Raw genomic sequence first — 72,089 nt, forward strand, 5'->3', positions numbered from 1 at the left:
ATAACTTCGACAAATGATGTTCAAATTTCGTCAGCAATGGCTCAAATGAATAAGCTCGACTTGCTGTTTAATATCACTTACACAGTTTAGTGGCATGTTGTTGCGTTTTCGAGATAAACAGTAATTTCTTTGCTCAAACTCACATATTTTGTGACTTTTCAAACTTTGAAAATTCATAACTTCGACAAATGATGTTCCAATTTCGTCAGCAATGGCTCAAATGAATAAGCTCGACTTGCACTTTAATATCACTTACACAGCTTAGTGGCATGTTGTTGCGTTTTCGAGATAAACAGTAATTTCTTTGCTCAAACTCACATATTTTGTGACTTTTCAAACTTTGAAAATTCATAACTTCGACAAATGATGTTCCAATTTCGTCAGCAATGGCTCAAATGAATAAGCTCGACTTGCACTTTAATATCACTTACACAGCTTAGTGGCATGTTGTTGCGTTTTCGAGATAAACAGTAATTTCTTTGCTCAAACTCACATATTTTGTGACTTTTCAAACTTTGAAAATTCATAACTTCGACAAATGATGTTCCAATTTCGTCAGCAATGGCTCAAATGAATAAGCTCGACTTGCTGTTTAATATAACTTACACAGTTTAGTGGCATGTTGTTGCGTTTTCGAGATAAACAGTAATTTCTTTGCTCAAACTCACATATTTTGTGACTTTTCAAACTTTGAAAATTCATAACTTGGACAAATGATGTTCAAATTTCGTCAGCAATGGCTCAAATGAATAAGCTCGACTTGCTCTTTAGTATCACTTACACATTTAGTGGGATATTGTTGCGTTTTCGAGACAAAGAGTAATTTCTTTGCTCAAACTCACATATTTTGTGACATTTGAAACTTTGAAAATTCATAACTTCGACAAATGATGTTCAAATTTCGTCAGCAATGGCTCAAATGAATAAGCTCGACTTGCTGTTTAATATAACTTACACAGTTTAGTGGCATGTTGTTGCGGTTTCGAGACAATGAGTAATTTCTTTGCTCAAACTCACATATTTTGTGACTTTCCAAACTTTGAAAATTCATAACTTCGACAAATGATGTTCAAATTTCGTCAGCAATGGCTCAAATGAATAAGCTCGACTTGCTGTTTAATATAACTTACACAGTTTAGTGGCATGTTGTTGCGGTTTCGAGACAAAGAGTAATTTCTTTGCTCAAACTCACATATTTTGTGACTTTTCAAACTTTGAAAATTAATAACTTCGACAAATGATGTTCTAATTTCGTCAGCAATGGCTCAAATGAATAAGCTCGACTTGCTGTTTAATATAACTTACACAGTTTAGTGGCATGTTGTTGCGGTTTCGAGACAAAGAGTAATCTCTTTGCTCAAACTCACATATTTTGTGACTTTTCAAACTTTGAAAATTCATAACTTCGACAAATGATGTTCAAATTTCGTCAGCAATGGCTCAAATGAATAAGCTCGACTTGTTGTTTAATATAACTTACACAGTTTAGTGGCATGTTGTTGCGTTTTCGAGATAAACAGTAATTTCTTTGCTCAAACTCACATATTTTGTGACTTTTCAAACTTTGAAAATTAATAACTTCGACAAATGATGTTCAAATGTCGTCAGCAATGGCTCAAATGAATAAGCTCGACTTGCTCTTTAATATCACTTACACATTTAGTGGGATATTGTTGCGTTTTCGAGACAAAGAGTAATTTCTTTGCTCAAACTCACATATTTTGTGACATTTCAAACTTTGAAAATTCATAACTTCGACAAATGATGTTCAAATTTCGTCAGCAATGGCTCAAATGAATAAGCTCGACTTGCTCTTTAGTATCACTTACACATTTAGTGGGATATTGTTGCGTTTTCGAGACAAAGAGTAATTTCTTTGCTCAAACTCACATATTTTGTGACATTTGAAACTTTGAAAATTCATAACTTCGACAAATGATGTTCAAATTTCGTCAGCAATGGCTCAAATGAATAAGCTCGACTTGCTCTTTAATATCACTTACACATTTAGTGGGATATTGTTGCGTTTTCGAGACAAAGAGTAATTTCTTTGCTCAAACTCACATATTTTGTGACATTTCAAACTTTGAAAATTCATGACTTCGACAAATGATGTTTCAATTTCGTCAGCAATGGCTCAAATGAATAAGCTCGACTTGCTCTTTAATATCACTTACACAGCTTAGTGGCATGTTGTTGCGTTTTCGAGATAAACAGTAATTTCTTTGCTCAAACTCACATATTTTGTGACTTTTCAAACTTTGAAAATTCATAACTTCGACAAATGATGTTTCAATTTCGTCAGCAATGGCTCAAATGAATAAGCTCGACTTGCTCTTTAATATCACTTACACAGTTTAGTGGCATGTTGTTGCGTTTTCGAGATAAACAGTAATTTCTTTGCTCAAACTTACATATTTTGTGACTTTTCAAACTTTGAAAATTCATAACTTCGACAAATGATGTTCAAATTTCGTCAGCTATGGCTCAAATGAATAAGCTCGACTTGCTCTTTAATATCACTTACACATTTAGTGGGATATTGTTGCGTTTTCGAGACAAAGAGTAATTTCTTTGCTCAAACTCACATATTTTGTGACATTTCAAACTTTGAAAATTCATAACTTCGACAAATGATGTTCAAATTTCGTCAGCAATGGCTCAAATGAATAAGCTCGACTTGCTCTTTAATATCACTTACACAGTTTAGTGGCATGATGTTGCGTTTTCGAGATAAAGAGTAATTTCTTTGCTCAAACTCACATATTTTGTGACATTTCAAACTTTGAAAATTCATAACTTCGACAAATGATGTTCAAATTTCGTCAGCAATGGCTCAAATGAATAAGCTCGACTTGCTCTTTAATATCACTTACACAGTTTAGTGGCATGATGTTGCGTTTTCGAGATAAAGAGTAATTTCTTTGCTCAAACTCACATATTTTGTGACATTTCAAACTTTGAAAATTCATAACTTCGACAAATGATGTTCAAATTTCGTCAGCAATGGCTCAAATGAATAAGCTCGACTTGCTGTTTAATATCACTTACACAGTTTAGTGGCATGTTGTTGCGTTTTCGAGATAAACAGTAATTTCTTTGCTCAAACTCACATATTTTGTGACTTTTCAAACTTTGAAAATTCATAACTTGGACAAATGATGTTCAAATTTCGTCAGCAATGGCTCAAATGAATAAGCTCGACTTGCTCTTTAGTATCACTTACACATTTAGTGGGATATTGTTGCGTTTTCGAGATAAACAGTAATTTCTTTGCTCAAACTCACATATTTTGTGACTTTTCAAACTTTGAAAATTCATAACTTCGACAAATGATGTTCAAATTTCGTCAGCAATGGCTCAAATGAATAAGCTCGTCTTGCTCTTTAGTATCACTTACACATTTAGTGGGATATTGTTGCGTTTTCGAGACAAAGAGTAATTTCTTTGCTCAAACTCACATATTTTGTGACTTTTCAAACTTTGAAAATTCATAACTTGGACAAATGATGTTCAAATTTCGTCAGCAATGGCTCAAATGAATAAGCTCGTCTTGCTCTTTAGTATCACTTACACATTTAGTGGGATATTGTTGCGTTTTCGAGACAAAGAGTAATTTCTTTGCTCAAACTCACATATTTTGTGACTTTTCAAACTTTGAAAATTCATGACTTCGACAAATGATGTTTCAATTTCGTCAGCAATGGCTCAAATGAATAATCTCGACTTGCTCTTTAATATCACTTACACAGCTTAGTGGCATGTTGTTGCGTTTTCGAGATAAACAGTAATTTCTTTGCTCAAACTCACATATTTTGTGACATTTCAAACTTTGAAAATTCATAACTTCGACAAATGATGTTCAAATTTCGTCAGCAATGGCTCAAATGAATAAGCTCGACTTGCTGTTTAATATAACTTACACAGTTTAGTGGCATGTTGTTGCGTTTTCGAGATAAACAGTAATTTCTTTGCTCAAACTCACATATTTTGTGACTTTTCAAACTTTGAAAATTCATAACTTGGACAAATGATGTTCAAATTTCGTCAGCAATGGCTCAAATGAATAAGCTCGACTTGCTCTTTAGTATCACTTACACATTTAGTGGGATATTGTTGCGTTTTCGAGACAAAGAGTAATTTCTTTGCTCAAACTCACATATTTTGTGACATTTGAAACTTTGAAAATTCATAACTTCGACAAATGATGTTCAAATTTCGTCAGCAATGGCTCAAATGAATAAGCTCGACTTGCTCTTTAATATCACTTACACAGTTTAGTGGCATGTTGTTGCGTTTTCGAGATAAACAGTAATTTCTTTGCTCAAACTCACATATTTTGTGACTTTTCAAACTTTGAAAATTCATAACTTCGACAAATGATGTTCAAATTTCGTCAGCAATGGCTCAAATGAATAAGCTCGACTTGCTGTTTAATATCACTTACACAGTTTAGTGGCATGTTGTTGCGTTTTCGAGATAAACAGTAATTTCTTTGCTCAAACTCACATATTTTGTGACTTTTCAAACTTTGAAAATTCATAACTTGGACAAATGATGTTCAAATTTCGTCAGCAATGGCTCAAATGAATAAGCTCGTCTTGCTCTTTAGTATCACTTACACATTTAGAGGGATATTGTTGCGTTTTCGAGACAAAGAGTAATTTCTTTGCTCAAACTCACATATTTTGTGACTTTTCAAACTTTGAAAATTCATGACTTCGACAAATGATGTTTCAATTTCGTCAGCAATGGCTCAAATGAATAAGCTCGACTTGCTCTTTAATATCACTTACACAGCTTAGTGGCATGTTGTTGCGTTTTCGAGATAAACAGTAATTTCTTTGCTCAAACTTACATATTTTGTGACTTTTCAAACTTTGAAAATTCATAACTTCGACAAATGATGTTCAAATTTCGTCAGCTATGGCTCAAATGAATAAGCTCGACTTGCTCTTTAATATCACTTACACATTTAGTGGGATATTGTTGCGTTTTCGAGACAAAGAGTAATTTCTTTGCTCAAACTCACATATTTTGTGACATTTCAAACTTTGAAAATTCATAACTTCGACAAATGATGTTCAAATTTCGTCAGCAATGGCTCAAATGAATAAGCTCGACTTGCTCTTTAATATCACTTACACAGTTTAGTGGCATGATGTTGCGTTTTCGAGATAAAGAGTAATTTCTTTGCTCAAACTCACATATTTTGTGACATTTCAAACTTTGAAAATTCATAACTTCGACAAATGATGTTCAAATTTCGTCAGCAATGGCTCAAATGAATAAGCTCGACTTGCTCTTTAATATCACTTACACAGTTTAGTGGCATGATGTTGCGTTTTCGAGATAAAGAGTAATTTCTTTGCTCAAACTCACATATTTTGTGACATTTCAAACTTTGAAAATTCATAACTTCGACAAATGATGTTCAAATTTCGTCAGCAATGGCTCAAATGAATAAGCTCGACTTGCTGTTTAATATCACTTACACAGTTTAGTGGCATGTTGTTGCGTTTTCGAGATAAACAGTAATTTCTTTGCTCAAACTCACATATTTTGTGACTTTTCAAACTTTGAAAATTCATAACTTGGACAAATGATGTTCAAATTTCGTCAGCAATGGCTCAAATGAATAAGCTCGACTTGCTCTTTAGTATCACTTACACATTTAGTGGGATATTGTTGCGTTTTCGAGATAAACAGTAATTTCTTTGCTCAAACTCACATATTTTGTGACTTTTCAAACTTTGAAAATTCATAACTTCGACAAATGATGTTCAAATTTCGTCAGCAATGGCTCAAATGAATAAGCTCGTCTTGCTCTTTAGTATCACTTACACATTTAGTGGGATATTGTTGCGTTTTCGAGACAAAGAGTAATTTCTTTGCTCAAACTCACATATTTTGTGACTTTTCAAACTTTGAAAATTCATAACTTGGACAAATGATGTTCAAATTTCGTCAGCAATGGCTCAAATGAATAAGCTCGTCTTGCTCTTTAGTATCACTTACACATTTAGTGGGATATTGTTGCGTTTTCGAGACAAAGAGTAATTTCTTTGCTCAAACTCACATATTTTGTGACTTTTCAAACTTTGAAAATTCATGACTTCGACAAATGATGTTTCAATTTCGTCAGCAATGGCTCAAATGAATAATCTCGACTTGCTCTTTAATATCACTTACACAGCTTAGTGGCATGTTGTTGCGTTTTCGAGATAAACAGTAATTTCTTTGCTCAAACTCACATATTTTGTGACATTTCAAACTTTGAAAATTCATAACTTCGACAAATGATGTTCAAATTTCGTCAGCAATGGCTCAAATGAATAAGCTCGACTTGCTGTTTAATATAACTTACACAGTTTAGTGGCATGTTGTTGCGTTTTCGAGATAAACAGTAATTTCTTTGCTCAAACTCACATATTTTGTGACTTTTCAAACTTTGAAAATTCATAACTTGGACAAATGATGTTCAAATTTCGTCAGCAATGGCTCAAATGAATAAGCTCGACTTGCTCTTTAGTATCACTTACACATTTAGTGGGATATTGTTGCGTTTTCGAGACAAAGAGTAATTTCTTTGCTCAAACTCACATATTTTGTGACATTTGAAACTTTGAAAATTCATAACTTCGACAAATGATGTTCAAATTTCGTCAGCAATGGCTCAAATGAATAAGCTCGACTTGCTCTTTAATATCACTTACACAGTTTAGTGGCATGTTGTTGCGTTTTCGAGATAAACAGTAATTTCTTTGCTCAAACTCACATATTTTGTGACTTTTCAAACTTTGAAAATTCATAACTTCGACAAATGATGTTCAAATTTCGTCAGCAATGGCTCAAATGAATAAGCTCGACTTGCTGTTTAATATCACTTACACAGTTTAGTGGCATGTTGTTGCGTTTTCGAGATAAACAGTAATTTCTTTGCTCAAACTCACATATTTTGTGACTTTTCAAACTTTGAAAATTCATAACTTGGACAAATGATGTTCAAATTTCGTCAGCAATGGCTCAAATGAATAAGCTCGTCTTGCTCTTTAGTATCACTTACACATTTAGAGGGATATTGTTGCGTTTTCGAGACAAAGAGTAATTTCTTTGCTCAAACTCACATATTTTGTGACTTTTCAAACTTTGAAAATTCATGACTTCGACAAATGATGTTTCAATTTCGTCAGCAATGGCTCAAATGAATAAGCTCGACTTGCTCTTTAATATCACTTACACAGCTTAGTGGCATGTTGTTGCGTTTTCGAGATAAACAGTAATTTCTTTGCTCAAACTCACATATTTTGTGACTTTTCAAACTTTGAAAATTCATAACTTCGACAAATGATGTTCCAATTTCGTCAGCAATGGCTCAAATGAATAAGCTCGACTTGCACTTTAATATCACTTACACAGTTTAGTGGCATGTTGTTGCGTTTTCGAGATAAACAGTAATTTCTTTGCTCAAACTCACATATTTTGTGACTTTTCAAACTTTGAAAATTCATGACTTCGACAAATGATGTTTCAATTTCGTCAGCAATGGCTCAAAGGAATAAGCTCGACTTGCTCTTTAGTATCACTTACACATTTAGTGGGATATTGTTGCGTTTTCGAGATAAACAGTAATTTCTTTGCTCAAACTCACATATTTTGTGACTTTTCAAACTTTGAAAATTCATAACTTCGACAAATGATGTTCAAATTTCGTCAGCAATGGCTCAAATGAATAAGCTCGTCTTGCTCTTTAGTATCACTTACACATTTAGTGGGATATTGTTGCGTTTTCGAGACAAAGAGTAATTTCTTTGCTCAAACTCACATATTTTGTGACTTTTCAAACTTTGAAAATTCATAACTTGGACAAATGATGTTCAAATTTCGTCAGCAATGGCTCAAATGAATAAGCTCGTCTTGCTCTTTAGTATCACTTACACATTTAGTGGGATATTGTTGCGTTTTCGAGACAAAGAGTAATTTCTTTGCTCAAACTCACATATTTTGTGACTTTTCAAACTTTGAAAATTCATGACTTCGACAAATGATGTTTCAATTTCGTCAGCAATGGCTCAAATGAATAATCTCGACTTGCTCTTTAATATCACTTACACAGCTTAGTGGCATGTTGTTGCGTTTTCGAGATAAACAGTAATTTCTTTGCTCAAACTCACATATTTTGTGACTTTTCAAACTTTGAAAATTCATAACTTCGACAAATGATGTTCCAATTTCGTCAGCAATGGCTCAAATGAATAAGCTCGACTTGCACTTTAATATCACTTACACAGCTTAGTGGCATGTTGTTGCGTTTTCGAGATAAACAGTAATTTCTTTGCTCAAACTCACATATTTTGTGACATTTCAAACTTTGAAAATTCATAACTTCGACAAATGATGTTCAAATTTCGTCAGCAATGGCTCAAATGAATAAGCTCGACTTGCTGTTTAATATAACTTACACAGTTTAGTGGCATGTTGTTGCGTTTTCGAGATAAACAGTAATTTCTTTGCTCAAACTCACATATTTTGTGACTTTTCAAACTTTGAAAATTCATAACTTGGACAAATGATGTTCAAATTTCGTCAGCAATGGCTCAAATGAATAAGCTCGACTTGCTCTTTAGTATCACTTACACAGTTTAGTGGCATGTTGTTGCGTTTTCGAGATAAACAGTAATTTCTTTGCTCAAACTCACATATTTTGTGACATTTGAAACTTTGAAAATTCATAACTTCGACAAATGATGTTCAAATTTCGTCAGCAATGGCTCAAATGAATAAGCTCGACTTGCTCTTTAATATCACTTACACAGTTTAGTGGCATGTTGTTGCGTTTTCGAGATAAACAGTAATTTCTTTGCTCAAACTCACATATTTTGTGACTTTTCAAACTTTGAAAATTCATGACTTCGACAAATGATGTTTCAATTTCGTCAGCAATGGCTCAAATGAATAAGCTCGACTTGCTCTTTAATATCACTTACACAGCTTAGTGGCATGTTGTTGCGTTTTCGAGATAAACAGTAATTTCTTTGCTCAAACTCACATATTTTGTGACTTTTCAAACTTTGAAAATTCATAACTTCGACAAATGATGTTCAAATTTCGTCAGCAATGGCTCAAATGAATAAGCTCGTCTTGCTCTTTAGTATCACTTACACATTTAGTGGGATATTGTTGCGTTTTCGAGACAAAGAGTAATTTCTTTGCTCAAACTCACATATTTTGTGACTTTTCAAACTTTGAAAATTCATAACTTGGACAAATGATGTTCAAATTTCGTCAGCAATGGCTCAAATGAATAAGCTCGTCTTGCTCTTTAGTATCACTTACACATTTAGTGGGATATTGTTGCGTTTTCGAGACAAAGAGTAATTTCTTTGCTCAAACTCACATATTTTGTGACTTTTCAAACTTTGAAAATTCATAACTTCGACAAATGATGTTCAAATTTCGTCAGCAATGGCTCAAATGAATAAGCTCGTCTTGCTCTTTAGTATCACTTACACATTTAGTGGGATATTGTTGCGTTTTCGAGACAAAGAGTAATTTCTTTGCTCAAACTCACATATTTTGTGACTTTTCAAACTTTGAAAATTCATAACTTGGACAAATGATGTTCAAATTTCGTCAGCAATGGCTCAAATGAATAAGCTCGTCTTGCTCTTTAGTATCACTTACACATTTAGTGGGATATTGTTGCGTTTTCGAGACAAAGAGTAATTTCTTTGCTCAAACTCACATATTTTGTGACTTTTCAAACTTTGAAAATTCATAACTTCGACAAATGATGTTCAAATTTCGTCAGCAATGGCTCAAATGAATAAGCTCGTCTTGCTCTTTAGTATCACTTACACATTTAGTGGGATATTGTTGCGTTTTCGAGATAAACAGTAATTTCTTTGCTCAAACTCACATATTTTGTGACTTTTCAAACTTTGAAAATTCATAACTTCGACAAATGATGTTCAAATTTCGTCAGCAATGGCTCAAATGAATAAGCTCGTCTTGCTCTTTAGTATCACTTACACATTTAGTGGGATATTGTTGCGTTTTCGAGACAAAGAGTAATTTCTTTGCTCAAACTCACATATTTTGTGACTTTTCAAACTTTGAAAATTCATAACTTGGACAAATGATGTTCAAATTTCGTCAGCAATGGCTCAAATGAATAAGCTCGTCTTGCTCTTTAGTATCACTTACACATTTAGTGGGATATTGTTGCGTTTTCGAGACAAAGAGTAATTTCTTTGCTCAAACTCACATATTTTGTGACTTTTCAAACTTTGAAAATTCATAACTTCGACAAATGATGTTCCAATTTCGTCAGCAATGGCTCAAATGAATAAGCTCGACTTGCACTTTAATATCACTTACACAGCTTAGTGGCATGTTGTTGCGTTTTCGAGATAAACAGTAATTTCTTTGCTCAAACTCACATATTTTGTGACATTTCAAACTTTGAAAATTCATAACTTCGACAAATGATGTTCAAATTTCGTCAGCAATGGCTCAAATGAATAAGCTCGACTTGCTGTTTAATATAACTTACACAGTTTAGTGGCATGTTGTTGCGTTTTCGAGATAAACAGTAATTTCTTTGCTCAAACTCACATATTTTGTGACTTTTCAAACTTTGAAAATTCATAACTTGGACAAATGATGTTCAAATTTCGTCAGCAATGGCTCAAATGAATAAGCTCGACTTGCTCTTTAGTATCACTTACACATTTAGTGGGATATTGTTGCGTTTTCGAGACAAAGAGTAATTTCTTTGCTCAAACTCACATATTTTGTGACATTTGAAACTTTGAAAATTCATAACTTCGACAAATGATGTTCAAATTTCGTCAGCAATGGCTCAAATGAATAAGCTCGACTTGCTCTTTAATATCACTTACACAGTTTAGTGGCATGTTGTTGCGTTTTCGAGATAAACAGTAATTTCTTTGCTCAAACTCACATATTTTGTGACTTTTCAAACTTTGAAAATTCATGACTTCGACAAATGATGTTTCAATTTCGTCAGCAATGGCTCAAATGAATAAGCTCGACTTGCTCTTTAATATCACTTACACAGCTTAGTGGCATGTTGTTGCGTTTTCGAGATAAACAGTAATTTCTTTGCTCAAACTCACATATTTTGTGACTTTTCAAACTTTGAAAATTCATAACTTCGACAAATGATGTTTCAATTTCGTCAGCAATGGCTCAAATGAATAAGCTCGACTTGCTCTTTAATATCACTTACACAGTTTAGTGGCATGTTGTTGCGTTTTCGAGATAAACAGTAATTTCTTTGCTCAAACTCACATATTTTGTGACTTTTCAAACTTTGAAAATTCATAACTTCGACAAATGATGTTCAAATTTCGTCAGCTATGGCTCAAATGAATAAGCTCGACTTGCTCTTTAATATCACTTACACATTTAGTGGGATATTGTTGCGTTTTCGAGACAAAGAGTAATTTCTTTGCTCAAACTCACATATTTTGTGACATTTCAAACTTTGAAAATTCATAACTTCGACAAATGATGTTCAAATTTCGTCAGCAATGGCTCAAATGAATAAGCTCGACTTGCTCTTTAATATCACTTACACAGTTTAGTGGCATGATGTTGCGTTTTCGAGATAAAGAGTAATTTCTTTGCTCAAACTCACATATTTTGTGACTTTTCAAACTTTGAAAATTAATAACTTCGACAAATGATGTTCAAATTTCGTCAGCAATGGCTCAAATGAATAAGCTCGACTTGCTCTTTAATATCACTTACACAGTTTAGTGGCATGATGTTGCGTTTTCGAGATAAAGAGTAATTTCTTTGCTCAAACTCACATATTTTGTGACTTTTCAAACTTTGAAAATTCATAACTTCGACAAATGATGTTCAAATTTCGTCAGCAATGGCTCAAATGAATAAGCTCGTCTTGCTCTTTAGTATCACTTACACATTTAGTGGGATATTGTTGCGTTTTCGAGACAAAGAGTAATTTCTTTGCTCAAACTCACATATTTTGTGACATTTCAAACTTTGAAAATTCATAACTTCGACAAATGATGTTCAAATTTCGTCAGCAATGGCTCAAATGAATAAGCTCGACTTGCTGTTTAATATCACTTACACAGTTTAGTGGCATGTTGTTGCGTTTTCGAGATAAACAGTAATTTCTTTGCTCAAACTCACATATTTTGTGACTTTTCAAACTTTGAAAATTCATAACTTGGACAAATGATGTTCAAATTTCGTCAGCAATGGCTCAAATGAATAAGCTCGACTTGCTCTTTAGTATCACTTACACATTTAGTGGGATATTGTTGCGTTTTCGAGATAAACAGTAATTTCTTTGCTCAAACTCACATATTTTGTGACTTTTCAAACTTTGAAAATTCATAACTTCGACAAATGATGTTCAAATTTCGTCAGCAATGGCTCAAATGAATAAGCTCGTCTTGCTCTTTAGTATCACTTACACATTTAGTGGGATATTGTTGCGTTTTCGAGACAAAGAGTAATTTCTTTGCTCAAACTCACATATTTTGTGACTTTTCAAACTTTGAAAATTCATAACTTGGACAAATGATGTTCAAATTTCGTCAGCAATGGCTCAAATGAATAAGCTCGTCTTGCTCTTTAGTATCACTTACACATTTAGTGGGATATTGTTGCGTTTTCGAGACAAAGAGTAATTTCTTTGCTCAAACTCACATATTTTGTGACTTTTCAAACTTTGAAAATTCATGACTTCGACAAATGATGTTTCAATTTCGTCAGCAATGGCTCAAATGAATAAGCTCGACTTGCTCTTTAATATCACTTACACAGCTTAGTGGCATGTTGTTGCGTTTTCGAGATAAACAGTAATTTCTTTGCTCAAACTCACATATTTTGTGACTTTTCAAACTTTGAAAATTCATAACTTCGACAAATGATGTTCCAATTTCGTCAGCAATGGCTCAAATGAATAAGCTCGACTTGCACTTTAAAATCACTTACACAGCTTAGTGGCATGTTGTTGCGTTTTCGAGATAAACAGTAATTTCTTTGCTCAAACTCACATATTTTGTGACTTTTCAAACTTTGAAAATTCATAACTTCGACAAATGATGTTCCAATTTCGTCAGCAATGGCTCAAATGAATAAGCTCGTCTTGCTCTTTAGTATCACTTACACATTTAGTGGGATATTGTTGCGTTTTCGAGACAAAGAGTAATTTCTTTGCTCAAACTCACATATTTTGTGACTTTTCAAACTTTGAAAATTCATGACTTCGACAAATGATGTTTCAATTTCGTCAGCAATGGCTCAAATGAATAAGCTCGACTTGCTCTTTAATATCACTTACACAGCTTAGTGGCATGTTGTTGCGTTTTCGAGATAAACAGTAATTTCTTTGCTCAAACTCACATATTTTGTGACTTTTCAAACTTTGAAAATTCATAACTTCGACAAATGATGTTCCAATTTCGTCAGCAATAGCTCAAATGAATAAGCTCGACTTGCACTTTAAAATCACTTACACAGCTTAGTGGCATGTTGTTGCGTTTTCGAGATAAACAGTAATTTCTTTGCTCAAACTCACATATTTTGTGACTTTTCAAACTTTGAAAATTCATAACTTCGACAAATGATGTTCCAATTTCGTCAGCAATGGCTCAAATGAATAAGCTCGTCTTGCTCTTTAGTATCACTTACACATTTAGTGGGATATTGTTGCGTTTTCGAGACAAAGAGTAATTTCTTTGCTCAAACTCACATATTTTGTGACTTTTCAAACTTTGAAAATTCATAACTTGGACAAATGATGTTCAAATTTCGTCAGCAATGGCTCAAATGAATAAGCTCGTCTTGCTCTTTAGTATCACTTACACATTTAGTGGGATATTGTTGCGTTTTCGAGACAAAGAGTAATTTCTTTGCTCAAACTCACATATTTTGTGACTTTTCAAACTTTGAAAATTCATAACTTCGACAAATGATGTTCCAATTTCGTCAGCAATGGCTCAAATGAATAAGCTCGACTTGCACTTTAATATCACTTACACAGCTTAGTGGCATGTTGTTGCGTTTTCGAGATAAACAGTAATTTCTTTGCTCAAACTCACATATTTTGTGACATTTCAAACTTTGAAAATTCATAACTTCGACAAATGATGTTCAAATTTCGTCAGCAATGGCTCAAATGAATAAGCTCGACTTGCTGTTTAATATAACTTACACAGTTTAGTGGCATGTTGTTGCGTTTTCGAGATAAACAGTAATTTCTTTGCTCAAACTCACATATTTTGTGACTTTTCAAACTTTGAAAATTCATAACTTGGACAAATGATGTTCAAATTTCGTCAGCAATGGCTCAAATGAATAAGCTCGACTTGCTCTTTAGTATCACTTACACATTTAGTGGGATATTGTTGCGTTTTCGAGACAAAGAGTAATTTCTTTGCTCAAACTCACATATTTTGTGACATTTGAAACTTTGAAAATTCATAACTTCGACAAATGATGTTCAAATTTCGTCAGCAATGGCTCAAATGAATAAGCTCGACTTGCTCTTTAATATCACTTACACAGTTTAGTGGCATGTTGTTGCGTTTTCGAGATAAACAGTAATTTCTTTGCTCAAACTCACATATTTTGTGACTTTTCAAACTTTGAAAATTCATGACTTCGACAAATGATGTTTCAATTTCGTCAGCAATGGCTCAAATGAATAAGCTCGACTTGCTCTTTAATATCACTTACACAGCTTAGTGGCATGTTGTTGCGTTTTCGAGATAAACAGTAATTTCTTTGCTCAAACTCACATATTTTGTGACTTTTCAAACTTTGAAAATTCATAACTTCGACAAATGATGTTTCAATTTCGTCAGCAATGGCTCAAATGAATAAGCTCGACTTGCTCTTTAATATCACTTACACAGTTTAGTGGCATGTTGTTGCGTTTTCGAGATAAACAGTAATTTCTTTGCTCAAACTCACATATTTTGTGACTTTTCAAACTTTGAAAATTCATAACTTCGACAAATGATGTTCAAATTTCGTCAGCTATGGCTCAAATGAATAAGCTCGACTTGCTCTTTAATATCACTTACACATTTAGTGGGATATTGTTGCGTTTTCGAGACAAAGAGTAATTTCTTTGCTCAAACTCACATATTTTGTGACATTTCAAACTTTGAAAATTCATAACTTCGACAAATGATGTTCAAATTTCGTCAGCAATGGCTCAAATGAATAAGCTCGACTTGCTCTTTAATATCACTTACACAGTTTAGTGGCATGATGTTGCGTTTTCGAGATAAAGAGTAATTTCTTTGCTCAAACTCACATATTTTGTGACTTTTCAAACTTTGAAAATTAATAACTTCGACAAATGATGTTCAAATTTCGTCAGCAATGGCTCAAATGAATAAGCTCGACTTGCTCTTTAATATCACTTACACAGTTTAGTGGCATGATGTTGCGTTTTCGAGATAAAGAGTAATTTCTTTGCTCAAACTCACATATTTTGTGACTTTTCAAACTTTGAAAATTCATAACTTCGACAAATGATGTTCAAATTTCGTCAGCAATGGCTCAAATGAATAAGCTCGTCTTGCTCTTTAGTATCACTTACACATTTAGTGGGATATTGTTGCGTTTTCGAGACAAAGAGTAATTTCTTTGCTCAAACTCACATATTTTGTGACATTTCAAACTTTGAAAATTCATAACTTCGACAAATGATGTTCAAATTTCGTCAGCAATGGCTCAAATGAATAAGCTCGACTTGCTGTTTAATATCACTTACACAGTTTAGTGGCATGTTGTTGCGTTTTCGAGATAAACAGTAATTTCTTTGCTCAAACTCACATATTTTGTGACTTTTCAAACTTTGAAAATTCATAACTTGGACAAATGATGTTCAAATTTCGTCAGCAATGGCTCAAATGAATAAGCTCGACTTGCTCTTTAGTATCACTTACACATTTAGTGGGATATTGTTGCGTTTTCGAGATAAACAGTAATTTCTTTGCTCAAACTCACATATTTTGTGACTTTTCAAACTTTGAAAATTCATAACTTCGACAAATGATGTTCAAATTTCGTCAGCAATGGCTCAAATGAATAAGCTCGTCTTGCTCTTTAGTATCACTTACACATTTAGTGGGATATTGTTGCGTTTTCGAGACAAAGAGTAATTTCTTTGCTCAAACTCACATATTTTGTGACTTTTCAAACTTTGAAAATTCATAACTTGGACAAATGATGTTCAAATTTCGTCAGCAATGGCTCAAATGAATAAGCTCGTCTTGCTCTTTAGTATCACTTACACATTTAGTGGGATATTGTTGCGTTTTCGAGACAAAGAGTAATTTCTTTGCTCAAACTCACATATTTTGTGACTTTTCAAACTTTGAAAATTCATGACTTCGACAAATGATGTTTCAATTTCGTCAGCAATGGCTCAAATGAATAAGCTCGACTTGCTCTTTAATATCACTTACACAGCTTAGTGGCATGTTGTTGCGTTTTCGAGATAAACAGTAATTTCTTTGCTCAAACTCACATATTTTGTGACTTTTCAAACTTTGAAAATTCATAACTTCGACAAATGATGTTCCAATTTCGTCAGCAATGGCTCAAATGAATAAGCTCGACTTGCACTTTAAAATCACTTACACAGCTTAGTGGCATGTTGTTGCGTTTTCGAGATAAACAGTAATTTCTTTGCTCAAACTCACATATTTTGTGACTTTTCAAACTTTGAAAATTCATAACTTCGACAAATGATGTTCCAATTTCGTCAGCAATGGCTCAAATGAATAAGCTCGACTTGCTCTTTAATATCACTTACACAGCTTAGTGGCATGTTGTTGCGTTTTCGAGATAAACAGTAATTTCTTTGCTCAAACTCACATATTTTGTGACTTTTCAAACTTTGAAAATTCATAACTTCGACAAATGATGTTCCAATTTCGTCAGCAATGGCTCAAATGAATAAGCTCGAATTGCTCTTTAATATCACTTACACAGTTTAGTGGCATATTGTTGCGTTTTCGAGATAAAGAGTAATTTCTTTGCTCAAACTCACATATTTTGTGACTTTTCAAACTTTGAAAATTAATAACTTCGACAAATGATGTTCAAATTTCGTCAGCAATGGCTCAAATGAATAAGCTCGACTTGCTCTTTAATATCACTTACACAGTTTAGTGGCATGATGTTGCGTTTTCGAGATAAAGAGTAATTTCTTTGCTCAAACTCACATATTTTGTGACTTTTCAAACTTTGAAAATTCATAACTTCGACAAATGATGTTCAAATTTCGTCAGCAATGGCTCAAATGAATAAGCTCGTCTTGCTCTTTAGTATCACTTACACATTTAGTGGGATATTGTTGCGTTTTCGAGACAAAGAGTAATTTCTTTGCTCAAACTCACATATTTTGTGACATTTCAAACTTTGAAAATTCATAACTTCGACAAATGATGTTCAAATTTCGTCAGCAATGGCTCAAATGAATAAGCTCGACTTGCTGTTTAATATCACTTACACAGTTTAGTGGCATGTTGTTGCGTTTTCGAGATAAACAGTAATTTCTTTGCTCAAACTCACATATTTTGTGACTTTTCAAACTTTGAAAATTCATAACTTGGACAAATGATGTTCAAATTTCGTCAGCAATGGCTCAAATGAATAAGCTCGTCTTGCTCTTTAGTATCACTTACACATTTAGAGGGATATTGTTGCGTTTTCGAGACAAAGAGTAATTTCTTTGCTCAAACTCACATATTTTGTGACTTTTCAAACTTTGAAAATTCATGACTTCGACAAATGATGTTTCAATTTCGTCAGCAATGGCTCAAATGAATAAGCTCGACTTGCTCTTTAATATCACTTACACAGCTTAGTGGCATGTTGTTGCGTTTTCGAGATAAACAGTAATTTCTTTGCTCAAACTCACATATTTTGTGACTTTTCAAACTTTGAAAATTCATGACTTCGACAAATGATGTTTCAATTTCGTCAGCAATGGCTCAAATGAATAAGCTCGACTTGCTCTTTAGTATCACTTACACATTTAGTGGGATATTGTTGCGTTTTCGAGATAAACAGTAATTTCTTTGCTCAAACTCACATATTTTGTGACTTTTCAAACTTTGAAAATTCATAACTTCGACAAATGATGTTCAAATTTCGTCAGCAATGGCTCAAATGAATAAGCTCGTCTTGCTCTTTAGTATCACTTACACATTTAGTGGGATATTGTTGCGTTTTCGAGACAAAGAGTAATTTCTTTGCTCAAACTCACATATTTTGTGACTTTTCAAACTTTGAAAATTCATAACTTGGACAAATGATGTTCAAATTTCGTCAGCAATGGCTCAAATGAATAAGCTCGTCTTGCTCTTTAGTATCACTTACACATTTAGTGGGATATTGTTGCGTTTTCGAGACAAAGAGTAATTTCTTTGCTCAAACTCACATATTTTGTGACTTTTCAAACTTTGAAAATTCATGACTTCGACAAATGATGTTTCAATTTCGTCAGCAATGGCTCAAATGAATAAGCTCGACTTGCTCTTTAATATCACTTACACAGCTTAGTGGCATGTTGTTGCGTTTTCGAGATAAACAGTAATTTCTTTGCTCAAACTCACATATTTTGTGACTTTTCAAACTTTGAAAATTCATAACTTCGACAAATGATGTTCCAATTTCGTCAGCAATGGCTCAAATGAATAAGCTCGACTTGCACTTTAATATCACTTACACAGCTTAGTGGCATGTTGTTGCGTTTTCGAGATAAACAGTAATTTCTTTGCTCAAACTCACATATTTTGTGACTTTTCAAACTTTGAAAATTCATAACTTCGACAAATGATGTTCCAATTTCGTCAGCAATGGCTCAAATGAATAAGCTCGACTTGCTCTTTAATATCACTTACACAGCTTAGTGGCATGTTGTTGCGTTTTCGAGATAAACAGTAATTTCTTTGCTCAAACTCACATATTTTGTGACTTTTCAAACTTTGAAAATTCATAACTTCGACAAATGATGTTCCAATTTCGTCAGCAATGGCTCAAATGAATAAGCTCGACTTGCTCTTTAATATCACTTACACAGTTTAGTGGCATATTGTTGCGTTTTCGAGATAAACAGTAATTTCTTTGCTCAAACTCACATATTTTGTGACTTTTCAAACTTTGAAAATTCATGACTTCGACAAATGATGTTTCAATTTCGTCAGCAATGGCTCAAATGAATAAGCTCGACTTGCTCTTTAATATCACTTACACAGCTTAGTGGCATGTTGTTGCGTTTTCGAGATAAACAGTAATTTCTTTGCTCAAACTCACATATTTTGTGACTTTTCAAACTTTGAAAATTCATAACTTCGACAAATGATGTTTCAATTTCGTCAGCAATGGCTCAAATGAATAAGCTCGACTTGCTCTTTAATATCACTTACACAGTTTAGTGGCATGTTGTTGCGTTTTCGAGATAAACAGTAATTTCTTTGTTCAAACTCACATATTTTGTGACTTTTCAAACTTTGAAAATTCATAACTTCGACAAATGATGTTCAAATTTCGTCAGCAATGGCTCAAATGAATAAGCTCGACTTGCTGTTTAATATAACTTACACAGTTTAGTGGCATGTTGTTGCGGTTTCGAGACAAAGAGTAATCTCTTTGCTCAAACTCACATATTTTGTGACTTTTCAAACTTTGAAAATTCATAACTTCGACAAATGATGTTCAAATTTCGTCAGCAATGGCTCAAATGAATAAGCTCGACTTGCTCTTTAATATCCCTTACACATTTAGTGGGATATTGTTGCGTTTTCGAGACAAAGAGTAATTTCTTTGCTCAAACTCACATATTTTGTGACATTTCAAACTTTGAAAATTCATAACTTCGACAAATGATGTTCCAATTTCGTCAGCAATGGCTCAAATGAATAAGCTCGACTTGCTCTTTAATATCACTTACACATTTAGTGGGATATTGTTGCGTTTTCGAGACAAAGAGTAATTTCTTTGCTCAAACTCACATATTTTGTGACATTTCAAACTTTGAAAATTCATAACTTCGACAAATGATGTTCCAATTTCGTCAGCAATGGCTCAAATGAATAAGCTCGACTTGCTCTTTAATATCACTTACACAGTTTAGTGGCATGTTGTTGCGTTTTCGAGATAAACAGTAATTTCTTTGCTCAAACTCACATATTTTGTGACTTTTCAAACTTTGAAAATTAATAACTTCGACAAATGATGTTCAAATGTCGTCAGCAATGGCTCAAATGAATAAGCTCGACTTGCTGTTTAATATAACTTACACAGTTTAGTGGCATGTTGTTGCGGTTTCGAGACAAAGAGTAATTTCTTTGCTCAAACTCACATATTTTGTGACTTTTCAAACTTTGAAAATTCATAACTTCGACAAATGATGTTCAAATTTCGTCAGCAATGGCTCAAATGAATAAGCTCGACTTGCTCTTTAATATCACTTACACATTTAGTGGGATATTGTTGCGTTTTCGAGACAAAGAGTAATTTCTTTGCTCAAACTCACATATTTTGTGACATTTCAAACTTTGAAAATTCATAACTTCGACAAATGATGTTCAAATTTCGTCAGCAATGGCTCAAATGAATAAGCTCGTCTTGCTGTTTAATATAACTTACACATTTAGTGGGATATTGTTGCGTTTTCGAGACAAAGAGTAATTTCTTTGCTCAAACTCACATATTTTGTGACATTTCAAACTTTGAAAATTCATAACTTCGACAAATGATGTTCAAATTTCGTCAGCAATGGCTCAAATGAATAAGCTCGACTTGCTGTTTAATATAACTTACACAGTCTAGTGGCATGTTGTTGCGTTTTCGAGATAAACAGTAATTTCTTTGCTCAAACTCACATATTTTGTGACTTTTCAAACTTTGAAAATTCATAACTTCGACAAATGATGTTCAAATTTCGTCAGCAATGGCTCAAATGAATAAGCTAGACTTGCTGTTTAATATAACTTACACAGTTTAGTGGCATGTTGTTGCGTTTTCGAGATAAACAGTAATTTCTTTGCTCAAACTCACATATTTTGTGACCTTTCAAACTTTGAAAATTAATAACTTCGACAAATGATGTTCAAATTTCGTCAGCAATGGCTCAAATGAATAAGCTCGACTTGCTCTTTAATATCACTTACACATTTAGTGGGATATTGTTGCGTTTTCGAGATAAAGAGTAATTTCTTTGCTCAAACTCACATATTTTGTGACATTTCAAACTTTGAAAATTCATAACTTCGACAAATGATGTTCAAATTTCGTCAGCAATGGCTCAAATGAATAAGCTCGTCTTGCTGTTTAATATAACTTACACATTTAGTGGGATATTGTTGCGTTTTCGAGACAAAGAGTAATTTCTTTGCTCAAACTCACATATTTTGTGACATTTCAAACTTTGAAAATTCATAACTTCGACAAATGATGTTCAAATTTCGTCAGCAATGGCTCAAATGAATAAGCTCGACTTGCTGTTTAATATAACTTACACAGTTTAGTGGCATGTTGTTGCGGTTTCGAGACAAAGAGTAATTTCTTTGCTCAAACTCACATATTTTGTGACTTTCCAAACTTTGAAAATTCATAACTTCGACAAATGATGTTCAAATTTCGTCAGCAATGGCTCAAATGAATAAGCTCGACTTGCTGTTTAATATAACTTACACAGTTTAGTGGCATGTTGTTGCGGTTTCGAGACAAAGAGTAATTTCTTTGCTCAAACTCACATATTTTGTGACTTTTCAAACTTTGAAAATTAATAACTTCGACAAATGATGTTCAAATTTCGTCAGCAATGGCTCAAATGAATAAGCTCGACTTGCTGTTTAATATAACTTACACAGTTTAGTGGCATGTTGTTGCGGTTTCGAGACAAAGAGTAATCTCTTTGCTCAAACTCACATATTTTGTGACTTTTCAAACTTTGAAAATTCATAACTTCGACAAATGATGTTCAAATTTCGTCAGCAATGGCTCAAATGAATAAGCTCGACTTGTTGTTTAATATAACTTACACAGTTTAGTGGCATGTTGTTGCGTTTTCGAGATAAACAGTAATTTCTTTGCTCAAACTCACATATTTTGTGACTTTTCAAACTTTGAAAATTAATAACTTCGACAAATGATGTTCAAATGTCGTCAGCAATGGCTCAAATGAATAAGCTCGACTTGCTCTTTAATATCACTTACACATTTAGTGGGATATTGTTGCGTTTTCGAGACAAAGAGTAATTTCTTTGCTCAAACTCACATATTTTGTGACATTTCAAACTTTGAAAATTCATAACTTCGACAAATGATGTTCAAATTTCGTCAGCAATGGCTCAAATGAATAAGCTCGACTTGCTGTTTAATATAACTTACACAGTTTAGTGGCATGTTGTTGCGGTTTCGAGACAAAGAGTAATTTCTTTGCTCAAACTCACATATTTTGTGACTTTTCAAACTTTGAAAATTCATAACTTCGACAAATGATGTTCAAATTTCGTCAGCAATGGCTCAAATGAATAAGCTCGACTTGCTCCTTAATATTACTTACACGGTTTAGTTGCATATTGTTGCGTTTTCGAGATAAACAGTAATATCTTTGCTCAAACTCACATATTTTGTGACCTTTCAAACTTTGAAAATTAATAACTTCGACAAATGATGTTCAAATTTCGTCAGCAATGGCTCAAATGAATAAGCTCGACTTGCTGTTTAATATAACTTACACAGTTTAGTGGCATGTTGTTGCGTTTTCGAGATAAACAGTAATTTCTTTGCTCAAACTCACATATTTTGTGACTTTTCAAACTTTGAAAATTAATAACTTCGACAAATGATGTTCAAGTTTCGTCAGCAATGGCTCAAATGAATAAGCTCGACTTGCTCTTTAATATCACTTACACATTTAGTGGGATATTGTTGCGTTTTCGAGATAAACAGTAATTTCTTTGCTCAAACTCACATATTTTGTGACTTTTCAAACTTTGAAAATTCATAACTTCGACAAATGATGTTCAAATTTCGTCAGCAATGGCTCAAATGAATAAGTTTGACTTGCTCTTTAATATCACTTACACATTTAGTGGGATATTGTTGCGTTTTCGAGACAAAGAGTAATTTCTTTGCTCAAACTCACATATTTTGAGACCTTTCAAACTTTGAAAATTCATAACTTCGCCAAATGATGTTCAAATTTCGTCAGCAATGGCTCAAATGAATAAGCTCGACTTGCTGTTTAATATAACTTACACAGTTTAGTGGCATGTTGTTGCGGTTTCGAGACAAAGAGTAATTTCTTTGCTCAAACTCACATATTTTGTGACTTTTCAAACTTTGAAAATTCATAACTTCGACAAATGATGTTCAAATTTCGTCAGCAATGGCTCAAATGAATAAGCTCGACTTGCTGTTTAATATAACTTACACAGTTTAGTGGCATGTTGTTGCGTTTTCGAGATAAACAGTAATTTCTTTGCTCAAACTCACATATTTTGTGACTTTTCAAACTTTGAAAATTAATAACTTCGACAAATGATGTTCAAATTTCGTCAGCAATGGCTCAAATGAATAAGCTCGACTTGCTCTTTAATATCACTTACACATTTAGTGGGATATTGTTGCGTTTTCGAGACAAAGAGTAATTTCGTTGCTCAAACTCACATATTTTGTGACATTTCAAAGTTTGAAAATTCATAACTTCGACAAATGATGTTCAAATTTCGTCAGCAATGGCTCAAATGAATAAGCTCGACTTGCTCTTTAATATCACTTACACATTTAGTGGGATATTGTTGCGTTTTCGAGACAAAGAGTAATTTCTTTGCTCAAACTCACATATTTTGTGACTTTTCAAACTTTGAAAATTCATAACTTCGACAAATGATGTTCAAATTTCGTCAGCAATGGCTCATATGAATAAGCTCGACTTGCTGTTTAATATAACTTACACAGTTTAGTGGCATGTTGTTGCGTTTTCGAGATAAACAGTAATTTCTTTGCTCACACTCACATATTTTGTGACTTTTCAAACTTTTAAAATTCATAACTTCGACAAATGATGTTCAAATTTCGTCAGCAATGGCTCAAATGAATAAGCTCGACTTGCTCTTTAATATCACTTACACATTTAGTGGGATATTGTTGCGTTTTCGAGACAAAGAGTAATTTCTTTGCTCAAACTCACATATTTTGTGACTTTTCAAACTTTGAAAATTCATAACTTCGACAAATGATGTTCAAATTTCGTCAGCAATGGCTCATATGAATAAGCTCGACTTGCTGTTTAATATAACTTACACAGTTTAGTGGCATGTTGTTGCGTTTTCGAGATAAACAGTAATTTCTTTGCTCAAACTCACATATTTTGTGACTTTTCAAATTTTGAAAATTCATAACTTCGACAAATGATGTTCAAATTTCGTCAGCAATGGCTCAAATGAATAAGCTCGACTTGCTCTTTAATATCACTTACACATTTAGTGGGATATTGTTGCGTTTTCGACACAAAGAGTAATTTCTTTGCTCAAACTCACATATTTTGTGACATTTCAAACTTTGAAAATTCATAACTTCGACAAATGATGTTCAAATTTCGTCAGCAATGGCTCAAATGAATAAGCTCGACTTGCTCTTTAATATCACTTACACATTTAGTGGGATATTGTTGCGTTTTCGAGACAAAGAGTAATTTCTTTGCTCAAACTCACATATTTTGTGACATTTCAAACTTTGAAAATTCATAACTTCGACAAATGATGTTCAAATTTCGTCAGCAATGGCTCAAATGAATAAGCTCGACTTGCTCTTTAATATCACTTACACATTTAGTGGGATATTGTTGCGTTTTCGACACAAAGAGTAATTTCTTTGCTCAAACTCACATATTTTGTGACATTTCAAAGTTTGAAAATTCATAACTTCGACAAATGATGTTCAAATTTCGTCAGCAATGGCTCAAATGAATAAGCTCGACTTGCTCTTTAATATCACTTACACATTTAGTGGGATATTGTTGCGTTTTCGAGACAAAGAGTAATTTCTTTGCTCAAACTCACATATTTTGTGACATTTCAAACTTTGAAAATTCATAACTTCGACAAATGATGTTCAAATTTCGTCAGCAATGGCTCAAATGAATAAGCTCGACTTGCTCTTTAATATCACTTACACATTTAGTGGGATATTGTTGCGTTTTCGACACAAAGAGTAATTTCTTTGCTCAAACTCACATATTTTGTGACATTTCAAAGTTTGAAAATTCATAACTTCGACAAATGATGTTCAAATTTCGTCAGCAATGGCTCAAATGAATAAGCTCGACTTGCTCTTTAATATCACTTACACATTTAGTGGGATATTGTTGCGTTTTCGAGACAAAGAGTAATTTCTTTGCTCAAACTCACATATTTTGTGACTTTTCAAACTTTGAAAATTCATAACTTCGACAAATGATGTTCAAATTTCGTCAGCAATGGCTCAAATGAATAAGCTCGACTTGCTCTTTAATATCACTTACACAGTTTAGTGGCATGATGTTGCGTTTTCGAGATAAAGAGTAATTTCTTTGCTCAAACTCACATATTTTGTGACTTTTCAAACTTTGAAAATTAATAACTTCGACAAATGATGTTCAAATTTCGTCAGCAATGGCTCAAATGAATAAGCTCGACTTGCTCCTTAATATTACTTACACGGTTTAGTTGCATATTGTTGCGTTTTCGAGATAACCAGTAATTTCTTTGCTCAAACTCACATATTTTGTGACCTTTCAAACTTTGAAAATTAATAACTTCGACAAATGATGTTTAAATTTCGTCAGCAATGGCTCAAATGAATAAGCTCGACTTGCTGTTTAATATCACTTACACATTTAGTGGGATATTGTTGCGTTTTCGAGACAAAGAGTAATTTCTTTGCTCAAACTCACATATTTTGTGACATTTCAAACTTTGAAAATTCATAACTTCGACAAATGATGTTCAAATTTCGTCAGCAATGGCTCAAATGAATAAGCTCGACTTGCTCTTTAATATCACTTACACATTTAGTGGGATATTGTTGCGTTTTCGAGACAAAGAGTAATTTATTTGCTCAAACTCACATATTTTGTGACCTTTCAAACTTTGAAAATTCATAACTTCGACAAATGATGTTCAAATTTCGTCAGCAATGGCTCAAATGAATAAGCTCGACTTGCTGTTTAATATAACTTACACAGTTTAGTGGCATGTTGTTGCGTTTTCGAGATAAACAGTAATTTCTTTGCTCACACTCACATATTTTGTGACTTTTCAAACTTTGAAAATTCATAACTTCGACAAATGATGTTCAAATTTCGTCAGCAATGGCTCATATGAATAAGCTCGACTTGCTGTTTAATATAACTTACACAGTTTAGTGGCATGTTGTTGCGTTTTCGAGATAAACAGTAATTTCTTTGCTCAAACTCACATATTTTGTGACTTTTCAAACTTTGAAAATTCATAACTTCGACAAATGATGTTCAAATTTCGTCAGCAATGGCTCAAATGAATAAGCTCGACTTGCTGTTTAATATAACTTACACAGTTTAGTGGCATGAATGTTGCGTTTTCGAGATAAACAGTAATTTCTTTGCTCAAACTCACATATTTTGTGACTTTTCAAACTTTGAAAATTCATAACTTCGACAAATGATGTTCAAATTTCGTCAGCAATGGCTCAAATGAATAAGCTCGACTTGCTCTTTAATATCACTTACACATTTAGTGGGATATTGTTGCGTTTTCGACACAAAGAGTAATTTCTTTGCTCAAACTCACATATTTTGTGACATTTCAAACTTTGAAAATTCATAACTTCGACAAATGATGTTCAAATTTCGTCAGCAATGGCTCAAATGAATAAGCTCGACTTGCTCTTTAATATCACTTACACATTTAGTGGGATATTGTTGCGTTTTCGAGACAAAGAGTAATTTCTTTGCTCAAACTCACATATTTTGTGACATTTCAAACTTTGAAAATTCATAACTTCGACAAATGATGTTCAAATTTCGTCAGCAATGGCTCAAATGAATAAGCTCGACTTGCTCTTTAATATCACTTACACATTTAGTGGGATATTGTTGCGTTTTCGACACAAAGAGTAATTTCTTTGCTCAAACTCACATATTTTGTGACTTTTCAAACTTTAAAAATTAATAACTTCGACAAATGATGTTCAAATTTCGTCAGCAATGGCTCAAATGAATAAGCTCGACTTGCTCTTTAATATCACTTACACGGTTTAGTTGCATATTGTTGCGTTTTCGAGATAAACAGTAATTTCTTTGCTCAAACTCACATATTTTGTGACTTTTCAAACTTTGAAAATTCATAACTTCGACAAATGATGTTCAAATTTCGTCAGCAATGGCTCAAATGAATAAGTTTGACTTGCTCTTTAATATCACTTACACATTTAGTGGGATATTGTTGCGTTTTCGAGACAAAGAGTAATTTCTTTGCTCAAACTCACATATTTTGAGACCTTTCAAACTTTGAAAATTCATAACTTCGCCAAATGATGTTCAAATTTCGTCAGCAATGGCTCAAATGAATAAGCTCGACTTGCTGTTTAATATAACTTACACAGTTTAGTGGCATGTTGTTGCAGTTTCGAGACAAAGAGTAATTTCTTTGCTCAAACTCACATATTTTGTGACTTTTCAAACTTTGAAAATTCATAACTTCGACAAATGATGTTCAAATTTCGTCAGCAATGGCTCAAATGAATAAGCTCGACTTGCTGTTTAATATAACTTACACAGTTTAGTGGCATGTTGTTGCGTTTTCGAGATAAACAGTAATTTCTTTGCTCAAACTCACATATTTTGTGACTTTTCAAACTTTGAAAATTAATAACTTCGACAAATGATGTTCAAATTTCGTCAGCAATGGCTCAAATGAATAAGCTCGACTTGCTCTTTAATATCACTTACACATTTAGTGGGATATTGTTGCGTTTTCGAGACAAAGAGTAATTTCGTTGCTCAAACTCACATATTTTGTGACATTTCAAAGTTTGAAAATTCATAACTTCGACAAATGATGTTCAAATTTCGTCAGCAATGGCTCAAATGAATAAGCTCGACTTGCTCTTTAATATCACTTACACATTTAGTGGGATATTGTTGCGTTTTCGAGACAAAGAGTAATTTCTTTGCTCAAACTCACATATTTTGTGACTTTTCAAACTTTGAAAATTCATAACTTCGACAAATGATGTTCAAATTTCGTCAGCAATGGCTCAAATGAATAAGCTCGACTTGCTCTTTAATATCACTTACACAGTTTAGTGGCATGATGTTGCGTTTTCGAGATAAAGAGTAATTTCTTTGCTCAAACTCACATATTTTGTGACTTTTCAAACTTTGAAAATTAATAACTTCGACAAATGATGTTCAAATTTCGTCAGCAATGGCTCAAATGAATAAGCTCGACTTGCTCCTTAATATTACTTACACGGTTTAGTTGCATATTGTTGCGTTTTCGAGATAACCAGTAATTTCTTTGCTCAAACTCACATATTTTGTGACCTTTCAAACTTTGAAAATTAATAACTTCGACAAATGATGTTTAAATTTCGTCAGCAATGGCTCAAATGAATAAGCTCGACTTGCTGTTTAATATCACTTACACATTTAGTGGGATATTGTTGCGTTTTCGAGACAAAGAGTAATTTCTTTGCTCAAACTCACATATTTTGTGACATTTCAAACTTTGAAAATTCATAACTTCGACAAATGATGTTCAAATTTCGTCAGCAATGGCTCAAATGAATAAGCTCGACTTGCTCTTTAATATCACTTACACATTTAGTGGGATATTGTTGCGTTTTCGAGACAAAGAGTAATTTATTTGCTCAAACTCACATATTTTGTGACCTTTCAAACTTTGAAAATTCATAACTTCGACAAATGATGTTCAAATTTCGTCAGCAATGGCTCAAATGAATAAGCTCGACTTGCTGTTTAATATAACTTACACAGTTTAGTGGCATGTTGTTGCGTTTTCGAGATAAACAGTAATTTCTTTGCTCACACTCACATATTTTGTGACTTTTCAAACTTTGAAAATTCATAACTTCGACAAATGATGTTCAAATTTCGTCAGCAATGGCTCATATGAATAAGCTCGACTTGCTGTTTAATATAACTTACACAGTTTAGTGGCATGTTGTTGCGTTTTCGAGATAAACAGTAATTTCTTTGCTCAAACTCACATATTTTGTGACTTTTCAAACTTTGAAAATTCATAACTTCGACAAATGATGTTCAAATTTCGTCAGCAATGGCTCAAATGAATAAGCTCGACTTGCTGTTTAATATAACTTACACAGTTTAGTGGCATGAATGTTGCGTTTTCGAGATAAACAGTAATTTCTTTGCTCAAACTCACATATTTTGTGACTTTTCAAACTTTGAAAATTCATAACTTCGACAAATGATGTTCAAATTTCGTCAGCAATGGCTCAAATGAATAAGCTCGACTTGCTCTTTAATATCACTTACACATTTAGTGGGATATTGTTGCGTTTTCGACACAAAGAGTAATTTCTTTGCTCAAACTCACATATTTTGTGACATTTCAAACTTTGAAAATTCATAACTTCGACAAATGATGTTCAAATTTCGTCAGCAATGGCTCAAATGAATAAGCTCGACTTGCTCTTTAATATCACTTACACATTTAGTGGGATATTGTTGCGTTTTCGAGACAAAGAGTAATTTCTTTGCTCAAACTCACATATTTTGTGACATTTCAAACTTTGAAAATTCATAACTTCGACAAATGATGTTCAAATTTCGTCAGCAATGGCTCAAATGAATAAGCTCGACTTGCTCTTTAATATCACTTACACATTTAGTGGGATATTGTTGCGTTTTCGACACAAAGAGTAATTTCTTTGCTCAAACTCACATATTTTGTGACTTTTCAAACTTTAAAAATTAATAACTTCGACAAATGATGTTCAAATTTCGTCAGCAATGGCTCAAATGAATAAGCTCGACTTGCTCTTTAATATCACTTACACGGTTTAGTTGCATATTGTTGCGTTTTCGAGATAAACAGTAATTTCTTTGCTCAAACTCACATATTTTGTGACTTTTCAAACTTTGAAAATTCATAACTTCGACAAATGATGTTCAAATTTCGTCAGCAATGGCTCAAATGAATAAGTTTGACTTGCTCTTTAATATCACTTACACATTTAGTGGGATATTGTTGCGTTTTCGAGACAAAGAGTAATTTCTTTGCTCAAACTCACATATTTTGAGACCTTTCAAACTTTGAAAATTCATAACTTCGCCAAATGATGTTCAAATTTCGTCAGCAATGGCTCAAATGAATAAGCTCGACTTGCTGTTTAATATAACTTACACAGTTTAGTGGCATGTTGTTGCAGTTTCGAGACAAAGAGTAATTTCTTTGCTCAAACTCACATATTTTGTGACTTTTCAAACTTTGAAAATTCATAACTTCGACAAATGATGTTCAAATTTCGTCAGCAATGGCTCAAATGAATAAGCTCGACTTGCTGTTTAATATAACTTACACAGTTTAGTGGCATGTTGTTGCGTTTTCGAGATAAACAGTAATTTCTTTGCTCAAACTCACATATTTTGTGACTTTTCAAACTTTGAAAATTAATAACTTCGACAAATGATGTTCAAATTTCGTCAGCAATGGCTCAAATGAATAAGCTCGACTTGCTCTTTAATATCACTTACACATTTAGTGGGATATTGTTGCGTTTTCGAGACAAAGAGTAATTTCGTTGCTCAAACTCACATATTTTGTGACATTTCAAAGTTTGAAAATTCATAACTTCGACAAATGATGTTCAAATTTCGTCAGCAATGGCTCAAATGAATAAGCTCGACTTGCTCTTTAATATCACTTACACATTTAGTGGGATATTGTTGCGTTTTCGAGACAAAGAGTAATTTCTTTGCTCAAACTCACATATTTTGTGACTTTTCAAACTTTGAAAATTCATAACTTCGACAAATGATGTTCAAATTTCGTCAGCAATGGCTCATATGAATAAGCTCGACTTGCTGTTTAATATAACTTACACAGTTTAGTGGCATGTTGTTGCGTTTTCGAGATAAACAGTAATTTCTTTGCTCACACTCACATATTTTGTGACTTTTCAAACTTTGAAAATTCATAACTTCGACAAATGATGTTCAAATTTCGTCAGCAATGGCTCAAATGAATAAGCTCGACTTGCTCTTTAATATCACTTACACATTTAGTGGGATATTGTTGCGTTTTCGAGACAAAGAGTAATTTCTTTGCTCAAACTCACATATTTTGTGACTTTTCAAACTTTGAAAATTCATAACTTCGACAAATGATGTTCAAATTTCGTCAGCAATGGCTCATATGAATAAGCTCGACTTGCTGTTTAATATAACTTACACAGTTTAGTGGCATGTTGTTGCGTTTTCGAGATAAACAGTAATTTCTTTGCTCAAACTCACATATTTTGTGACTTTTCAAACTTTGAAAATTCATAACTTCGACAAATGATGTTCAAATTTCGTCAGCAATGGCTCAAATGAATAAGCTCGACTTGCTCTTTAATATCACTTACACATTTAGTGGGATATTGTTGCGTTTTCGACACAAAGAGTAATTTCTTTGCTCAAACTCACATATTTTGTGACATTTCAAACTTTGAAAATTCATAACTTCGACAAATGATGTTCAAATTTCGTCAGCAATGGCTCAAATGAATAAGCTCGACTTGCTCTTTAATATCACTTACACATTTAGTGGGATATTGTTGCGTTTTCGAGACAAAGAGTAATTTCTTTGCTCAAACTCACATATTTTGTGACATTTCAAACTTTGAAAATTCATAACTTCGACAAATGATGTTCAAATTTCGTCAGCAATGGCTCAAATGAATAAGCTCGACTTGCTCTTTAATATCACTTACACATTTAGTGGGATATTGTTGCGTTTTCGACACAAAGAGTAATTTCTTTGCTCAAACTCACATATTTTGTGACATTTCAAAGTTTGAAAATTCATAACTTCGACAAATGATGTTCAAATTTCGTCAGCAATGGCTCAAATGAATAAGCTCGACTTGCTCTTTAATATCACTTACACATTTAGTGGGATATTGTTGCGTTTTCGAGACAAAGAGTAATTTCTTTGCTCAAACTCACATATTTTGTGACATTTCAAACTTTGAAAATTCATAACTTCGACAAATGATGTTCAAATTTCGTCAGCAATGGCTCAAATGAATAAGCTCGACTTGCTCTTTAATATCACTTACACATTTAGTGGGATATTGTTGCGTTTTCGACACAAAGAGTAATTTCTTTGCTCAAACTCACATATTTTGTGACATTTCAAAGTTTGAAAATTCATAACTTCGACAAATGATGTTCAAATTTCGTCAGCAATGGCTCAAATGAATAAGCTCGACTTGCTCTTTAATATCACTTACACATTTAGTGGGATATTGTTGCGTTTTCGAGACAAAGAGTAATTTCTTTGCTCAAACTCACATATTTTGTGACTTTTCAAACTTTGAAAATTCATAACTTCGACAAATGATGTTCAAATTTCGTCAGCAATGGCTCAAATGAATAAGCTCGACTTGCTCTTTAATATCACTTACACAGTTTAGTGGCATGATGTTGCGTTTTCGAGATAAAGAGTAATTTCTTTGCTCAAACTCACATATTTTGTGACTTTTCAAACTTTGAAAATTAATAACTTCGACAAATGATGTTCAAATTTCGTCAGCAATGGCTCAAATGAATAAGCTCGACTTGCTCCTTAATATTACTTACACGGTTTAGTTGCATATTGTTGCGTTTTCGAGATAACCAGTAATTTCTTTGCTCAAACTCACATATTTTGTGACCTTTCAAACTTTGAAAATTAATAACTTCGACAAATGATGTTTAAATTTCGTCAGCAATGGCTCAAATGAATAAGCTCGACTTGCTGTTTAATATCACTTACACATTTAGTGGGATATTGTTGCGTTTTCGAGACAAAGAGTAATTTCTTTGCTCAAACTCACATATTTTGTGACATTTCAAACTTTGAAAATTCATAACTTCGACAAATGATGTTCAAATTTCGTCAGCAATGGCTCAAATGAATAAGCTCGACTTGCTCTTTAATATCACTTACACATTTAGTGGGATATTGTTGCGTTTTCGAGACAAAGAGTAATTTATTTGCTCAAACTCACATATTTTGTGACCTTTCAAACTTTGAAAATTCATAACTTCGACAAATGATGTTCAAATTTCGTCAGCAATGGCTCAAATGAATAAGCTCGACTTGCTGTTTAATATAACTTACACAGTTTAGTGGCATGTTGTTGCGTTTTCGAGATAAACAGTAATTTCTTTGCTCAAACTCACATATTTTGTGACTTTTCAAACTTTGAAAATTCATAACTTCGACAAATGATGTTCAAATTTCGTCAGCAATGGCTCATATGAATAAGCTCGACTTGCTGTTTAATATAACTTACACAGTTTAGTGGCATGTTGTTGCGTTTTCGAGATAAACAGTAATTTCTTTGCTCAAACTCACATATTTTGTGACTTTTCAAACTTTGAAAATTCATAACTTCGACAAATGATGTTCAAATTTCGTCAGCAATGGCTCAAATGAATAAGCTCGACTTGCTGTTTAATATAACTTACACAGTTTAGTGGCATGAATGTTGCGTTTTCGAGATAAACAGTAATTTCTTTGCTCAAACTCACATATTTTGTGACTTTTCAAACTTTGAAAATTCATAACTTCGACAAATGATGTTCAAATTTCGTCAGCAATGGCTCAAATGAATAAGCTCGACTTGCTCTTTAATATCACTTACACATTTAGTGGGATATTGTTGCGTTTTCGACACAAAGAGTAATTTCTTTGCTCAAACTCACATATTTTGTGACATTTCAAACTTTGAAAATTCATAACTTCGACAAATGATGTTCAAATTTCGTCAGCAATGGCTCAAATGAATAAGCTCGACTTGCTCTTTAATATCACTTACACATTTAGTGGGATATTGTTGCGTTTTCGAGACAAAGAGTAATTTCTTTGCTCAAACTCACATATTTTGTGACATTTCAAACTTTGAAAATTCATAACTTCGACAAATGATGTTCAAATTTCGTCAGCAATGGCTCAAATGAATAAGCTCGACTTGCTCTTTAATATCACTTACACATTTAGTGGGATATTGTTGCGTTTTCGACACAAAGAGTAATTTCTTTGCTCAAACTCACATATTTTGTGACTTTTCAAACTTTAAAAATTAATAACTTCGACAAATGATGTTCAAATTTCGTCAGCAATGGCTCAAATGAATAAGCTCGACTTGCTCTTTAATATCACTTACACAGTTTAGTGGCATGATGTTGCGTTTTCGAGATAAAGAGTAATTTCTTTGCTCAAACTCACATATTTTGTGACTTTTCAAACTTTGAAAATTAATAACTTCGACAAATGATGTTCAAATTTCGTCAGCAATGGCTCAAATGAATAAGCTCGACTTGCTCCTTAATATTACTTACACGGTTTAGTTGCATATTGTTGCGTTTTCGAGATAAACAGTAATTTCTTTGCTCAAACTCACATATTTTGTGACTTTTCAAACTTTGAAAATTCATAACTTCGACAAATGATGTTCAAATTTCGTCAGCAATGGCTCAAATGAATAAGCTCGACTTGCTGTTTAATATAACTTACACAGTTTAGTGGCATGTTGTTGCGTTTTCGAGACAAACAGTAATTTCATTGCTCAAACTCACATATTTTGTGACTTTTCAAACTTTGAAAATTAATAACTTCGACAAATGATGTTCAAATTTCGTCAGCAATGGCTCAAATGAATAAGCTCGACTTGCTGTTTAATATAACTTACACAGTTTAGTGGCATGTTGTTGCGTTTTCGAGATAAACAGTAATTTCTTTGCTCAAACTCACATATTTTGTGACTTTTCAAACTTTGAAAATTCATAACTTCGACAAATGATGTTCAAATTTCGTCAGCAATGGCTCAAATGAATAAGCTCGACTTGCTCTTTAATATCACTTACACATTTAGTGGGATATTGTTGCGTTTTCGAGACAAAGAGTAATTTCTTAGCTCAAACTCACATATTTTGTGACTTTTCAAACTTTGAAAATTCATAACTTCGACAAATGATGTTCAAATTTCGTCAGCAATGGCTCAAATGAATTAGCTCGACTTGCTGTTTAATATCACTTATACATTTAGTGGGATATTGTTGCGTTTTCGAGACAAAGAGTAATTTCTTTGCTCAAACTCACATATTTTGTGACATTTCAAACTTTGAAAATTCATAACTTCGACAAATGATGTTCAAATTTCGTCAGCAATGGCTCAAATGAATAAGCTCGACTTGCTCTTTAATATCACTTACACAGTTTAGTGGCATGTTGTTGCGTTTTCGAGACAAAGAGTAATTTCTTTGCTCAAACTCACATATTTTGTGACATTTCAAACTTTGAAAATTCATAACTTCGACAAATGATGTTCAAATTTCGTCAGCAATGGCTCAAATGAATAAGCTCGACTTGCTCTTTAATATCACTTACACAGTTTAGTGGCATGATGTTGCGTTTTCGAGATAAAGAGTAATATCTTTGCTCAAACTCACATATTTTGTGACTTTTCAAACTTTGAAAATTCATAACTTCGACAAATGATGTTCAAATTTCGTCAGCAATGGCTCAAATGAATAAGCTCGACTTGCTGTTTAATATAACTTACACAGTTTAGTGGCATGTTGTTGCGTTTTCGAGATAAACAGTAATTTCTTTGCTCAAACTCACATATTTTGTGACTTTTCAAACTTTGAAAATTCATAACTTCGACAAATGATGTTCAAATTTCGTCAGCAATGGCTCAAATGAATAAGCTCGACTTGCTGTTTAATATAACTTACACAGTTTAGTGGCATGTTGTTGCGTTTTCGAGATAAACAGTAATTTCTTTGCTCAAACTCACATATTTTGTGACTTTTCAAACTTTGAAAATTCATAACTTCGACAAATGATGTTCAAATTTCGTCAGCAATGGCTCAAATGAATAAGCTCGACTTGCTGTTTAATATAACTTACACAGTTTAGTGGCATGTTGTTGCGTTTTCGAGATAAACAGTAATTTCTTTGCTCAAACTCACATATTTTGTGACTTTTCAAACTTTGAAAATTCATAACTTCGACAAATGATGTTTCAATTTCGTCAGCAATGTCTCAAATGAATAAGCTCGACTTGCTCTTTAATATAACTTACACAGTTTAGTGGCATGTTGTTGCGTTTTCGAGATAAACAGTAATTTCTTTGCTCAAACTCACATATTTTGTGACTTTTCAAACTTTGAAAATTCATAACTTCGACAAATGATGTTCAAATTTCGTCAGCAATGGCTCAAATGAATAAGCTCGACTTGCTGTTTAATATAACTTACACAGTTTAGTGGCATGAATGTTGCGTTTTCGAGATAAACAGTAATTTCTTTGCTCAAACTCACATATTTTGTGACTTTTCAAACTTTGAAAATTCATAACTTCGACAAATGATGTTCAAATTTCGTCAGCAATGGCTCAAATGAATAAGCTCGACTTGCTCTTTAATATCACTTACACATTTAGTGGGATATTGTTGCGTTTTCGACACAAAGAGTAATTTCTTTGCTCAAACTCACATATTTTGTGACTTTTCAAACTTTAAAAATTAATAACTTCGACAAATGATGTTCAAATTTCGTCAGCAATGGCTCAAATGAATAAGCTCGACTTGCTCTTTAATATCACTTACACAGTTTAGTGGCATGATGTTGCGTTTTCGAGATAAAGAGTAATTTCTTTGCTCAAACTCACATATTTTGTGACTTTTCAAACTTTGAAAATTAATAACTTCGACAAATGATGTTCAAATTTCGTCAGCAATGGCTCAAATGAATAAGCTCGACTTGCTCCTTAATATTACTTACACGGTTTAGTTGCATATTGTTGCGTTTTCGAGATAAACAGTAATTTCTTTGCTCAAACTCACATATTTTGTGACCTTTCAAACTTTGAAAATTAATAACTTCGACAAATGATGTTCGAATTTCGTCAGCAATGGCTCAAATGAATAAGCTCGACTTGCTGTTTAATATCACTTACACATTTAGTGGGATATTGTTGCGTTTTCGAGACAAAGAGTAATTTCTTTGCTCAAACTCACATATTTTGTGACATTTCAAACTTTGAAAATTCATAACTTCGACAAATGATATTCAAATTTCGTCAGCAATGGCTCAAATGAATAAGCTCGACTTGCTCTTTAATATCACTTACACATTTAGTGGGATATTGTTGCGTTTTCGAGACAAAGAGTAATTTCTTTGCTCAAACTCACATATTTTGTGACCTTTCAAACTTTGAAAATACATAACTTCGACAAATGATGTTCAAATTTCGTCAGCAATGGCTCAAATGAATAAGCTCGACTTGCTGTTTAATATAACTTACACAGTTTAGTGGCATGTTGTTGCGTTTTCGAGATAAACAGTAATTTCTTTGCTCAAACTCACATATTTTGTGACTTTTCAAACTTTGAAAATTCATAACTTCGACAAATGATGTTTCAATTTCGTCAGCAATGGCTCAAATGAATAAGCTCGACTTGCTCTTTAATATCACTTACACAGTTTAGTGGCATGTTGTTGCGTTTTCGAGACAAAGAGTAATTTCTTTGCTCAAACTCACATATTTTGTGACATTTCAAACTTTGAAAATTCATAACTTCGACAAATGATGTTCCAATTTCGTCAGCAATGGCTCAAATGAATAAGCTCGACTTGCTCTTTAATATCACTTACACATTTAGTGGGATATTGTTGCGTTTTCGAGACAAAGAGTAATTTCTTTGCTCAAACTCACATATTTTGTGACTTTTCAAACTTTGAAAATTCATAACTTCGACAAATGATGTTCAAATTTCGTCAGCAATGGCTCAAATGAATAAGCTCGACTTGCTGTTTAATATAACTTACACAGTTTAGTGGCATGTTGTTGCGTTTTCGAGACAAACAGTAATTTCATTGCTCAAACTCACATATTTTGTGACTTTTCAAACTTTGAAAATTAATAACTTCGACAAATGATGTTCAAATTTCGTCAGCAATGGCTCAAATGAATAAGCTCGACTTGCTGTTTAATATAACTTACACAGTTTAGTGGCATGTTGTTGCGTTTTCGAGATAAACAGTAATTTCTTTGCTCAAACTCACATATTTTGTGACTTTTCAAACTTTGAAAATTCATAACTTCGACAAATGATGTTCAAATTTCGTCAGCAATGGCTCAAATGAATAAGCTCGACTTGCTCTTTAATATCACTTACACATTTAGTGGGATATTGTTGCGTTTTCGAGACAAAGAGTAATTTCTTAGCTCAAACTCACATATTTTGTGACTTTTCAAACTTTGAAAATTCATAACTTCGACAAATGATGTTCAAATTTCGTCAGCAATGGCTCAAATGAATTAGCTCGACTTGCTGTTTAATATCACTTATACATTTAGTGGGATATTGTTGCGTTTTCGAGACAAAGAGTAATTTCTTTGCTCAAACTCACATATTTTGTGACATTTCAAACTTTGAAAATTCATAACTTCGACAAATGATGTTCAAATTTCGTCAGCAATGGCTCAAATGAATTAGCTCGACTTGCTGTTTAATATCACTTACACATTTAGTGGGATATTGTTGCGTTTTCGAGATAAAGAGTAATTTCTTTGCTCAAACTCACATATTTTGTGACATTTCAAACTTTGAAAATTCATAACTTCGACAAATGATGTTTCAATTTCGTCAGCAATGGCTCAAATGAATAAGCTCGACTTGCTGTTTAATATAACTTACACAGTTTAGTGGCATGTTGTTGCGTTTTCGAGATAAAGAGTAATTTCTTTGCTCAAACTCACATATTTTGTGACTTTTCAAACTTTGAAAATTCATAACTTCGACAAATGATGTTCAAATTTCGTCAGCAATGGCTCAAATGAATAAGCTCGACTTGCTGTTTAATATAACTTACACAGTTTAGTGGCATGTTGTTGCGTTTTCGAGACAAACAGTAATTTCATTGCTCAAACTCACATATTTTGTGACTTTTCAAACTTTGAAAATTAATAACTTCGACAAATGATGTTCAAATTTCGTCAGCAATGGCTCAAATGAATAAGCTCGACTTGCTGTTTAATATAACTTACACAGTTTAGTGGCATGTTGTTGCGTTTTCGAGATAAACAGTAATTTCTTTGCTCAAACTCACATATTTTGTGACTTTTCAAACTTTGAAAATTCATAACTTCGACAAATGATGTTCAAATTTCGTCAGCAATGGCTCAAATGAATAAGCTCGACTTGCTCTTTAATATCACTTACACATTTAGTGGGATATTGTTGCGTTTTCGAGACAAAGAGTAATTTCTTAGCTCAAACTCACATATTTTGTGACTTTTCAAACTTTGAAAATTCATAACTTCGACAAATGATGTTCAAATTTCGTCAGCAATGGCTCAAATGAATTAGCTCGACTTGCTGTTTAATATCACTTATACATTTAGTGGGATATTGTTGCGTTTTCGAGACAAAGAGTAATTTCTTTGCTCAAACTCACATATTTTGTGACATTTCAAACTTTGAAAATTCATAACTTCGACAAATGATGTTCAAATTTCGTCAGCAATGGCTCAAATGAATAAGCTCGACTTGCTCTTTAATATCACTTACACAGTTTAGTGGCATGTTGTTGCGTTTTCGAGACAAAGAGTAATTTCTTTGCTCAAACTCACATATTTTGTGACATTTCAAACTTTGAAAATTCATAACTTCGACAAATGATGTTCAAATTTCGTCAGCAATGGCTCAAATGAATAAGCTCGACTTGCTCTTTAATATCACTTACACAGTTTAGTGGCATGATGTTGCGTTTTCGAGATAAAGAGTAATATCTTTGCTCAAACTCACATATTTTGTGACTTTTCAAACTTTGAAAATTCATAACTTCGACAAATGATGTTCAAATTTCGTCAGCAATGGCTCAAATGAATAAGCTCGACTTGCTGTTTAATATAACTTACACAGTTTAGTGGCATGTTGTTGCGTTTTCGAGATAAACAGTAATTTCTTTGCTCAAACTCACATATTTTGTGACTTTTCAAACTTTGAAAATTCATAACTTCGACAAATGATGTTCAAATTTCGTCAGCAATGGCTCAAATGAATAAGCTCGACTTGCTGTTTAATATAACTTACACAGTTTAGTGGCATGTTGTTGCGTTTTCGAGATAAACAGTAATTTCTTTGCTCAAACTCACATATTTTGTGACTTTTCAAACTTTGAAAATTCATAACTTCGACAAATGATGTTCAAATTTCGTCAGCAATGGCTCAAATGAATAAGCTCGACTTGCTGTTTAATATAACTTACACAGTTTAGTGGCATGTTGTTGCGTTTTCGAGATAAACAGTAATTTCTTTGCTCAAACTCACATATTTTGTGACTTTTCAAACTTTGAAAATTCATAACTTCGACAAATGATGTTTCAATTTCGTCAGCAATGTCTCAAATGAATAAGCTCGACTTGCTCTTTAATATAACTTACACAGTTTAGTGGCATGTTGTTGCGTTTTCGAGATAAACAGTAATTTCTTTGCTCAAACTCACATATTTTGTGACTTTTCAAACTTTGAAAATTCATAACTTCGACAAATGATGTTCAAATTTCGTCAGCAATGGCTCAAATGAATAAGCTCGACTTGCTGTTTAATATAACTTACACAGTTTAGTGGCATGAATGTTGCGTTTTCGAGATAAACAGTAATTTCTTTGCTCAAACTCACATATTTTGTGACTTTTCAAACTTTGAAAATTCATAACTTCGACAAATGATGTTCAAATTTCGTCAGCAATGGCTCAAATGAATAAGCTCGACTTGCTCTTTAATATCACTTACACATTTAGTGGGATATTGTTGCGTTTTCGACACAAAGAGTAATTTCTTTGCTCAAACTCACATATTTTGTGACTTTTCAAACTTTGAAAATTCATAACTTCGACAAATGATGTTCAAATTTCGTCAGCAATGGCTCAAATGAATAAGCTCGACTTGCTCTTTAATATCACTTACACATTTAGTGGGATATTGTTGCGTTTTCGACACAAAGAGTAATTTCTTTGCTCAAACTCACATATTTTGTGACTTTTCAAACTTTAAAAATTAATAACTTCGACAAATGATGTTCAAATTTCGTCAGCAATGGCTCAAATGAATAAGCTCGACTTGCTCTTTAATATCACTTACACAGTTTAGTGGCATGATGTTGCGTTTTCGAGATAAAGAGTAATTTCTTTGCTCAAACTCACATATTTTGTGACTTTTCAAACTTTGAAAATTAATAACTTCGACAAATGATGTTCAAATTTCGTCAGCAATGGCTCAAATGAATAAGCTCGACTTGCTCCTTAATATTACTTACACGGTTTAGTTGCATATTGTTGCGTTTTCGAGATAAACAGTAATTTCTTTGCTCAAACTCACATATTTTGTGACCTTTCAAACTTTGAAAATTAATAACTTCGACAAATGATGTTCGAATTTCGTCAGCAATGGCTCAAATGAATAAGCTCGACTTGCTGTTTAATATAACTTACACAGTTTAGTGGCATGAATGTTGCGTTTTCGAGATAAACAGTAATTTCTTTGCTCAAACTCACATATTTTGTGACTTTTCAAACTTTGAAAATTCATAACTTCGACAAATGATATTCAAATTTCGTCAGCAATGGCTCAAATGAATAAGCTCGACTTGCTCTTTAATATCACTTACACATTTAGTGGGATATTGTTGCGTTTTCGAGACAAAGAGTAATTTCTTTGCTCAAACTCACATATTTTGTGACCTTTCAAACTTTGAAAATACATAACTTCGACAAATGATGTTCAAATTTCGTCAGCAATGGCTCAAATGAATAAGCTCGACTTGCTGTTTAATATAACTTACACAGTTTAGTGGCATGTTGTTGCGTTTTCGAGATAAACAGTAATTTCTTTGCTCAAACTCACATATTTTGTGACTTTTCAAACTTTGAAAATTCATAACTTCGACAAATGATGTTTCAATTTCGTCAGCAATGGCTCAAATGAATAAGCTCGACTTGCTCTTTAATATCACTTACACAGTTTAGTGGCATGTTGTTGCGTTTTCGAGACAAAGAGTAATTTCTTTGCTCAAACTCACATATTTTGTGACATTTCAAACTTTGAAAATTCATAACTTCGACAAATGATGTTCCAATTTCGTCAGCAATGGCTCAAATGAATAAGCTCGACTTGCTCTTTAATATCACTTACACATTTAGTGGGATATTGTTGCGTTTTCGAGACAAAGAGTAATTTCTTTGCTCAAACTCACATATTTTGTGACTTTTCAAACTTTGAAAATTCACAACTTCGACAAATGATGTTCAAATTTCGTCAGCAATGGCTCAAATGAATAAGCTCGACTTGCTGTTTAATATAACTTACACAGTTTAGTGGCATGTTGTTGCGTTTTCGAGACAAACAGTAATTTCATTGCTCAAACTCACATATTTTGTGACTTTTCAAACTTTGAAAATTAATAACTTCGACAAATGATGTTCAAATTTCGTCAGCAATGGCTCAAATGAATAAGCTCGACTTGCTGTTTAATATAACTTACACAGTTTAGTGGCATGTTGTTGCGTTTTCGAGATAAACAGTAATTTCTTTGCTCAAACTCACATATTTTGTGACTTTTCAAACTTTGAAAATTCATAACTTCGACAAATGATGTTCAAATTTCGTCAGCAATGGCTCAAATGAATAAGCTCGACTTGCTCTTTAATATCACTTACACATTTAGTGGGATATTGTTGCGTTTTCGAGACAAAGAGTAATTTCTTAGCTCAAACTCACATATTTTGTGACTTTTCAAACTTTGAAAATTCATAACTTCGACAAATGATGTTCAAATTTCGTCAGCAATGGCTCAAATGAATTAGCTCGACTTGCTGTTTAATATCACTTATACATTTAGTGGGATATTGTTGCGTTTTCGAGACAAAGAGTAATTTCTTTGCTCAAACTCACATATTTTGTGACATTTCAAACTTTGAAAATTCATAACTTCGACAAATGATGTTCAAATTTCGTCAGCAATGGCTCAAATGAATTAGCTCGACTTGCTGTTTAATATCACTTACACATTTAGTGGGATATTGTTGCGTTTTCGAGATAAAGAGTAATTTCTTTGCTCAAACTCACATATTTTGTGACATTTCAAACTTTGAAAATTCATAACTTCGACAAATGATGTTTCAATTTCGTCAGCAATGGCTCAAATGAATAAGCTCGACTTGCTGTTTAATATAACTTACACAGTTTAGTGGCATGTTGTTGCGTTTTCGAGATAAAGAGTAATTTCTTTGCTCAAACTCACATATTTTGTGACTTTTCAAACTTTGAAAATTCATAACTTCGACAAATGATGTTCAAATTTCGTCAGCAATGGCTCAAATGAATAAGCTCGACTTGCTGTTTAATATAACTTACACAGTTTAGTGGCATGTTGTTGCGTTTTCGAGACAAACAGTAATTTCATTGCTCAAACTCACATATTTTGTGACTTTTCAAACTTTGAAAATTAATAACTTCGACAAATGATGTTCAAATTTCGTCAGCAATGGCTCAAATGAATAAGCTCGACTTGCTGTTTAATATAACTTACACAGTTTAGTGGCATGTTGTTGCGTTTTCGAGATAAACAGTAATTTCTTTGCTCAAACTCACATATTTTGTGACTTTTCAAACTTTGAAAATTCATAACTTCGACAAATGATGTTCAAATTTCGTCAGCAATGGCTCAAATGAATAAGCTCGACTTGCTCTTTAATATCACTTACACATTTAGTGGGATATTGTTGCGTTTTCGAGACAAAGAGTAATTTCTTAGCTCAAACTCACATATTTTGTGACTTTTCAAACTTTGAAAATTCATAACTTCGACAAATGATGTTCAAATTTCGTCAGCAATGGCTCAAATGAATTAGCTCGACTTGCTGTTTAATATCACTTATACATTTAGTGGGATATTGTTGCGTTTTCGAGACAAAGAGTAATTTCTTTGCTCAAACTCACATATTTTGTGACATTTCAAACTTTGAAAATTCATAACTTCGACAAATGATGTTCAAATTTCGTCAGCAATGGCTCAAATGAATAAGCTCGACTTGCTCTTTAATATCACTTACACAGTTTAGTGGCATGTTGTTGCGTTTTCGAGACAAAGAGTAATTTCTTTGCTCAAACTCACATATTTTGTGACATTTCAAACTTTGAAAATTCATAACTTCGACAAATGATGTTCAAATTTCGTCAGCAATGGCTCAAATGAATAAGCTCGACTTGCTCTTTAATATCACTTACACAGTTTAGTGGCATGATGTTGCGTTTTCGAGATAAAGAGTAATATCTTTGCTCAAACTCACATATTTTGTGACTTTTCAAACTTTGAAAATTCATAACTTCGACAAATGATGTTCAAATTTCGTCAGCAATGGCTCAAATGAATAAGCTCGACTTGCTGTTTAATATAACTTACACAGTTTAGTGGCATGTTGTTGCGTTTTCGAGATAAACAGTAATTTCTTTGCTCAAACTCACATATTTTGTGACTTTTCAAACTTTGAAAATTCATAACTTCGACAAATGATGTTCAAATTTCGTCAGCAATGGCTCAAATGAATAAGCTCGACTTGCTGTTTAATATAACTTACACAGTTTAGTGGCATGTTGTTGCGTTTTCGAGATAAACAGTAATTTCTTTGCTCAAACTCACATATTTTGTGACTTTTCAAACTTTGAAAATTCATAACTTCGACAAATGATGTTCAAATTTCGTCAGCAATGGCTCAAATGAATAAGCTCGACTTGCTGTTTAATATAACTTACACAGTTTAGTGGCATGTTGTTGCGTTTTCGAGATAAACAGTAATTTCTTTGCTCAAACTCACATATTTTGTGACTTTTCAAACTTTGAAAATTCATAACTTCGACAAATGATGTTTCAATTTCGTCAGCAATGTCTCAAATGAATAAGCTCGACTTGCTCTTTAATATAACTTACACAGTTTAGTGGCATGTTGTTGCGTTTTCGAGATAAACAGTAATTTCTTTGCTCAAACTCACATATTTTGTGACTTTTCAAACTTTGAAAATTCATAACTTCGACAAATGATGTTCAAATTTCGTCAGCAATGGCTCAAATGAATAAGCTCGACTTGCTGTTTAATATAACTTACACAGTTTAGTGGCATGAATGTTGCGTTTTCGAGATAAACAGTAATTTCTTTGCTCAAACTCACATATTTTGTGACTTTTCAAACTTTGAAAATTCATAACTTCGACAAATGATGTTCAAATTTCGTCAGCAATGGCTCAAATGAATAAGCTCGACTTGCTCTTTAATATCACTTACACATTTAGTGGGATATTGTTGCGTTTTCGACACAAAGAGTAATTTCTTTGCTCAAACTCACATATTTTGTGACTTTTCAAACTTTAAAAATTAATAACTTCGACAAATGATGTTCAAATTTCGTCAGCAATGGCTCAAATGAATAAGCTCGACTTGCTCTTTAATATCACTTACACAGTTTAGTGGCATGATGTTGCGTTTTCGAGATAAAGAGTAATTTCTTTGCTCAAACTCACATATTTTGTGACTTTTCAAACTTTGAAAATTAATAACTTCGACAAATGATGTTCAAATTTCGTCAGCAATGGCTCAAATGAATAAGCTCGACTTGCTCCTTAATATTACTTACACGGTTTAGTTGCATATTGTTGCGTTTTCGAGATAAACAGTAATTTCTTTGCTCAAACTCACATATTTTGTGACCTTTCAAACTTTGAAAATTAATAACTTCGACAAATGATGTTCGAATTTCGTCAGCAATGGCTCAAATGAATAAGCTCGACTTGCTGTTTAATATCACTTACACATTTAGTGGGATATTGTTGCGTTTTCGAGACAAAGAGTAATTTCTTTGCTCAAACTCACATATTTTGTGACATTTCAAACTTTGAAAATTCATAACTTCGACAAATGATATTCAAATTTCGTCAGCAATGGCTCAAATGAATAAGCTCGACTTGCTCTTTAATATCACTTACACATTTAGTGGGATATTGTTGCGTTTTCGAGACAAAGAGTAATTTCTTTGCTCAAACTCACATATTTTGTGACCTTTCAAACTTTGAAAATACATAACTTCGACAAATGATGTTCAAATTTCGTCAGCAATGGCTCAAATGAATAAGCTCGACTTGCTGTTTAATATAACTTACACAGTTTAGTGGCATGTTGTTGCGTTTTCGAGATAAACAGTAATTTCTTTGCTCAAACTCACATATTTTGTGACTTTTCAAACTTTGAAAATTCATAACTTCGACAAATGATGTTTCAATTTCGTCAGCAATGGCTCAAATGAATAAGCTCGACTTGCTCTTTAATATCACTTACACAGTTTAGTGGCATGTTGTTGCGTTTTCGAGACAAAGAGTAATTTCTTTGCTCAAACTCACATATTTTGTGACATTTCAAACTTTGAAAATTCATAACTTCGACAAATGATGTTCCAATTTCGTCAGCAATGGCTCAAATGAATAAGCTCGACTTGCTCTTTAATATCACTTACACATTTAGTGGGATATTGTTGCGTTTTCGAGACAAAGAGTAATTTCTTTGCTCAAACTCACATATTTTGTGACTTTTCAAACTTTGAAAATTCATAACTTCGACAAATGATGTTCAAATTTCGTCAGCAATGGCTCAAATGAATAAGCTCGACTTGCTGTTTAATATAACTTACACAGTTTAGTGGCATGTTGTTGCGTTTTCGAGATAAACGGTAATTTCTTTGCTCAAACTCACATATTTTGTGACATTTGAAACTTTGAAAATTCATAACTTCGACAAATGATGTTCAAATTTCGTCAGCAATGGCTCAAATGAATAAGCTCGACTTGCTGTTTAATATAACTTACACAGTTTAGTGGCATGTTGTTGCGTTTTCGAGACAAACAGTAATTTCATTGCTCAAACTCACATATTTTGTGACTTTTCAAACTTTGAAAATTAATAACTTCGACAAATGATGTTCAAATTTCGTCAGCAATGGCTCAAATGAATAAGCTCGACTTGCTGTTTAATATAACTTACACAGTTTAGTGGCATGTTGTTGCGTTTTCGAGATAAACAGTAATTTCTTTGCTCAAACTCACATATTTTGTGACTTTTCAAACTTTGAAAATTCATAACTTCGACAAATGATGTTCAAATTTCGTCAGCAATGGCTCAAATGAATAAGCTCGACTTGCTCTTTAATATCACTTACACATTTAGTGGGATATTGTTGCGTTTTCGAGACAAAGAGTAATTTCTTAGCTCAAACTCACATATTTTGTGACTTTTCAAACTTTGAAAATTCATAACTTCGACAAATGATGTTCAAATTTCGTCAGCAATGGCTCAAATGAATTAGCTCGACTTGCTGTTTAATATCACTTATACATTTAGTGGGATATTGTTGCGTTTTCGAGACAAAGAGTAATTTCTTTGCTCAAACTCACATATTTTGTGACATTTCAAACTTTGAAAATTCATAACTTCGACAAATGATGTTCAAATTTCGTCAGCAATGGCTCAAATGAATTAGCTCGACTTGCTGTTTAATATCACTTACACATTTAGTGGGATATTGTTGCGTTTTCGAGATAAAGAGTAATTTCTTTGCTCAAACTCACATATTTTGTGACATTTCAAACTTTGAAAATTCATAACTTCGACAAATGATGTTTCAATTTCGTCAGCAATGGCTCAAATGAATAAGCTCGACTTGCTGTTTAATATAACTTACACAGTTTAGTGGCATGTTGTTGCGTTTTCGAGATAAAGAGTAATTTCTTTGCTCAAACTCACATATTTTGTGACTTTTCAAACTTTGAAAATTCATAACTTCGACAAATGATGTTTCAATTTCGTCAGCAATGGCTCAAATGAATAAGCTCGACTTGCTCTTTAATATCACTTACACATTTAGTGGGATATTGTTGCGTTTTCGAGACAAAGAGTAATTTCTTAGCTCAAACTCACATATTTTGTGACTTTTCAAACTTTGAAAATTCATAACTTCGACAAATGATGTTCAAATTTCGTCAGCAATGGCTCAAATGAATAAGCTCGACTTGCTCTTTAATATCACTTACACAGTTTAGTGGCATGTTGTTGCGTTTTCGAGATAAAGAGTAATTTCTTTGCTCAAACTCACATATTTTGTGACTTTTCAAACTTTGAAAATTCATAACTTCGACAAATGATGTTTCAATTTCGTCAGCAATGGCTCAAATGAATAAGCTCGACTTGCTGTTTAATATAACTTACACAGTTTAGTGGCATGTTGTTGCGTTTTCGAGATAAAGAGTAATTTCTTTGCTCAAACTCACATATTTTGTGACTTTTCAAACTTTGAAAATTCATAACTTCGACAAATGATGTTCAAATTTCGTCAGCAATGGCTCAAATGAATAAGCTCGACTTGCTCTTTAATATCACTTACACAGTTTAGTGGCATGTTGTTGCGTTTTCGAGACAAAGAGTAATTTCTTTGCTCAAACTCACATATTTTGTGACATTTCAAACTTTGAAAATTCATAACTTCGACAAATGATGTTCAAATTTCGTCAGCAATGGCTCAAATGAATAAGCTCGACTTGCTCTTTAATATCACTTACACAGTTTAGTGGCATGATGTTGCGTTTTCGAGATAAAGAGTAATATCTTTGCTCAAACTCACATATTTTGTGACTTTTCAAACTTTGAAAATTCATAACTTCGACAAATGATGTTCAAATTTCGTCAGCAATGGCTCAAATGAATAAGCTCGACTTACTGTTTAATATAACTTACACAGTTTAGTGGCATGTTGTTGCGTTTTCGAGATAAACAGTAATTTCTTTGCTCAAACTCACATATTTTGTGACTTTTCAAACTTTGAAAATTCATAACTTCGACAAATGATGTTCAAATTTCGTCAGCAATGGCTCAAATGAATAAGCTCGACTTGCTGTTTAATATAACTTACACAGTTTAGTGGCATGTTGTTGCGTTTTCGAGATAAACAGTAATTTCTTTGCTCAAACTCACATATTTTGTGACTTTTCAAACTTTGAAAATTCATAACTTCGACAAATGATGTTCAAATTTCGTCAGCAATGGCTCAAATGAATAAGCTCGACTTGCTGTTTAATATAACTTACACAGGTTAGTGGCATGTTGTTGCGTTTTCGAGATAAACAGTAATTTCTTTGCTCAAACTCACATATTTTGTGACTTTTCAAACTTTGAAAATTCATAACTTCGACAAATGATGTTCAAATTTCGTCAGCAATGGCTCAAATGAATAAGCTCGACTTGCTGTTTAATATAACTTACACAGTTTAGTGGCATGTTGTTGCGTTTTCGAGATAAACAGTAATTTCTTTGCTCAAACTCACATATTTTGTGACTTTTCAAACTTTGAAAATTCATAACTTCGACAAATGATGTTTCAATTTCGTCAGCAATGTCTCAAATGAATAAGCTCGACTTGCTCTTTAATATAACTTACACAGTTTAGTGGCATGTTGTTGCGTTTTCGAGATAAACAGTAATTTCTTTGCTCAAACTCACATATTTTGTGACATTTCAAACTTTGAAAATTCATAACTTCGACAAATGATGTTCAAATTTCGTCAGCAATGGCTCAAATGAATAAGCTCGACTTGCTGTTTAATATAACTTACAAAGTTTAGTGGCATGTTGTTGCGGTTTCGAGACAAAGAGTAATTTCTTTGCTCAAACTCACATATTTTGTGACTTTTCAAACTTTGAAAATTCATAACTTCGACAAATGATGTTCAAATTTCGTCAGCACTGGCTCAAATGAATAAGCTCGACTTGCTGTTTAATATAACTTACACAGTTTAGTGGCATGTTGTTGCGTTTTCGAGATAAACAGTAATTTCTTTGCTCAAACTCACATATTTTGTGACTTTTCAAAATTTGAAAATTCATAACTTCGACAAATGATGTTCAAATTTCGTCAGCAATGGCTCAAATGAATAAGCTCGACTTGCTGTTTAATATAACTTACACAGTTTAGTGGCATGTCGTTGCGTTTTCGAGATAAACAGTAATTTCTTTGCTCAAACTCACATATTTTGTGACTTTTCAAAATTTGAAAATTCATAACTTCGACAAATGATGTTCAAATTTCGTCAGCACTGGCTCAAATGAATAAGCTCGACTTGCTGTTTAATATAACTTACACAGTTTAGTGGCATGTTGTTGCGTTTTCGAGATAAACAGTAATTTCTTTGCTCAAACTCACATATTTTGTGACTTTTCAAACTTTGAAAATTCATAACTTCGACAAATGATGTTCAAATTTCGTCAGCAATGGCTCAAATGAATAAACTCGACTTGCTGTTTAATGTAACTTACACAGTTTAGTGGCATGTTGTTGCGTTTTCGAGATAAACAGTAATTTCTTTGCTCAAACTCACATATTTTGTGACTTTTCAAACTTTGAAAATTCATAACTTCGACAAATGATGTTCAAATTTCGTCAGCAATGGCTCAAATGAATAAGCTCGACTTGCTGTTTAATGTAACTTACACAGTTTAGTGGCATGTTGTTGCGTTTTCGAGATAAACAGTAATTTCTTTGCTCAAACTCACATATTTTGTGACTTTTCAAACTTTGAAAATTCATAACTTCGACAAATGATGTTCAAATTTCGTCAGCAATGGCTCAAATGAATAAGCTCGACTTGCTGTTTAATGTAACTTACACAGTTTAGTGGCATGTTGTTGCGTTTTCGAGATAAACAGTAATTTCTTTGCTCAAACTCACATATTTTGTGACTTTTCAAACTTTGAAAATTAATAACTTCGACAAATGATGTTCAAATTTCGTCAGCAATGGCTCAAATGAATAAGCTCGACTTGCTGTTTAATATAACTTACACAGTTTAGTGGCATGTTGTTGCGTTTTCGAGATAAACAGTAATTTCTTTGCTCAAACTCACATATTTTGTGACTTTTCAAACTTTGAAAATTCATAACTTCGACAAATGATGTTCAAATTTCGTCAGCAATGGCTCAAATGAATAAGCTCGACTTGCTCTTTAATATCACTTACACATTTAGTGGGATATTGTTGCGTTTTCGAGACAAAGAGTAATTTCTTAGCTCAAACTCACATATTTTGTGACTTTTCAAACTTTGAAAATTCATAACTTCGACAAATGATGTTCAAATTTCGTCAGCAATGGCTCAAATGAATTAGCTCGACTTGCTGTTTAATATCACTTACACATTTAGTGGGATATTGTTGCGTTTTCGAGACAAAGAGTAATTTCTTTGCTCAAACTCACATATTTTGTGACATTTCAAACTTTGAAAATTCATAACTTCGACAAATGATGTTCAAATTTCGTCAGCAATGGCTCAAATGAATTAGCTCGACTTGCTGTTTAATATCACTTACACATTTAGTGGGATATTGTTGCGTTTTCGAGATAAAGAGTAATTTCTTTGCTCAAACTCACATATTTTGTGACATCTCAAACTTTGAAAATTAATAACTTCGACAAATGATGTTCAAATTTCTTCAGCAATGGCTCAAATGAATAAGCTCGACTTGCTCTTTAATATCACTTACACAGTTTAGTGGCATGATGTTGCGTTTTCGAGATAAAGAGTAATTTCTTTGCTCAAACTTACATATTTTGTGACTTTTCAAACATTGAAAATTCATAACTTCGACAAATGATGTTCAAATTTCGTCAGCAATGGCTCAAATGAATAAGCTCGACTTGCTCTTTAATATCACTTACACATTTAGTGGGATATTGTTGCGTTTTCGAGACAAAGAGTAATTTCTTAGCTCAAACTCACATATTTTGTGACTTTTCAAACTTTGAAAATTAATAACTTCGACAAATGATGTTCAAATTTCGTCAGCAATGGCTCAAATGAATAAGCTCGACTTGCTCCTTAATATTACTTACACGGTTTAGTTGCATATTGTTGCGTTTTCGAGATAAACAGTAATTTCTTTGCTCAAACTCACATATTTTGTGACCTTTCAAACTTTGAAAATTAATAACTTCGACAAATGATGTTCAAATTTCGTCAGCAATGGCTCAAATGAATAAGCTCGACTTGCTGTTTAATATCACTTACACATTTAGTGGGATATTGTTGCGTTTTCGAGACAAAGAGTAATTTCTTTGCTCAAACTCACATATTTTGTGACATTTCAAACTTTGAAAATTCATAACTTCGACAAATGATATTCAAATTTCGTCAGCAATGGCTCAAATGAATAAGCTCGACTTGCTCTTTAATATCACTTACACATTTAGTGGGATATTGTTGCGTTTTCGAGACAAAGAGTAATTTCTTTGCTCAAACTCACACATTTTGTGACCTTTCAAACTTTGAAAATTCATAACTTCGACAAATGATGTTTCAATTTCGTCAGCAATGGCTCAAATGAATAAGCTCGACTTGCTGTTTAATATAACTTACACAGTTTAGTGGCATGTTGTTGCGTTTTCGAGATAAAGAGTAATTTCTTTGCTCAAACTCACATATTTTGTGACTTTTCAAACTTTGAAAATTCATAACTTCGACAAATGATGTTTCAATTTCGTCAGCAATGGCTCAAATGAATAAGCTCGACTTGCTCTTTAATATCACTTACACATTTAGTGGGATATTGTTGCGTTTTCGAGACAAAGAGTAATTTCTTAGCTCAAACTCACATATTTTGTGACTTTTCAAACTTTGAAAATTCATAACTTCGACAAATGATGTTCAAATTTCGTCAGCAATGGCTCAAATGAATAAGCTCGACTTGCTCTTTAATATCACTTACACAGTTTAGTGGCATGTTGTTGCGTTTTCGAGATAAAGAGTAATTTCTTTGCTCAAACTCACATATTTTGTGACTTTTCAAACTTTGAAAATTCATAACTTCGACAAATGATGTTCAAATTTCGTCAGCAATGGCTCAAATGAATAAGCTCGACTTGCTGTTTAATATAACTTACACAGTTTAGTGGCATGTTGTTGCGTTTTCGAGATAAACAGTAATTTCTTTGCTCAAACTCACATATTTTGTGACTTTTCAAACTTTGAAAATTCATAACTTCGACAAATGATGTTCAAATTTCGTCAGCAATGGCTCAAATGAATAAGCTCGACTTGCTGTTTAATATAACTTACACAGTTTAGTGGCATGTTGTTGCGTTTTCGAGATAAACAGTAATTTCTTTGCTCAAACTCACATATTTTGTGACTTTTCAAACTTTGAAAATTCATAACTTCGACAAATGATGTTTCAATTTCGTCAGCAATGTCTCAAATGAATAAGCTCGACTTGCTCTTTAATATAACTTACACAGTTTAGTGGCATGTTGTTGCGTTTTCGAGATAAACAGTAATTTCTTTGCTCAAACTCACATATTTTGTGACATTTCAAACTTTGAAAATTCATAACTTCGACAAATGATGTTCAAATTTCGTCAGCAATGGCTCAAATGAATAAGCTCGACTTGCTGTTTAATATAACTTACAAAGTTTAGTGGCATGTTGTTGCGGTTTCGAGACAAAGAGTAATTTCTTTGCTCAAACTCACATATTTTGTGACTTTTCAAACTTTGAAAATTCATAACTTCGACAAATGATGTTCAAATTTCGTCAGCACTGGCTCAAATGAATAAGCTCGACTTGCTGTTTAATATAACTTACACAGTTTAGTGGCATGTTGTTGCGTTTTCGAGATAAACAGTAATTTCTTTGCTCAAACTCACATATTTTGTGACATTTCAAACTTTGAAAATTCATAACTTCGACAAATGATGTTCAAATTTCGTCAGCAATGGCTCAAATGAATAAGCTCGACTTGCTCTTTAATATCACTTACACAGTTTAGTGGCATGTTGTTGCGTTTTCGAGATAAACAGTAATTTCTTTGCTCAAACTCACATATTTTGTGACTTTTCAAACTTTGAAAATTCATAACTTCGACAAATGATGTTTCAATTTCGTCAGCAATGGCTCAAATGAATAAGCTCGACTTGCTCTTTAATATCACTTACACAGTTTAGTGGCATGTTGTTGCGTTTTCGAGACAAAGAGTAATTTCTTTGCTCAAACTCACATATTTTGTGACATTTCAAACTTTGAAAATTCATAACTTCGACAAATGATGTTCCAATTTCGTCAGCAATGGCTCAAATGAATAAGCTCGACTTGCTCTTTAATATCACTTACACATTTAGTGGGATATTGTTGCGTTTTCGAGACAAAGAGTAATTTCTTTGCTCAAACTCACATATTTTGTGACTTTTCAAACTTTGAAAATTCATAACTTCGACAAATGATGTTCAAATTTCGTCAGCAATGGCTCAAATGAATAAGCTCGACTTGCTCTTTAATATCACTTACACAGTTTAGTGGCATGTTGTTGCGTTTTCGAGACAAAGAGTAATTTCTTTGCTCAAACTCACATATTTTGTGACATTTCAAACTTTGAAAATTCATAACTTCGACAAATGATGTTCAAATTTCGTCAGCAATGGCTCAAATGAATAAGCTCGACTTGCTCTTTAATATCACTTACACAGTTTAGTGGCATGATGTTGCGTTTTCGAGATAAAGAGTAATATCTTTGCTCAAACTCACATATTTTGTGACTTTTCAAACTTTGAAAATTCATAACTTCGACAAATGATGTTCAAATTTCGTCAGCAATGGCTCAAATGAATAAGCTCGACTTACTGTTTAATATAACTTACACAGTTTAGTGGCATGTTGTTGCGTTTTCGAGATAAACAGTAATTTCTTTGCTCAAACTCACATATTTTGTGACTTTTCAAACTTTGAAAATTCATAACTTCGACAAATGATGTTCAAATTTCGTCAGCAATGGCTCAAATGAATAAGCTCGACTTGCTGTTTAATATAACTTACACAGTTTAGTGGCATGTTGTTGCGTTTTCGAGATAAACAGTAATTTCTTTGCTCAAACTCACATATTTTGTGACTTTTCAAACTTTGAAAATTCATAACTTCGACAAATGATGTTCAAATTTCGTCAGCAATGGCTCAAATGAATAAGCTCGACTTGCTGTTTAATATAACTTACACAGGTTAGTGGCATGTTGTTGCGTTTTCGAGATAAACAGTAATTTCTTTGCTCAAACTCACATATTTTGTGACTTTTCAAACTTTGAAAATTCATAACTTCGACAAATGATGTTCAAATTTCGTCAGCAATGGCTCAAATGAATAAGCTCGACTTGCTGTTTAATATAACTTACACAGTTTAGTGGCATGTTGTTGCGTTTTCGAGATAAACAGTAATTTCTTTGCTCAAACTCACATATTTTGTGACTTTTCAAACTTTGAAAATTCATAACTTCGACAAATGATGTTTCAATTTCGTCAGCAATGTCTCAAATGAATAAGCTCGACTTGCTCTTTAATATAACTTACACAGTTTAGTGGCATGTTGTTGCGTTTTCGAGATAAACAGTAATTTCTTTGCTCAAACTCACATATTTTGTGACATTTCAAACTTTGAAAATTCATAACTTCGACAAATGATGTTCAAATTTCGTCAGCAATGGCTCAAATGAATAAGCTCGACTTGCTGTTTAATATAACTTACAAAGTTTAGTGGCATGTTGTTGCGGTTTCGAGACAAAGAGTAATTTCTTTGCTCAAACTCACATATTTTGTGACTTTTCAAACTTTGAAAATTCATAACTTCGACAAATGATGTTCAAATTTCGTCAGCACTGGCTCAAATGAATAAGCTCGACTTGCTGTTTAATATAACTTACACAGTTTAGTGGCATGTTGTTGCGTTTTCGAGATAAACAGTAATTTCTTTGCTCAAACTCACATATTTTGTGACTTTTCAAAATTTGAAAATTCATAACTTCGACAAATGATGTTCAAATTTCGTCAGCAATGGCTCAAATGAATAAGCTCGACTTGCTGTTTAATATAACTTACACAGTTTAGTGGCATGTCGTTGCGTTTTCGAGATAAACAGTAATTTCTTTGCTCAAACTCACATATTTTGTGACTTTTCAAAATTTGAAAATTCATAACTTCGACAAATGATGTTCAAATTTCGTCAGCACTGGCTCAAATGAATAAGCTCGACTTGCTGTTTAATATAACTTACACAGTTTAGTGGCATGTTGTTGCGTTTTCGAGATAAACAGTAATTTCTTTGCTCAAACTCACATATTTTGTGACTTTTCAAACTTTGAAAATTCATAACTTCGACAAATGATGTTCAAATTTCGTCAGCAATGGCTCAAATGAATAAACTCGACTTGCTGTTTAATGTAACTTACACAGTTTAGTGGCATGTTGTTGCGTTTTCGAGATAAACAGTAATTTCTTTGCTCAAACTCACATATTTTGTGACTTTTCAAACTTTGAAAATTCATAACTTCGACAAATGATGTTCAAATTTCGTCAGCAATGGCTCAAATGAATAAGCTCGACTTGCTGTTTAATGTAACTTACACAGTTTAGTGGCATGTTGTTGCGTTTTCGAGATAAACAGTAATTTCTTTGCTCAAACTCACATATTTTGTGACTTTTCAAACTTTGAAAATTCATAACTTCGACAAATGATGTTCAAATTTCGTCAGCAATGGCTCAAATGAATAAGCTCGACTTGCTGTTTAATGTAACTTACACAGTTTAGTGGCATGTTGTTGCGTTTTCGAGATAAACAGTAATTTCTTTGCTCAAACTCACATATTTTGTGACTTTTCAAACTTTGAAAATTAATAACTTCGACAAATGATGTTCAAATTTCGTCAGCAATGGCTCAAATGAATAAGCTCGACTTGCTGTTTAATATAACTTACACAGTTTAGTGGCATGTTGTTGCGTTTTCGAGATAAACAGTAATTTCTTTGCTCAAACTCACATATTTTGTGACTTTTCAAACTTTGAAAATTCATAACTTCGACAAATGATGTTCAAATTTCGTCAGCAATGGCTCAAATGAATAAGCTCGACTTGCTCTTTAATATCACTTACACATTTAGTGGGATATTGTTGCGTTTTCGAGACAAAGAGTAATTTCTTAGCTCAAACTCACATATTTTGTGACTTTTCAAACTTTGAAAATTCATAACTTCGACAAATGATGTTCAAATTTCGTCAGCAATGGCTCAAATGAATTAGCTCGACTTGCTGTTTAATATCACTTACACATTTAGTGGGATATTGTTGCGTTTTCGAGACAAAGAGTAATTTCTTTGCTCAAACTCACATATTTTGTGACATTTCAAACTTTGAAAATTCATAACTTCGACAAATGATGTTCAAATTTCGTCAGCAATGGCTCAAATGAATTAGCTCGACTTGCTGTTTAATATCACTTACACATTTAGTGGGATATTGTTGCGTTTTCGAGATAAAGAGTAATTTCTTTGCTCAAACTCACATATTTTGTGACATCTCAAACTTTGAAAATTAATAACTTCGACAAATGATGTTCAAATTTCTTCAGCAATGGCTCAAATGAATAAGCTCGACTTGCTCTTTAATATCACTTACACAGTTTAGTGGCATGATGTTGCGTTTTCGAGATAAAGAGTAATTTCTTTGCTCAAACTTACATATTTTGTGACTTTTCAAACATTGAAAATTCATAACTTCGACAAATGATGTTCAAATTTCGTCAGCAATGGCTCAAATGAATAAGCTCGACTTGCTCTTTAATATCACTTACACATTTAGTGGGATATTGTTGCGTTTTCGAGACAAAGAGTAATTTCTTAGCTCAAACTCACATATTTTGTGACTTTTCAAACTTTGAAAATTAATAACTTCGACAAATGATGTTCAAATTTCGTCAGCAATGGCTCAAATGAATAAGCTCGACTTGCTCCTTAATATTACTTACACGGTTTAGTTGCATATTGTTGCGTTTTCGAGATAAACAGTAATTTCTTTGCTCAAACTCACATATTTTGTGACCTTTCAAACTTTGAAAATTAATAACTTCGACAAATGATGTTCAAATTTCGTCAGCAATGGCTCAAATGAATAAGCTCGACTTGCTGTTTAATATCACTTACACATTTAGTGGGATATTGTTGCGTTTTCGAGACAAAGAGTAATTTCTTTGCTCAAACTCACATATTTTGTGACATTTCAAACTTTGAAAATTCATAACTTCGACAAATGATATTCAAATTTCGTCAGCAATGGCTCAAATGAATAAGCTCGACTTGCTCTTTAATATCACTTACACATTTAGTGGGATATTGTTGCGTTTTCGAGACAAAGAGTAATTTCTTTGCTCAAACTCACACATTTTGTGACCTTTCAAACTTTGAAAATTCATAACTTCGACAAATGATGTTTCAATTTCGTCAGCAATGGCTCAAATGAATAAGCTCGACTTGCTGTTTAATATAACTTACACAGTTTAGTGGCATGTTGTTGCGTTTTCGAGATAAAGAGTAATTTCTTTGCTCAAACTCACATATTTTGTGACTTTTCAAACTTTGAAAATTCATAACTTCGACAAATGATGTTTCAATTTCGTCAGCAATGGCTCAAATGAATAAGCTCGACTTGCTCTTTAATATCACTTACACATTTAGTGGGATATTGTTGCGTTTTCGAGACAAAGAGTAATTTCTTAGCTCAAACTCACATATTTTGTGACTTTTCAAACTTTGAAAATTCATAACTTCGACAAATGATGTTCAAATTTCGTCAGCAATGGCTCAAATGAATAAGCTCGACTTGCTCTTTAATATCACTTACACAGTTTAGTGGCATGTTGTTGCGTTTTCGAGATAAAGAGTAATTTCTTTGCTCAAACTCACATATTTTGTGACTTTTCAAACTTTGAAAATTCATAACTTCGACAAATGATGTTTCAATTTCGTCAGCAATGGCTCAAATGAATAAGCTCGACTTGCTGTTTAATATAACTTACAGAGTTTAGTGGCATGTTGTTGCGTTTTCGAGATAAAGAGTAATTTCTTTGCTCAAACTCACATATTTTGTGACTTTTCAAACTTTGAAAATTCATAACTTCGACAAATGATGTTCAAATTTCGTCAGCAATGGCTCAAATGAATAAGCTCGACTTGCTGTTTAATATAACTTACACAGTTTAGTGGCATGTTGTTGCGTTTTCGAGATAAACAGTAATTTCTTTGCTCAAACTCACATATTTTGTGACTTTTCAAACTTAGAAAATTCATAACTTCGACAAATGATGTTCAAATTTCGTCAGCAATGGCTCAAATGAATAAGCTCGACTTGCTGTTTAATATAACTTACACAGTTTAGTGGCATGTTGTTGCGTTTTCGAGATAAACAGTAATTTCTTTGCTCAAACTCACATATTTTGTGACTTTTCAAACTTTGAAAATTCATAACTTCGACAAATGATGTTCAAATTTCGTCAGCAATGGCTCAAATGAATAAGCTCGACTTGCTGTTTAATATAACTTACACAGTTTAGTGGCATGTTGTTGCGTTTTCGAGATAAACAGTAATTTCTTTGCTCAAACTCACATATTTTGTGACTTTTCAAACTTTGAAAATTCATAACTTCGACAAATGATGTTCAAATTTCGTCAGCAATGGCTCAAATGAATAAGCTCGACTTGCTGTTTAATATAACTTACACAGTTTAGTGGCATGTTGTTGCGTTTTCGAGATAAACAGTAATTTCTTTGCTCAAACTCACATATTTTGTGACTTTTCAAACTTTGAAAATTCATAACTTCGACAAATGATGTTTCAATTTCGTCAGCAATGTCTCAAATGAATAAGCTCGACTTGCTCTTTAATATAACTTACACAGTTTAGTGGCATGTTGTTGCGTTTTCGAGATAAACAGTAATTTCTTTGCTCAAACTCACATATTTTGTGACATTTCAAACTTTGAAAATTCATAACTTCGACAAATGATGTTCAAATTTCGTCAGCAATGGCTCAAATGAATAAGCTCGACTTGCTGTTTAATATAACTTACAAAGTTTAGTGGCATGTTGTTGCGGTTTCGAGACAAAGAGTAATTTCTTTGCTCAAACTCACATATTTTGTGACTTTTCAAACTTTGAAAATTCATAACTTCGACAAATGATGTTCAAATTTCGTCAGCACTGGCTCAAATGAATAAGCTCGACTTGCTGTTTAATATAACTTACACAGTTTAGTGGCATGTTGTTGCGTTTTCGAGATAAACAGTAATTTCTTTGCTCAAACTCACATATTTTGTGACATTTCAAACTTTGAAAATTCATAACTTCGACAAATGATGTTCAAATTTCGTCAGCAATGGCTCAAATGAATAAGCTCGACTTGCTCTTTAATATCACTTACACAGTTTAGTGGCATGTTGTTGCGTTTTCGAGATAAACAGTAATTTCTTTGCTCAAACTCACATATTTTGTGACTTTTCAAACTTTGAAAATTCATAACTTCGACAAATGATGTTTCAATTTCGTCAGCAATGGCTCAAATGAATAAGCTCGACTTGCTCTTTAATATCACTTACACAGTTTAGTGGCATGTTGTTGCGTTTTCGAGACAAAGAGTAATTTCTTTGCTCAAACTCACATATTTTGTGACATTTCAAACTTTGAAAATTCATAACTTCGACAAATGATGTTCCAATTTCGTCAGCAATGGCTCAAATGAATAAGCTCGACTTGCTCTTTAATATCACTTACACATTTAGTGGGATATTGTTGCGTTTTCGAGACAAAGAGTAATTTCTTTGCTCAAACTCACATATTTTGTGACTTTTCAAACTTTGAAAATTCATAACTTCGACAAATGATGTTCAAATTTCGTCAGCAATGGCTCAAATGAATAAGCTCGACTTGCTGTTTAATATAACTTACACAGTTTAGTGGCATGTTGTTGCGTTTTCGAGATAAACGGTAATTTCTTTGCTCAAACTCACATATTTTGTGACATTTGAAACTTTGAAAATTCATAACTTCGACAAATGATGTTCAAATTTCGTCAGCAATGGCTCAAATGAATAAGCTCGACTTGCTGTTTAATATAACTTACACAGTTTAGTGGCATGTTGTTGCGTTTTCGAGACAAACAGTAATTTCATTGCTCAAACTCACATATTTTGTGACTTTTCAAACTTTGAAAATTAATAACTTCGACAAATGATGTTCAAATTTCGTCAGCAATGGCTCAAATGAATAAGCTCGACTTGCTGTTTAATATAACTTACACAGTTTAGTGGCATGTTGTTGCGTTTTCGAGATAAACAGTAATTTCTTTGCTCAAACTCACATATTTTGTGACTTTTCAAACTTTGAAAATTCATAACTTCGACAAATGATGTTCAAATTTCGTCAGCAATGGCTCAAATGAATAAGCTCGACTTGCTCTTTAATATCACTTACACATTTAGTGGGATATTGTTGCGTTTTCGAGACAAAGAGTAATTTCTTAGCTCAAACTCACATATTTTGTGACTTTTCAAACTTTGAAAATTCATAACTTCGACAAATGATGTTCAAATTTCGTCAGCAATGGCTCAAATGAATTAGCTCGACTTGCTGTTTAATATCACTTATACATTTAGTGGGATATTGTTGCGTTTTCGAGACAAAGAGTAATTTCTTTGCTCAAACTCACATATTTTGTGACATTTCAAACTTTGAAAATTCATAACTTCGACAAATGATGTTCAAATTTCGTCAGCAATGGCTCAAATGAATTAGCTCGACTTGCTGTTTAATATCACTTACACATTTAGTGGGATATTGTTGCGTTTTCGAGATAAAGAGTAATTTCTTTGCTCAAACTCACATATTTTGTGACATTTCAAACTTTGAAAATTCATAACTTCGACAAATGATGTTTCAATTTCGTCAGCAATGGCTCAAATGAATAAGCTCGACTTGCTGTTTAATATAACTTACACAGTTTGGTGGCATGTTGTTGCGTTTTCGAGATAAAGAGTAATTTCTTTGCTCAAACTCACATATTTTGTGACTTTTCAAACTTTGAAAATTCATAACTTCGACAAATGATGTTTCAATTTCGTCAGCAATGGCTCAAATGAATAAGCTCGACTTGCTCTTTAATATCACTTACACATTTAGTGGGATATTGTTGCGTTTTCGAGACAAAGAGTAATTTCTTAGCTCAAACTCACATATTTTGTGACTTTTCAAACTTTGAAAATTCATAACTTCGACAAATGATGTTCAAATTTCGTCAGCAATGGCTCAAATGAATAAGCTCGACTTGCTCTTTAATATCACTTACACAGTTTAGTGGCATGTTGTTGCGTTTTCGAGATAAAGAGTAATTTCTTTGCTCAAACTCACATATTTTGTGACTTTTCAAACTTTGAAAATTCATAACTTCGACAAATGATGTTTCAATTTCGTCAGCAATGGCTCAAATGAATAAGCTCGACTTGCTGTTTAATATAACTTACAGAGTTTAGTGGCATGTTGTTGCGTTTTCGAGATAAAGAGTAATTTCTTTGCTCAAACTCACATATTTTGTGACTTTTCAAACTTTGAAAATTCATAACTTCGACAAATGATGTTCAAATTTCGTCAGCAATGGCTCAAATGAATAAGCTCGACTTGCTGTTTAATATAACTTACACAGTTTAGTGGCATGTTGTTGCGTTTTCGAGATAAACAGTAATTTCTTTGCTCAAACTCACATATTTTGTGACTTTTCAAACTTTGAAAATTCATAACTTCGACAAATGATGTTCAAATTTCGTCAGCAATGGCTCAAATGAATAAGCTCGACTTGCTGTTTAATATAACTTACACAGTTTAGTGGCATGTTGTTGCGTTTTCGAGATAAACAGTAATTTCTTTGCTCAAACTCACATATTTTGTGACTTTTCAAACTTTGAAAATTCATAACTTCGACAAATGATGTTCAAATTTCGTCAGCAATGGCTCAAATGAATAAGCTCGACTTGCTGTTTAATATAACTTACACAGTTTAGTGGCATGTTGTTGCGTTTTCGAGATAAACAGTAATTTCTTTGCTCAAACTCACATATTTTGTGACTTTTCAAACTTTGAAAATTCATAACTTCGACAAATGATGTTTCAATTTCGTCAGCAATGTCTCAAATGAATAAGCTCGACTTGCTCTTTAATATAACTTACACAGTTTAGTGGCATGTTGTTGCGTTTTCGAGATAAACAGTAATTTCTTTGCTCAAACTCACATATTTTGTGACATTTCAAACTTTGAAAATTCATAACTTCGACAAATGATGTTCAAATTTCGTCAGCAATGGCTCAAATGAATAAGCTCGACTTGCTGTTTAATATAACTTACAAAGTTTAGTGGCATGTTGTTGCGGTTTCGAGACAAAGAGTAATTTCTTTGCTCAAACTCACATATTTTGTGACTTTTCAAACTTTGAAAATTCATAACTTCGACAAATGATGTTCAAATTTCGTCAGCACTGGCTCAAATGAATAAGCTCGACTTGCTGTTTAATATAACTTACACAGTTTAGTGGCATGTTGTTGCGTTTTCGAGATAAACAGTAATTTCTTTGCTCAAACTCACATATTTTGTGACTTTTCAAAATTTGAAAATTCATAACTTCGACAAATGATGTTCAAATTTCGTCAGCAATGGCTCAAATGAATAAGCTCGACTTGCTGTTTAATATAACTTACACAGTTTAGTGGCATGTCGTTGCGTTTTCGAGATAAACAGTAATTTCTTTGCTCAAACTCACATATTTTGTGACTTTTCAAAATTTGAAAATTCATAACTTCGACAAATGATGTTCAAATTTCGTCAGCACTGGCTCAAATGAATAAGCTCGACTTGCTGTTTAATATAACTTACACAGTTTAGTGGCATGTTGTTGCGTTTTCGAGATAAACAGTAATTTCTTTGCTCAAACTCACATATTTTGTGACTTTTCAAACTTTGAAAATTCATAACTTCGACAAATGATGTTCAAATTTCGTCAGCAATGGCTCAAATGAATAAACTCGACTTGCTGTTTAATGTAACTTACACAGTTTAGTGGCATGTTGTTGCGTTTTCGAGATAAACAGTAATTTCTTTGCTCAAACTCACATATTTTGTGACTTTTCAAACTTTGAAAATTCATAACTTCGACAAATGATGTTCAAATTTCGTCAGCAATGGCTCAAATGAATAAGCTCGACTTGCTGTTTAATGTAACTTACACAGTTTAGTGGCATGTTGTTGCGTTTTCGAGATAAACAGTAATTTCTTTGCTCAAACTCACATATTTTGTGACTTTTCAAACTTTGAAAATTCATAACTTCGACAAATGATGTTCAAATTTCGTCAGCAATGGCTCAAATGAATAAGCTCGACTTGCTGTTTAATGTAACTTACACAGTTTAGTGGCATGTTGTTGCGTTTTCGAGATAAACAGTAATTTCTTTGCTCAAACTCACATATTTTGTGACTTTTCAAACTTTGAAAATTAATAACTTCGACAAATGATGTTCAAATTTCGTCAGCAATGGCTCAAATGAATAAGCTCGACTTGCTGTTTAATATAACTTACACAGTTTAGTGGCATGTTGTTGCGTTTTCGAGATAAACAGTAATTTCTTTGCTCAAACTCACATATTTTGTGACTTTTCAAACTTTGAAAATTCATAACTTCGACAAATGATGTTCAAATTTCGTCAGCAATGGCTCAAATGAATAAGCTCGACTTGCTGTTTAATGTAACTTACACAGTTTAGTGGCATGTTGTTGCGTTTTCGAGATAAACAGTAATTTCTTTGCTCAAACTCACATATTTTGTGACTTTTCAAACTTTGAAAATTCATAACTTCGACAAATGATGTTCAAATTTCGTCAGCAATGGCTCAAATGAATAAGCTCGACTTGCTCTTTAATATCACTTACACATTTAGTGGGATATTGTTGCGTTTTCGAGACAAAGAGTAATTTCTTAGCTCAAACTCACATATTTTGTGACTTTTCAAACTTTGAAAATTCATAACTTCGACAAATGATGTTCAAATTTCGTCAGCAATGGCTCAAATGAATTAGCTCGACTTGCTGTTTAATATCACTTACACATTTAGTGGGATATTGTTGCGTTTTCGAGACAAAGAGTAATTTCTTTGCTCAAACTCACATATTTTGTGACATTTCAAACTTTGAAAATTCATAACTTCGACAAATGATGTTCAAATTTCGTCAGCAATGGCTCAAATGAATTAGCTCGACTTGCTGTTTAATATCACTTACACATTTAGTGGGATATTGTTGCGTTTTCGAGATAAAGAGTAATTTCTTTGCTCAAACTCACATATTTTGTGACATCTCAAACTTTGAAAATTAATAACTTCGACAAATGATGTTCAAATTTCTTCAGCAATGGCTCAAATGAATAAGCTCGACTTGCTCTTTAATATCACTTACACAGTTTAGTGGCATGATGTTGCGTTTTCGAGATAAAGAGTAATTTCTTTGCTCAAACTTACATATTTTGTGACTTTTCAAACTTTGAAAATTCATAACTTCGACAAATGATGTTCAAATTTCGTCAGCAATGGCTCAAATGAATAAGCTCGACTTGCTCTTTAATATCACTTACACATTTAGTGGGATATTGTTGCGTTTTCGACACAAAGAGTAATTTCTTTGCTCAAACTCACATATTTTGTGACATTTCAAACTTTGAAAATTCATAACTTCGACAAATGATGTTCAAATTTCGTCAGCAATGGCTCAAATGAATAAGCTCGACTTGCTCTTTAGTATCACTTACACATTTAGTGGGATATTGTTGCGTTTTCGAGACAAAGAGTAATTTCTTTGCTCAAACTCACATATTTTGTGACATTTCAAACTTTGAAAATTCATAACTTCGACAAATGATGTTCAAATTTCGTCAACAATGGCTCAAATGAATAAGCTCGACTTGCTGTTTAATATAACTTACACAGTTTAGTGGCATGTTGTTGCGTTTTCCAGATAAACGGTAATTTCTTTGCTCAAACTCACATATTTTGTGACATTTCAAACTTTGAAAATTCATAACTTCGACAAATGATGTTCAAATTTCGTCAGCAATGGCTCAAATGAATAAGCTCGACTTGCTGTTTAATATAACTTACACAGTTTAGTGGCATGTTGTTGCGTTTTCGAGATAAACAGTAATTTCTTTGCTCAAACTCACATATTTTGTGACTTTTCAAACTTTGAAAATTCATAACTTCGACAAATGATGTTCAAATTTCGTCAGCAATGGCTCAAATGAATAAGCTCGACTTGCTCTTTAATATCACTTACACATTTAGTGGGATATTGTTGCGTTTTCGAGACAAAGAGTAATTTCTTTGCTCAAACTCACATATTTTGTGACATTTCAAACTTTGAAAATTCATAACTTCGACAAATGATGTTCAAATTTCGTCAGCAATGGCTCAAATGAATAAGCTCGACTTGCTCTTTAGTATCACTTACACATTTAGTGGGATATTGTTGCGTTTTCGAGACAAAGAGTAATTTCTTTGCTCAAACTCACATATTTTGTGACATTTCAAACTTTGAAAATTCATAACTTCGACAAATGATGTTCAAATTTCGTCAACAATGGCTCAAATGAATAAGCTCGACTTGCTGTTTAATATAACTTACACAGTTTAGTGGCATGTTGTTGCGTTTTCCAGATAAACGGTAATTTCTTTGCTCAAACTCACATATTTTGTGACATTTCAAACTTTGAAAATTCATAACTTCGACAAATGATGTTCAAATTTCGTCAGCAATGGCTCAAATGAATAAGCTCGACTTGCTGTTTAATATAACTTACACAGTTTAGTGGCATGTTGTTGCGTTTTCGAGATAAACAGTAATTTCTTTGCTCAAACTCACATATTTTGTGACTTTTCAAACTTTGAAAATTCATAACTTCGACAAATGATGTTCAAATTTCGTCAGCAATGGCTCAAATGAATAAGCTCGACTTGCTCTTTAATATCACTTACACATTTAGTGGGATATTGTTGCGTTTTCGAGACAAAGAGTAATTTCTTAGCTCAAACTCACATATTTTGTGACTTTTCAAACTTTGAAAATTCATAACTTCGACAAATGATGTTCAAATTTCGTCAGCAATGGCTCAAATGAATTAGCTCGACTTGCTGTTTAATATCACTTACACATTTAGTGGGATATTGTTGCGTTTTCGAGACAAAGAGTAATTTCTTTGCTCAAACTCACATATTTTGTGACATTTCAAACTTTGAAAATTCATAACTTCGACAAATGATGTTCAAATTTCGTCAGCAATGGCTCAAATGAATAAGCTCGACTTGCTCTTTAGTATCACTTACACATTTAGTGGGATATTGTTGCGTTTTCGAGACAAAGAGTAATTTCTTTGCTCAAACTCACATATTTTGTGACATTTCAAACTTTGAAAATTCATAACTTCGACAAATGATGTTCAAATTTCGTCAACAATGGCTCAAATGAATAAGCTCGACTTGCTGTTTAATATAACTTACACAGTTTAGTGGCATGTTGTTGCGTTTTCGAGATAAACGGTAATTTCTTTGCTCAAACTCACATATTTTGTGACATTTCAAACTTTGAAAATTCATAACTTCGACAAATGATGTTCAAATTTCGTCAGCAATGGCTCAAATGAATAAGCTCGACTTGCTGTTTAATATAACTTACACAGTTTAGTGGCATGTTGTTGCGTTTTCGAGATAAACAGTAATTTCTTTGCTCAAACTCACATATTTTGTGACTTTTCAAACTTTGAAAATTCATAACTTCGACAAATGATGTTCAAATTTCGTCAGCAATGGCTCAAATGAATAAGCTCGACTTGCTCTTTAATATCACTTACACATTTAGTGGGATATTGTTGCGTTTTCGAGACAAAGAGTAATTTCTTAGCTCAAACTCACATATTTTGTGACTTTTCAAACTTTGAAAATTCATAACTTCGACAAATGATGTTCAAATTTCGTCAGCAATGGCTCAAATGAATTAGCTCGACTTGCTGTTTAATATCACTTACACATTTAGTGGGATATTGTTGCGTTTTCGAGACAAAGAGTAATTTCTTTGCTCAAACTCACATATTTTGTGACATTTCAAACTTTGAAAATTCATAACTTCGACAAATGATGTTTCAATTTCGTCAGCAATGGCTCAAATGAATAAGCTCGACTTGCTGTTTAATATAACTTACACAGTTTAGTGGCATGTTGTTGCGTTTTCGAGATAAAGAGTAATTTCTTTGCTCAAACTCACATATTTTGTGACTTTTCAAACTTTGAAAATTCATAACTTCGACAAATGATGTTTCAACTTCGTCAGCAATGGCTCAAATGAATAAGCTCGACTTGCTCTTTAATATCACTTACACATTTAGTGGGATATTGTTGCGTTTTCGAGACAAAGAGTAATTTCTTAGCTCAAACTCACATATTTTGTGACTTTTCAAACTTTGAAAATTCATAACTTCGACAAATGATGTTCAAATTTCGTCAGCAATGGCTCAAATGAATAAGCTCGACTTGCTCTTTAATATCACTTACACAGTTTAGTGGCATGTTGTTGCGTTTTCGAGATAAAAAGTAATTTCTTTGCTCAAACTCACATATTTTGTGACTTTTCAAACTTTGAAAATTCATAACTTCGACAAATGATGTTTCAATTTCGTCAGCAATGGCTCAAATGAATAAGCTCGACTTGCTGTTTAATATAACTTACACAGTTTAGTGGCATGTTGTTGCGTTTTCGAGATAAAGAGTAATTTCTTTGCTCAAACTCACATATTTTGTGACTTTTCAAACTTTGAAAATTCATAACTTCGACAAATGATGTTCAAATTTCGTCAGCAATGGCTCAAATGAATAAGCTCGACTTGCTCTTTAATATCACTTACACAGTTTAGTGGCATGATGTTGCGTTTTCGAGATAAAGAGTAATATCTTTGCTCAAACTCACATATTTTGTGACTTTTCAAACTTTGAAAATTCATAACTTCGACAAATGATGTTCAAATTTCGTCAGCAATGGCTCAAATGAATAAGCTCGACTTGCTCTTTAATATCACTTACACAGTTTAGTGGCATGTTGTTGCGTTTTCGAGACAAAGAGTAATTTCTTTGCTCAAACTCACATATTTTGTGACTTTTCAAACTTTGAAAATTCATAACTTCGACAAATGATGTTCAAATTTCGTCAGCAATGGCTCAAATGAATAAGCTCGACTTGCTCTTTAATATCACTTACACAGTTTAGTGGCATGTTGTTGCGTTTTCGAGACAAAGAGTAATTTCTTTGCTCAAACTCACATATTTTGTGACATTTCAAACTTTGAAAATTCATAACTTCGACAAATGATGTTCAAATTTCGTCAGCAATGGCTCAAATGAATAAGCTCGACTTGCTGTTTAATATAACTTACACAGTTTAGTGGCATGTTGTTGCGTTTTCGAGATAAACAGTAATTTCTTTGCTCAAACTCACATATTTTGTGACTTTTCAAACTTTGAAAATTCATAACTTCGACAAATGATGTTCAAATTTCGTCAGCAATGGCTCAAATGAATAAGCTCGACTTGCTGTTTAATATAACTTACACAGTTTAGTGGCATGTTGTTGCGTTTTCGAGATAAACAGTAATTTCTTTGCTCAAACTCACATATTTTGTGACTTTTCAAACTTTGAAAATTCATAACTTCGACAAATGATGTTCAAATTTCGTCAGCAATGGCTCAAATGAATAAGCTCGACTTGCTGTTTAATATAACTTACACAGTTTAGTGGCATGTTGTTGCGTTTTCGAGATAAACAGTAATTTCTTTGCTCAAACTCACATATTTTGTGACTTTTCAAACTTTGAAAATTCATAACTTCGACAAATGATGTTTCAATTTCGTCAGCAATGTCTCAAATGAATAAGCTCGACTTGCTCTTTAATATAACTTACACAGTTTAGTGGCATGTTGTTGCGTTTTCGAGATAAACAGTAATTTCTTTGCTCAAACTCACATATTTTGTGACATTTCAAACTTTGAAAATTCATAACTTCGACAAATGATGTTCAAATTTCGTCAGCAATGGCTCAAATGAATAAGCTCGACTTGCTGTTTAATATAACTTACAAAGTTTAGTGGCATGTTGTTGCGGTTTCGAGACAAAGAGTAATTTCTTTGCTCAAACTCACATATTTTGTGACTTTTCAAACTTTGAAAATTCATAACTTCGACAAATGATGTTCAAATTTCGTCAGCACTGGCTCAAATGAATAAGCTCGACTTGCTGTTTAATATAACTTACACAGTTTAGTGGCATGTTGTTGCGTTTTCGAGATAAACAGTAATTTCTTTGCTCAAACTCACATATTTTGTGACTTTTCAAACTTTGAAAATTCATAACTTCGACAAATGATGTTCAAATTTCGTCAGCAATGGCTCAAATGAATAAGCTCGACTTGCTCTTTAATATCACTTACACATTTAGTGGGATATTGTTGCGTTTTCGACACAAAGAGTAATTTCTTTGCTCAAACTCACATATTTTGTGACATTTCAAACTTTGAAAATTCATAACTTCGACAAATGATGTTCAAATTTCGTCAGCAATGGCTCAAATGAATAAGCTCGACTTGCTCTTTAATATCACTTACACATTTAGTGGGATATTGTTGCGTTTTCGAGACAAAGAGTAATTTCTTTGCTCAAACTCACATATTTTGTGACATTTCAAACTTTGAAAATTCATAACTTCGACAAATGATGTTCAAATTTCGTCAGCAATGGCTCAAATGAATAAGCTCGACTTGCTCTTTAGTATCACTTACACATTTAGTGGGATATTGTTGCGTTTTCGAGACAAAGAGTAATTTCTTTGCTCAAACTCACATATTTTGTGACATTTCAAACTTTGAAAATTCATAACTTCGACAAATGATGTTCAAATTTCGTCAACAATGGCTCAAATGAATAAGCTCGACTTGCTGTTTAATATAACTTACACAGTTTAGTGGCATGTTGTTGCGTTTTCGAGATAAACGGTAATTTCTTTGCTCAAACTCACATATTTTGTGACATTTCAAACTTTGAAAATTCATAACTTCGACAAATGATGTTCAAATTTCGTCAGCAATGGCTCAAATGAATAAGCTCGACTTGCTGTTTAATATAACTTACACAGTTTAGTGGCATGTTGTTGCGTTTTCGAGATAAACAGTAATTTCTTTGCTCAAACTCACATATTTTGTGACTTTTCAAACTTTGAAAATTCATAACTTCGACAAATGATGTTCAAATTTCGTCAGCAATGGCTCAAATGAATAAGCTCGACTTGCTCTTTAATATCACTTACACATTTAGTGGGATATTGTTGCGTTTTCGAGACAAAGAGTAATTTCTTAGCTCAAACTCACATATTTTGTGACTTTTCAAACTTTGAAAATTCATAACTTCGACAAATGATGTTCAAATTTCGTCAGCAATGGCTCAAATGAATTAGCTCGACTTGCTGTTTAATATCACTTACACATTTAGTGGGATATTGTTGCGTTTTCGAGACAAAGAGTAATTTCTTTGCTCAAACTCACATATTTTGTGACATTTCAAACTTTGAAAATTCATAACTTCGACAAATGATGTTCAAATTTCGTCAGCAATGGCTCAAATGAATAAGCTCGACTTGCTCTTTAGTATCACTTACACATTTAGTGGGATATTGTTGCGTTTTCGAGACAAAGAGTAATTTCTTTGCTCAAACTC

Source organism: Euwallacea fornicatus, unplaced genomic scaffold (assembly GCF_040115645.1).
Source record: "Euwallacea fornicatus isolate EFF26 unplaced genomic scaffold, ASM4011564v1 scaffold_55, whole genome shotgun sequence".
NCBI classification, from domain to species: domain Eukaryota; kingdom Metazoa; phylum Arthropoda; class Insecta; order Coleoptera; family Curculionidae; genus Euwallacea; species Euwallacea fornicatus.